Source organism: Aptenodytes forsteri, unplaced genomic scaffold, assembly GCF_000699145.1.
Source record: "Aptenodytes forsteri isolate BGI_AS27 unplaced genomic scaffold, ASM69914v1 Scaffold255, whole genome shotgun sequence".
NCBI classification, from domain to species: Eukaryota; Metazoa; Chordata; class Aves; order Sphenisciformes; family Spheniscidae; genus Aptenodytes; species Aptenodytes forsteri.
Window position 1 is genome coordinate 2,655,298 of NW_008794888.1, and position 69,364 is coordinate 2,724,661.

General features: G+C 36.5%; 3 protein-coding genes across 3 annotated transcripts in view; all 3 read left to right on the forward strand.

Moving 5' to 3' along the window:
- The window catches only part of IFIH1 (interferon induced with helicase C domain 1), a 34,141-nt gene extending 21,992 nt beyond the window's left edge, over positions 1-12,149 (forward strand). The window contains exons 7-16 of the mRNA XM_009274903.1: positions 1,491-1,708; positions 3,242-3,358; positions 3,846-3,969; positions 4,059-4,292; positions 6,334-6,590; positions 8,056-8,205; positions 8,898-9,059; positions 9,394-9,584; positions 11,021-11,114; positions 11,221-12,149. Of these exons, the coding sequence (XP_009273178.1) occupies positions 1,491-1,708; positions 3,242-3,358; positions 3,846-3,969; positions 4,059-4,292; positions 6,334-6,590; positions 8,056-8,205; positions 8,898-9,059; positions 9,394-9,584; positions 11,021-11,114; positions 11,221-11,403 (1,730 nt within the window). The 3' untranslated portion in view covers positions 11,404-12,149. The remainder of the gene's footprint in view (positions 1-1,490; positions 1,709-3,241; positions 3,359-3,845; positions 3,970-4,058; positions 4,293-6,333; positions 6,591-8,055; positions 8,206-8,897; positions 9,060-9,393; positions 9,585-11,020; positions 11,115-11,220) is intronic.
- A 5,391-nt stretch (positions 12,150-17,540) lies between these two features.
- FAP (fibroblast activation protein alpha) lies at positions 17,541-58,994 on the forward strand. The gene is made up of 26 exons (XM_009274904.2): positions 17,541-17,768; positions 18,044-18,128; positions 25,802-25,897; positions 27,814-27,908; positions 28,056-28,130; positions 28,312-28,364; positions 29,457-29,529; positions 31,174-31,294; positions 31,861-32,015; positions 33,106-33,209; positions 33,542-33,677; positions 37,149-37,193; positions 38,907-39,011; positions 39,102-39,172; positions 39,787-39,840; positions 40,174-40,298; positions 41,491-41,538; positions 44,393-44,491; positions 45,229-45,298; positions 46,548-46,742; positions 49,348-49,402; positions 52,678-52,777; positions 55,817-55,881; positions 56,771-56,843; positions 57,107-57,180; positions 58,661-58,994. Exons 1-26 carry the CDS (start codon positions 17,763-17,765, stop codon positions 58,760-58,762), a joined length of 2,280 nt encoding a protein of 759 aa, XP_009273179.1. The 5' UTR covers positions 17,541-17,762; the 3' UTR covers positions 58,763-58,994.
- A 7,340-nt stretch (positions 58,995-66,334) lies between these two features.
- Positions 66,335-69,364, forward strand: part of GCG (glucagon) — a 15,508-nt gene continuing 12,478 nt past the window's right edge. The window contains exon 1 of the mRNA XM_009274905.1: positions 66,335-66,416. The gene's annotated coding sequence lies outside the window, so the exon portion shown is untranslated. The remainder of the gene's footprint in view (positions 66,417-69,364) is intronic.

A 69,364-nucleotide genomic window follows, 5' to 3' on the forward strand; every position in this document is an offset into this window, starting at 1 on the left:
GAATATGCATTACAGAGATGATGGTCAAAATCAAAGGGAGTAATTTCATGTTGGCAAAATAACTGAGAAACTGCCAGCACTGCTTCTGAAGTCTTGCAGTATGTAGAAATCTTAGAAATAAATAGAAATTTAGATTTGAAACCACATCACTCCAGTCCAAACTGGCTTCCTGAACCACTTGTGTGAAGGCAATCAGATTTCCCCAGTGACATGGAGCACTAGTTTGCTTTCCTAGCGGTAGTCTTTGGTTTAGCCTTTAAATAAAATTTCCCTTGTTCAGTCTCCACCTTTCTTTAGGTTCTTCAAAGACGAAGTTAAATGATACTTTCTCCAGCAGAAAGGCCAACTGAGAATGTTCTAGCTCTCTGTTATTTTCCAACTTCTGCTGCCAGTTGTTGCAAACTTGTTTGTAGTGATGCAACAATTTGAGCACACTAATGTGTAAACAAGACCATGGAAATTGTCCAGATTTAAAAAAAAAAAAAAAGAAGGAAGAAAGAAGAAAAAAAAAGAGTTTAACCCTGATCATTTCAGTGTTCTGCTTTACAGTCATTTCCACAAACATTTGTCAAATTGTAGGAAACAATGTCAAATTAGAGACTTATTGGCCAGCTAGGGGAAGAGTGGGAGCTCCATAAACCAGTTTTGCTGTTAGAGAAACAGAAATGTTGATGAGTCTTTCAAATCAGAACCTTGAAATACATGTCACTGGCTGCATATGCAGGTAGAGTAAAGAGATGTTTTCTATGTTTGTAAGAAATTTAAAACAAACAAGAAATAATCTTAATTTTCGTTATCGTATAGTACTTTACTTGTTGCATGTAAATACGATCTGACTAAAAGCACATAATACCTGTCTGAATCTTCATCAGTTTCCTCCTCTACAAAAGAGAGATGATTGGTAGTGCTCCCACCATCTGTTTGTTCTTTCCAATGACACATCCATAAAGTAATACAAATCTTTTAATTGGACAGGAATAGGGAGGAAATCTCTGTGTTGCTATAAAATGGAAGCATATTTTGATCAGGACAGGCCTTTCTAGAATGTCTGAAAGGCTTCTAACATGTTATGTATCTTCTCATAAACCAACAGTATGTAGTTTGTCAGATACAGTTATGGATATAAAAGATACGATTGAGTTAAACTATGATATGTTCTTACCACTGGTTATTAAAAATATAATATCTCTCTGAAATTCTTTATACCATCAGATTGGTTTTGCAAAAATAGAAAAGCTTTTTACATTACATTAAATGTAAAACTACTTGACACATCAGGACTGCAGCAAAGATTCCAAAGTCCATTAAATATATACACCTTCCATCCACGCCTTCCTCCACCACTACAAATTTCCTAATACGTTAGGGCTCAAACAAACGGATGGGTTCTTTTCACCAGTGTCCTTACCTGTAAGAAGATTTAGTCACACAAATTCTACATTTGAAAGAAAATTAATCATTTTAGGGTTGGGTTTTTTTCTTTTTTTCAGATTTTTCACTCATCATTATCGATGAGTGTCATCACACCCAAAAGGAAGGTGTCTACAACAATATAATGCGACGTTACTTAAAAGAAAAGATGAAGAACAGGAAGCTGGCAAAAGAAAACAAACCACTGATCCCACAGCCTCAGATTCTGGGACTTACAGCCTCACCTGGTGTAGGAGGTGCAACATCCTACTCAAAAGCTGAAGAACATATTCTGAAAGTAAATAGCCCTCACATTTGCAAACCATGAAAGGGATATTGTCTTGTTCAAGTAAAAGTTGAATAAGTTAGTGTTAGGCTCCAAAGATATAATCTGATTTATTTTTTTCATGCATACATGGGAGTTCAGCTCGCAGCCATTCAGCAAATTGACCCACAGATTAATGGCAATCCATGTACAAATAAAGTTTACTTTACAGGGAAGTAGGGTTACTGAAAAGGGAAGTAAAAAGATTGCCTCACCTGAAAAAAAACTCTCAAGATCAGGGGCAAGAAATCCACAAAATAATGAGGTTTTATAGTTAATAAAAATCTTGTTTTTCCATTGATGGATTCGAATTTACTGTGTATTCCTAAATCCTAGAGAGATCACAGTATTTTATACTTGTATTTCTAGAGTGACTAAGATGGGCTTTTGTGCGGATCCAAGAAAGTGGAAAAAAAAGTTGAATACTTAAACAAGCAGAAACCACTTATGAGATACAGGTAGCATACAAATGTTTTTCTTTACAGCAGTTAGAATTACTCGTTGAGAGGGGAGTATTGTGTAGTTCATAAACACCTGACTGGAGATAATTGGTTAAATTCTGTACTTAAAGAAACTCTATTTTACTTGAAATTCAATGGATTTACATTAGTAATACAAAAGTAGAATTTAGCCCAGTACTCCAGTGAAAAGTCCTGACTAGCAAATTGCACAAGAAGAGAATGTGATACTGAATAGGTGAGTCCTGCAATGCTGTACTGAAGTAGATAGAATTGCGAGGTATTTTGAGACACAAACTTTCTGGCAATGGAAAAAGCAGAGAATTCCTTTTCATCAGCTCTGAAATCTTAATGATAGGATGCTGGGGTTTGTATCTAAAGAAATGTAATCCGAATATGCAAGCTCAGATAACTACTGCTGAAGACATTAAAAAGGTTGCCTGCCAGACTTCCTTTCCTCTTTTCTCTCCTCACAAAAATTTTAAGGTTTCCCCTTATTACTTTAGACTTAGTGACAGAAATGTACATATTTTCTTCTCGGAAGAGATCAAAAGCAGAAAAGTCCAGTTCAGTCGTGCAGTTAGCACAGAAATTTTCACTATTTCTTCCTGTTCCAAGAAAGATAATTTCAAATTATTTTCTACTCTCACAACCAGCTCTTACTTTTATAATTACTCCCTAAAATTTGTTTTCTTTTTTTCTATTTCACCATTGGTTTTGTTTATTTGTTTTGTGCTCCAAAATATACCATCAATACTTTGGCAGAGTACATTTTTCTTTTCAAAATACCTGTTTTGCACCCTGACCTACAAGTTTTCTCCTGTGTGCAAGGATCACTTCTGGCCTAAAAAGTAACTTGTTCAGCTTATCTCAAATGCTTTTCAAAGACTTGGCCTTTCTTATGCTGATCGTGTCAGCATAATTTTTGTAGGAAGAAAATAAAATTATATAACCAATATCTAGATGAGAAAGCTCTGTTCATTAATTCAGTTTTCATGTGGAATAACTCATTAAATGTTAAAAGAAATAACATTTTGTTTTCTCCCAGATCTGTGCCAATCTTGATGCATGTAGAATCATGACTGTTGAAGAGCATGCCTCCCAGCTGAAGAATCAGGTGAAGGAACCGTATAAGAAGACTGTGATTGCGGATGACAAAAGAAGAGTATGTTTTTTTCAAACAAATCAGTGTTAAAGTTATATTGCCCTTTAAAAGTGTGTTGTATGGTATCAAAAACTTTTGGCTAATGCTTTTTTCTATAGTTTTATTGTGACCCATAGTGCTAATTTGAATATGTGTGTATCTATCTGCTGCTTTCCTCTGTATGGAAAAGTATCAGTAAAGTCAAATAGAACTAAATTTTTACTTACGTGAGTTATATTTTTGAGGTATCTGGTCAAAAGACCTTCTGAACCATAGTTGAAATGTTTATATTGGAGTGACATTATAGTCACTAAAAAAGATGTCATTTCACAGTATAATTTTTGTAATATTCTGAACTATTTATTTCCATAACTCTAAATGTGCTTAGCAACCTTACTTCTTATTTAATTTAAGGTTTCAGGTTTTAAAAAGTTACTCAGTGTGGTACTAGCCAATGTTTTTGTTGCCAGAAGATGCTTATTTACTTTGGTAATCGATTTATTTCTAGGATCCATTTAGAGAGAGAATTACCAAGATCATGACAGACATTCAAAACTATTGCCAGCTCCATCCAAAATCTGAGTTTGGAACTCAGACATATGAACAGTGGGTGATTAGAGAAGAGAGAAAAGGTAACTGCGTAGCAAAAATATCCCAGCTTTGGATTTATTTGGGTCATTCTATACACAGGCATGTTCTTGTAATTTTTGTTCGCTTTTAGCTGCAAAAGAAGAAAAACGCAAGGAACGTGTCTGTGCAGAACACTTGAAGAAATACAATGATGCTCTCCAGATAAATGACACCATCCGAATGGTGGATGCGTACAATCACCTAAATAATTTTTATAAGGAGGAGAAAAGTAAGAAAACAGTAAAGAGTGATGATGATGATGATGATGAACCAGCAGTATCAAAACAGGATGAAACAGATGAATTTCTAATAGGTTTATTTCATGGTAAGTTTGAAATACATTGTGATATTTAATATTTGAAATCCATAGGTTATGCAGTAACATGATTTGCATGGGCCCATTAATTATTACATCCTAGAGATTGATGTGTTGTTTGTTATGACAGTATCTGGATGTCCCAGTTCATACAGTATGGAGTACATTAAACAACATCATAATTTGATCATGTCCCAACATGTAGCAGAAGTTCTTCAGCTTTGGCCCAAGGGCACTTTCTTTTTGCTGATAGAAAGTAAAAACTATTCTCTGCTTTTCTCCAATGAAGTGTCCCTGAGGACACTCTGATAGATACATAGAATGTGTATTCCACTAGACACTCTTGAGGGTCAAAAAGTTGAGCAAATGGAATACAAAAGTAATGAAAAGACAGGGTTTTAACCAACCCTTTCTACCAAAGCTTGTTTGTCTATATACCAAGAGATGGGAGTGATGACCCTGAGTAAGTTTCAGGTAAAGAGCAATTAGTGAGAGAATTAAACAGAGGATTAAATTGCAAAGACCAAAGTTAGTTGCCTTTTTTCCAGATCATTCACCTTTGGAACTAGGACTCGTTCAGTCCTTGACACACTAATCTTTTTTTTTGCCTCTTTTTTTCCCCTTACTGCCTTTACAATGAGGAAGAGGTAGACAAATTTGTTCCCGTTGCCTATGGCTTCATGTATCCTATGAGCTACAAATTTAGAATGCCATCATTAAGAAATTCAGGAAATGTTAAAAAAACTTTGAGAAAAATAGATTAGATTAGATAACATCATCGTGTTTTTTAATGACTCTTCATACCTGTCTTTATGCCCCCTTATTTAGAATTTCAGTATTGAGCTGTTGCTGAGAATCAGAAAGTTAAACTAACTGAAAAATGAAACTGAGTTGTCTAGATTGCTTGCATTTCCACAAGTAAATGAAGTTTAAAGAACCTGATAGTGAAAAATAAATTATATTCCAATTTGGTTTGATTTTACCACTGAAGGTGCCAGGAGTAATGGAAGAAAATCTAAAATTTCTCTTTCCAACTTTTAAAAGCGGAGTTCATCTTTGCGTGATAAACTCACTGCAGCCCTTAGTGTAGGTTTAACTAAGGGGGAAAATTGTGGGAGTTTGTTACATGTACCTACTTCTTGTATGTATTTGTATATGTTTGATTACATTCTAAAATATGAATAAGACTGTAGTAAGAAAGCCACTGCTCTAAGTGGTGTAGTAGTTTGTGATACATTGACTACCATTGCATTGGACGAGGTGCAGTGCAATAATCTGCATGGGGTGATGACATCAGAGTGACTCTAATATCTTAACACACAAGGCCCCCAACTTAAAGTGTTATTATTGTGTTTGCATGATCACCTGACAAGGATGTAGGCTTTTAAACATTAGAAGTTTTTTAAAAAAAATAAAATACCTGAGGAATCCTCCCTGGTCCTGGTCAATAGTGCCTTTCAAGGAGAGTCATTCATTTAACATTTCACTGAGCATATTGAAATGTCTTTAAAAGCTGCAATATTGATAGCAATGCACCCATCCTGATGTCTATTACGTCGCATGTTTCTAGTGAGGATTCCTACTGTAATGAATATCCCAAGGACAACTTATGTCTAAATTTATAAAAACATTATCAGCTCTGAGGGCTGTGCATATTAATCTGTTTCTCCTTGTAAGACTTTTTCCGTTATTTTAAAACTGTTTTGCAAATATTATAAGCTGTGATTTAGCTCTTTAATGCAGCGCACTTAACTCTGTATCACTTCTGGTGTGTAGACAGAGGTTTTTTCTTTTGCTTATTCTCACCATGAAATAATAGGCAAAGTGTATGTTAAAAAGTTAATGGTGATTTATTCTGATTGATTAGTGTGTTTTTAATGAATGTAAACTCAACTTGACAAATAATTGGTATGCCATAGCTCTTCAAGCTGGATATGAATGAGCCATGCTGGGAGAATTATATAGAAAGCTGCTCTTTGCTTTGTTTTTTTCCTAGAGCTGTTATTTTACATGGTTACTTTTTCTTAATTTACATCTGCTATTTTTAAAGCAAAAAAGAAACAGCTGAAAGAATTGGCTAGAAAGCCAGAATACGAAAATGAGAAGCTAATACAGCTGCGAAACACTCTAATGGAGGAGTTCACGAAGACTGAGGAACCTAGAGGAATTATTTTCACAAAGACTCGGCTAAGTGCCTTTGCTCTATTGCAGTGGATTAAGGATAACCCAAAATTTGAAGAAGTGGGAATTAAGGCCAGTTATCTTATTGGTGCTGGACACAACAGTGAAATTAAACCCATGACTCAGGTATAGAACTATGCACTACAGCATTAAAATCTTGTACGTGATTTGAGAAGACAGCTTGTTTTAGTACTAGAACAACGGACTGAATTTTGGAGCCCAGAGTTCTGGTTTCATACCTGCCAGCAACTTACCTTCATAAGCTGCAGGATAGGTGAATAACAATGTCAGAATAATTTTATTTCCACAAGAAACAAGCTTTTTCAGTTTTGGATTCTATGGCAATAGGAGTAACAGACAGCCATTTCCTAGAGGAGTATATAGTCAAAAGGGACACAAGTTGTAGTTGAGGCATAGGAAGAAAAAGTGAACAAGATGGCAATAGCAAAAATGCAATAGTTAAATGAGTTTATACTTATCAGGACAACAGTAATTCAAATTATATTTTAGCTGCTGAATTGAAAAATAAAATTACAATGTTGATTATGCCTGTCTTTTTCTGATATCATTGCTTAATCAACTTATACCAATTTAAATGCATGCTTCACACTGACGCATAATCATTGAATTTGCCAAAATTCGCAATGAAAATTTCACAATTGATCACTCAACAGTCCGTCTCGTACCATTGTGTTGACTTCATACACAACATCTCTCTGGTGATTTATACCTCCAGATTAAACATTTTCAAAACAAAGTACTTCAGTATCCTAAAACCTCTCTTCTATTCTGCTTTTTACTCCCCATAAAGTTGCCACCTCAACATTTAAGCAAAAATAGTGTGGTTTACTCTGCTGGACAGAGTCCATTTCCTTCAGCTGCTCTCAGTTTCAAAAAAAAGTTAGGAGTTGTTCTCTCAAAAAGTTGCTTGTTTTCTATGGAAATTTGGTATTTAATCTGTGCACCACATCGCACAAACAAAACAATAGTCTCTGCATTTTGAAACTGAATATAGCAAATAGGAAGTTTCTGTCCTTCTGCTCAAGTTTGTTTGAAATATCCAGCTAATTCAGAAGTCCGTGTTTTGGATGCTTTATTTTAGTGTATCATTGCTGCGCTTTTTGGTGCTCCCCAGATCACCAAAATTATGGTCCCCATTTATTATGGGGTATTTTAAGTGCTTTGGAACTTGACTTGGAAGTGCTGACGTCTATACTTTAAGCTGAAATTACTGAAGTGCTAAAAATCCAGAACCTCTGAATAACTACTTAAAGAATTTGAAAAACAACTGTATTATCAAAACTCCTAGCACCTATGAAATGGGCTACAAAGTTCCAAGCTCAGTTACCTTAAAAAGATGGGATTCTGCTCCCTCCTCCCTCAAAAAAGGTGCTGAACACCTATTATATTCAATAGGAACTCCTTGTTTGTGATCCTGAAAGATGCTTAAATGCAGTTGTTGAAGCCACTTGATGTTTGGCACTCCGCTCTGAAATGATTGGACTATAATTCCTTAAACCTCTTAATTAGAAGAAACTGATGACAGAAACTAATACTGAAAGTTAATATACTGATTTTTTTTAATTTACAGAATGAGCAAAGGGAAGTTATTGATAAATTCCGAGGTGGAAATGTAAATTTACTTATTGCTACTACTGTAGCTGAGGAAGGCCTAGACATCAAAGAGTGTAACATCGTTATTCGCTATGGCCTCGTCACCAATGAAATTGCTATGGTGCAGGTATGAGTTTACTGCATACATAACTTATTTTTTTTAAGTGCTTTTCTGTTTGGAATATGCAAATGGTGAATCATATACCTGGGGTTTGGAGATAATTTTGAAATACTTGCATGCTAAAAGAGAAGATGCTCTTGCAACAAGGTTCATTTCCAGTTGCCACCCTCAGTTTGCATGCAATATAAAATTTGCCTCCGTGTGTAATGGTGTAACATCTATTTAAAGCTCTACACAAACAGTAAGCTCTTTTCGTAGAAAAGGTATGAGAATATGATCAGCAGACTAGTTAATATAAAAGACATTTGTACCACCAACAGCTAAAAAGAGATAGTTGCGTACCAGAACACCAGTTTGTCCGTGTTCTCGCTTAATTTGTGAACACAAATATTTATATACTTAGTAATTAAATGCATGCTTATTTTTTGGTGACAAAATACAGTTTCTGCTTTGCAAAATGTTGTGCTAGTCACAAATCTCCTGAGTACTATTTTCACAGGTATCTTTGATGATAATGCAGAAACAGTATGTGTTATTCACCAATTCTTTATCTGTCTGGGTTAAGTGGAAAAAAAATCCTATGTAGGGACACTGCATAAGGAACAGTACATGTCTTCCATTGCAAAACTAGGGAAAAATGTCCTGTGGTGTTGTAGGGAACATCGTGCTGTTTATGTTGTATTCCTTGCAAATTGTAGGCTCGCGGTCGAGCTCGAGCTGATGAGAGCACCTATGCACTTGTGGCTTCGAGTGGCTCAGGAGCTGTTGAACGTGAAGATGTTAATATTTTCCGTGAGAAAATGATGTATAAGGCCATTCAGCGTGTCCAGAAGATGCCACAGGAAGAGTATTTAAATAAGGTATTTACTGCAACTCTGCACTTTCCCTTTAAAGAAGACTGATTTATATTGTAAGAAATACTTTGTATTTGAAATCTACTTAGGGGAGGAAAACTTAAAATAATACTAGTTACTACATATGGCCTTGAATCCTTCTGCCAATATTTGTTTTATAATCTATGTTTTCTGGGCCTTTAGAAAAGTCTGCTTTTCTATTGGTAAGGGGGGAAACACACAAGTCAGGAAAATCGACTGGAAGTCATGTTGTCAGTGAACTCGGTAAAATAACTGAAAAAGAGAACTGTTACTGTCATTCCACCAGAATGTTATAGTGCTCTTATTGATCTATTTCTAGATACAGAATTTCCAGTTGCAAAGCATAGTGGAAAAACAAATGAAGGCAAAGAGAGATCGGCACAAGACATACAAGAAAAATCCTTCACTAATAACATTCCTATGCAAAAATTGCCACAAGCTGGTATGTTCTGGAGAAGACATACAAGTTATTGAAAACATGCATCATGTCAGTGTGAAAAAAGATTTCCAGTAAGTGTTCACAAACTACTTTATCTCTTTCAAGCAGAAACAGATTTTCTTTTAGTAGGGCTGTACAGGGTCTGTAACCCTCTATGCCCTGTGAGGAAAAAAAAGATTATTCCAACATTGTCAAGTCCTAGGCTCTATGGTGTTTACACTTAATAAGTTTGAAGGAAATGTTTGTTGTTACCCCTGATTTCGAGGTGACCAGAGTTTGAAACTTCGGAAAACAATACAGGTCCTGCGGTAATATTAATTAGGTCACTTATTATGTAATATGGTATGTATTCCACAGTGTAACTGTAACCAAAGATGAATACCAGTTACCCACATACTTACACCAGTAACAGACCCAGGACAGGAGTTTGACTCAGACAACATATTGGCCATGAGCTGTGCATTGACAATTGTATATTTAGAGGATGTTCATACTGGTGGCACACCCCTTTTAGTTCTCCCGGTGTTCTTGCTCCTTCTTATCTCCATTGCAAGAGATGTCATCTAGTTTGGTAAACATTTATGTTAAACTGTGTTTAACTTTTCAGTGCCATGATGGCAGGAGGTGACTTTCTCTTCCCATTCATAATGGAAATTAAGAGACCAAGAAAATGTTTTCATTCAACTTCAATTGTATTTGCTTACTACAGTAAATTTGTGATGGGTATTGTACGTTACAGATCAGTCGTGCTTTGCTAATTACACGGCAGACACCATCCAACCAAGTTACTGCCCTCCAAATTTCTCATTTCTTTGAGACATATCTCTGGTATAATTTGTAAAGACTTTTTGAAGAGTTAATGAGAACATAGTACCCATATGTTGAAAAAATTAAAATTGAGCTGCAGTCCTAAACATTAAACTGCTTTTCTGTGAAATTGTCTTGTCAGCATAATGTTATCAGTCAATTCAGACTACAGGGTAATAATTCTTATAACCCCTCAGCACAGGCTAATAGTAACCCTGAAGATCAAGTACTCCCTAAACTAAATGGTGTAAGAATGTGGATGTATTCTGCAGCTCTGGATAGTCAGAACCAAATGATTCTGTTAAGGGGTAAGGTTTGACTACAGGGAATAAAAAGAAAACCTCTAGCTTTCAGGTATCATTTCTTTGACAGCTCCATGGCACCTGAGAAAATCAAGCTAGATCTATCCCCTATTATAACGGATAGCCTGCTGCTCCTACTTTAAGATGTGTGAGGGAGGATGCAGCTCCTGAAATGCTATGAAAGGAGGCATGGAGTACAGTTGTATTTCACCATTACTTAGGAGCATGAAATACAACCTTACATTTTCTCCAACTCCTGAATGTGCACAACAGTCAGGGAGTTTATGACCTTGTAGGTTTTATATCTGACTTCAGCAATTGTGTCACTGTGTTTTAAGGCTATATGTAGCATTGAATAACCAATGTATTCTGATGCACACTTTCTGACTGTTTTTCAGAAGTCTTTACGATACAAGAGAAAATAAGACACTGCAAGATAAGCATGCCGATTACCAGACAAATGGGGAAATTATATGTAAACATTGTGGACAAGTGAGGACAACTTATTTTCATACTCTTATGTTGTTGTTGTCTGTATTCATTTCTGTCTAATGATCTTGTCTATTTTATCTGAAACGTAATTTCCTTACACTTGCAGGCTTGGGGAAATATGATGGTTCACCGAGGTCTTGACCTGCCTTGTCTAAAGATTAGAAATTTTGTGGTTGTTTTTGAAGACAAGAAAACAACAAAGCATATTTTTAAGAAATGGGGAGAACTGCCCGTCAGGTTCCCTAGTTTCGATTATGCAGCTCATTGTCCTTCAAGTGATGAAGATTAAGGACTCAGAATGAAAATAAAAGCCCTTTTCAACTTTTCTCTGACTGCTGATTAGAAGCTCCTGTGTCCCGTAGAGTGTGCTGCATCATAAACACTGTGAAAGCTCCTGGGCATGAGGAAACTGTTTTGAAGAGGAAAGAAACCCAAGGAAGAAGAAGGACGAAGTCACATGGCTGCTGTCTGCACTCAGATTTGCAATGGTACTCCGGGACAAAGAAGACAACCAAATACATTGCAGCCATGTGTATCCATGGAACAAATTCCCGTCTCTACTCACTACAGTCCATCTGGGGTGGCAACGCTGTCAAAAGTGTGCTAGGTGACCTGTCATCAAGCACAGAACATAGGACAGACATCTTGAGACTTGCCATGGTGATTATTTTCTGTTTTTCTTCCTCCTACAATCCTTTTGAAGATAAAGTGTCTCAAAAGAGGAGCCATGTAAAGAGAACAGTTTAGCTGAATGTTATTTCTGAATCGTTGTTGCTTCATCAGTGTTTTCATGACTGAGTTCTTCCCCTCTTATCTTTAGCTGTAAGCTCATAGATTTTGACAGATTAAAATTAAGTTTCCATTAAAAGACTTTTCAATAACCAAGCCCTTAAACTGACTTGAAATTGATTCTTTTAATGTCCAAGAAGTACCATGCCAAGTGTCTTTCTGTGTGTTAGTTTCATGGGATTGTTAAACTGGCTATATAATGAGGTATGTATTTTTTTCAATAAATTACTATAATGATTAACCTTTGCCAACTGTGATACTGTTCATTCTCTTCCACTGTAAATATTTTGACAATAATACTACCATGGTTTCACCCTAGAAATTTAAAGGATAGTGGTATTCTGACTGTAAAAATAGCATAATGTGTCTCCATATCTATCTTATTGACAGATTCCCCCCCCCGCCGCTATTTGCAAGTAAGGTATTGGAGAGTGGAAAGAAGGTCTGTTTGTTGTTATAAATCAGCTTGGCAAATTCAGGATAAAGTGGTATGTTTATTGGCATGGACATGTAAGCACTTCAGTAGCCCCAGGTAAAATTTCTAAGTTACAACATAGCTGAAAAGTATATCCCAGCAGAAAGGAATCTTACTATGGCTAGATCTGTAATTGCTGTACATTTTTAAAAGGAATATAAATACTGTGTACATTTTTTTAAATCAGATTTTATTTCAGATTTGCATCAGGATCAGATTTGGGGTGTTGTTTGTTTTTTTTTTTCATATTTCTGGCCTTACTTCGGGGGGGGGGGGGGGGTGAGTAAGGGGGGGGGGGGGATATCTAATTTCTGACTGAGAAGAGCAGCACATTTCAGATATCACCAAACTGATACAGGCCATTTTGGGATTAGCTACTCTGCTTATAAACAACATATAGCATTATGAAATAAATATGCACACTGATGAGTTTTCACATAGTAGTTTTGTAGATTAGAATGGGCTTAAACTACAGAAATTGTGGTTTATTTATAGGTTGAAATTATTCCACAACAGTGATTTATACCAATAACCTACTACCTCAGGGCTGTAAAAAAAATCAGGCGTGTTGAGATTTAAGAGATTACATATGCAAAGATGTTTCAAGTCACAGCAATTCCACAGGTATTTTTCAATGATACAACTAAAACAGGAAAGGCCAGTGGGAGTTAGGGAGTGTAAACGGTTCGTACTGTATGTGTTTTATATTTGTGTATTTCTTCATATAATGCTATTCTTACCTTTATGTATTGTGCAGGGCAGAACAAATGTGAAATCTTCACCAATTTCTTTATTCAGCATTAGATACTTCATTAGTTAAAAAATTAAACCATTCCCCTCATCTAATGTTCTTAGAAACTCTTAAGTTATTCTCATTCTTGTATTGTAGTATTTTGCTTAATACTGAAGCTTTTGGCTACTTCTAGAATCTGCTGATTTAGCATTAAGTGCAGGACAAATTTTACGCCTTTTACACATTGATCTGAGAATCTGCCTATTTAAAAATGTTTGAGATTGATAGATCACACATGATTGTAATTTAAGATGTATTTTGTTCATGTGCTCAGTATCTGGTAGGATGCTATGAAATATACTGAAAATTAATTATTATAATAGTTTGTCTTGGTAAATAATCATCATCCAGATAATCTCTGGATTTCTGTATTAATGAGTTGTTACAGTTATGTAAATGTAACATAATACACTGTACGTAGCATTTTCAAGTGTCTGAAGTAATTTATTCAGTACTTTAAAGAAGTGTAAAACCAGGGTAAAAAGATGATATCATTACACAGATTGCTGCTGGGTCCTCAATCAAATAATTTTCCATGCTGAGTAGATTTTCTGAAATCTGAGCTTTTCATCCTTCCCTTCATTGAAGCAACAAGAGCATATGCAGCTCGATTTCTTTGTTCTTTTATAGTTGAGTTCAAAAGGGCCGTATCACAAACATGCCTGGGCTTCTTGTAGTTCACCTGTGTGCTGCTGTTATACTCCCAGTTCCTAGCGTGACTCAACCACGTTGTCACCAAAGCTTAAAGAGTGTTTGCACAATCTCACTTCAGCATAATGCATAATGAACTTCAAATGAATCCTGCTGGCGTGTAGGATAAGGAATTTCTACTTCAAGTTATTGTCTCTGAATGGGGTTGTAAAACGTGCCTATATTGTTCATCCAGGAAGTGCGAAGTTGTAAAAAACAAGCTAAATTGCCATATTTTATCTGCTAGTTACTTCTGCATTTATTGCCTTTATGGACCCAAAGTCCTCCAGGGAGTGTGACAAATCCTGATTATATTTTCTACTTACAACTGTTATTTGTGCACAAATGTGGAAAGAAGAAAAACTATGACTCACAGGCGATTTGTCTAGCTGTGTGTGTGGCTACTTAAGAACTGGTTCAGCTTTAGTTGCGTTTTCATTATTCTATCTACTTTTGGTCTGATGTCATGCACAACCTACATCTGTAAATCTGCATTTCCTCATCTGGGAAATGTAAATACTTTAGTAACCATAGAGTAGTTGCATAACTGGTTGGATAGTTGCTGTACAAACTGAATATGTTTTCTGTTCCATAATTTGTCTATTTCTCCAACTGATTCACCCTTTTTCTAGCTTCCTTATGCTTTTATTTCTGTCTTACATTATGGGGTTCTGATGTGGCAGAAGTTAGAAAGAGCTTTGGCTGTGGAAAGAATTGCTGTTTGCTTCTTCACTTGTACTAGTATAAACGGTCCAGAGAAGGGAGTTGAGGTGTTAGGAGCAATAGATCTACAAAGCTTGTAAAGGTCATTCTCTGCCAGGTAAATTTTGTTTTGCTTCTAATGCTGCAACCTTCGTGAATCTTACTACAGCACATGCCTAAATAATTAGATTTCCAAACTAAAAATACATAGTATGCAGCATATAGTCATTTTGCAAAGTCTTTTAGATCATGTGAGTTTGAATCATTTCCTTTGAGGCATTCTCTAAATATGCATTCATTAGAGGAAGCTGCATATTTGGAAATGAAAACTAGCCTGATCAAAACCTGCATTTGCAATTTTGTGATGTTCTTCTTGTCAGAAATAACCAATGTCGGTAGGAAAAAAATGGATTTCTCTGAACTGTGTTATTGAAAATACATATGGCACAGAATGCTAGGAAGTAAGTAACAGTTTGGAAATATGAATAAGAAGCAAGAGTTACATGGGGGGAAAATTCTTTTGTCACAATCCTTTTCTGTTTTGGAAATTTTGAGTAGCTGCAGTTTTATCTTGTTAGGAAACACTATTGTTTTTGAGCTCAGTTCTGTCCTTCATGTACAGTTTATCAGGAACAATGTATTTTAGCCTTCTCAGCCTTTTTTTTTTTCCTGCATGGCTTATGTCAACAGGATGGATCTTATTCAGAAACTTTATCTTGTATAACTTGTACTTTACTGTTGTGACAAGAACTGGGGAGAGAGGGGAACTGAGTTTATGGGAAAATAAGGCATGTTTCATATCACTGTTTTTTCCAGACAATTTCTTTTCAAAAATCCCCCCACCAAGGCTAGTGTAAGGAATGTTGCCAAAACACTGCCTGGATCAGCTGCTGCCTCACCAAGGCTGGTGTAATCGTTAGGGTTCAAATTCCTACCTTTGGTGGTAACACATTGAGGTTTGTTTCTCTGTAAAACATTAGCCCAAGTTCTGCTGGACAGTTTGGTGTGACAGGAAACCTATCTCATCTACTACATTCTCAATTTTCAAAGAAGCCAGGGGGGGTGATGCACCCAGCTGCTACTGAATTTCAGTAAGATTTGGGTACTCAGTCTTTGTTAACCTCTGAAAAATCATAGTCCCTGTGCCTGACTTCCACATGGAAGCACCACCATTCTGGCCTCCTTTCCTCACCCTTACTTCTCCCTGTTTGGTGTTAAGCACAGGAGAGAAATACAAGGCTGGTACAGCGAGAAAGATGAGGTGATTCAGCAGACTCCACATGCAAAACCAACAATGCCTAAGCCCAGTCACTCTTAAGTTTCATGTCAAGCCTAGTGAATATTCTGTCATTTTGTGGCCTTCTTTGGCAGTTGACAATTACCACACAGGCTGAGGCGGCAGCAAGAAGGAAGCTGAGCCAGGCCTGGGGCTGCAGCTGGGCCTGGCCACCCTGAGCAGGCTATGGAGGCCAAGCTGAGGAAGGCCTACCGCCGGTGCCAGGCACTGCCGTCACCTCTGGTGTGGGCACCAGGTGAAACGGCTGGGAAGCTGCAGGCAGTAAGTGGATGATAGGCTTTGTTTTGTAGCTCAGTTCAGCATCTGCCATCCCTGGTGCCTTTCTGTGCATAACACAGAGCCTGAACCCATGGCTGCAGAGCAGAGCACTGTGCACAGGTCCTTGGTTGGTGTTTCCTCACAGCACGCCGTCTGGATGAATACTATAAAAGGTGTGAGATAGCCTTTTTATTTTTCTTTTCTTTTTTTTTGCCTAATAACACATCTGAAATGCCTGGCCCAGTCTCATGCTCAGGTTAATCATCTGAAAGAATGACTACTGGCTCTGTGGTAGGAGCACTGGAAGGATTTCCTTCTGAGACCTGGACATCGCTAATAAGCAGTTGTGCGTTGCAGGGTGCATGGAGACGCACTGAAGAGCATCCAACCTCACCGAGCGATGCCGGGAAGCCTGAAAGTGCAGGGGGTGCTGGGAAAGAGCAACGAGCAGTGAAGAAAGGAGGCGACAGCACAGAGCGCTCCTGAGGCACCCGGGTACCTGCGGGATACCGGGCTGTGCAGGGGCAGGCTAAAGGGCGCTACCAGCCCAGAAAACGTTCCCTCCTTTAAACGTTTCTCTCTCTTTTCAGCCCGGATTGCGCCGCTAGGGGGCGCGCGGCCGCTAGGGGGCAGCGTGCCTGTTCCCCTCCGGCCGTTATCCCCCCTCCCCCGCCGCCGCGGCGGTGGCCGGGCGGTGGCCGGGGCGGAGACCCGCCTGAAGGGAACGAGCAGGGTGCGGTCTGCCTGCGCCTTCCCCTCCTTCCCCAGCGCTCCCCGCAGCGGCTCTGGGGCAGGCCGGTAGTGGGAACGTTTGGGTAGTCAGTCGGATGGGCACGGCATACGTGTACTTCCCTTTTCGAGCGTTTCTTCTCTCTGCTGAGGGATCTCTTATGTAACTTGACACTGCGGTCTCGAGAGAAGTTCTCCCTCTTTTCAGTTGACCTCATTTCAGTGCGCTAAATAAAATACGTGCAATTGGTGGTTTAAGCACTATTTCAGAATTTGCTCTGGGCCAGTAGATAATTACTTCTCTAACCTCTGTTACATAGCCTATAGAAGTTTATAGTTTTCTGAGAAAAAAAGTAAGTCTCCTCACACGTGGAAGACGTTAAACGATATCTGTTTCTGCTTCTTGTTTTGCATTCTTACGCCATTGTTTATTATTTCAGAAAGTAAACATACATGAATTATATATAAACAATAAAGCTATTGGATTTTCTTTTAATTTCTCTGCAGAAAGTAGAAATAAGGTCATGAGAATGTGAGGATTGCCAAAATACACAGTAGATACTTTTCAGAGAAAAACAGTACATATCAAGTAACTGTTGAGTCATAAAACCCTTAAGTTAGTGTAAGCAGATGTTGGTTACAGCTCACATTGATGGGAAGTATATAATCACCACCCCTATAGCCACCCACTGTCCATTTCTGGTTCAAGAACTTCCCCAAAAGCCTGTTTCTAATTTCATGGAAACCCTTTGAAATTTGGCACAGTTTTCAAAAGTATGTAGGGAAAAAAAAAGTCTGCCAGAGGTTTGGCCTCCAACTGTGAAAACAGACACTGCCTTTTCAAACTCCTCTCCTAGATCCACTGACCCACACCCAGAAGAGAGAATTTACATTCGTTTAGAATACGGCAGGAAAATGAAGGTCTGTATGCTGCTGAATTCAGCTTTTGGTAACATTTACATCTGTTGTTTTAAACTGTCAGCTATTGCACAAGGCCAGGCTCTGATGTGAAAGTATTTGTTTTAAAGAAAAAGGAAAGGGAAGTCTTTTCAAGTGTACTGCAGGGACATTTTTGCTTGTTGCTTGGACGGATTACAGCAGTTAAAGAGAGTGGGAGGATTTAATTATTTACAAGCCATAGAATTGTGCTTCAGGCAATATTAGAAATGTAATTATTGTTTGTTTCTGTCCTGCAGACCCGGCTAAAAATCATATTTGGCGTGGTTATATGCCTTTTGCTTTCCTTATTACTTATGTGTATTATACTGCTTCCATCAAGAGGTAAGGCATTTGTAATCTAATGTAGTGTAAACCACAGTATCTTTAGCTACTATGGCTTCTAAAGTTCACAAAAGTTTGTCAAATCATCTTTAGGATTGTCCTGTCAGTATTGTTATGGCTCTATCACTTTGCAGAGATGTACTGACAGCTGAAATATCCTGAAGGTAAGATTGAAATGCCAGCAGATGTTGAAACAAGGAACTCCTTGAAGTGAAAAGCACCTGCATTAACTTTATTGTGCATGATATATAATGTTCTTAGACAGGACTGCAAAAATAATTCTCAGATCTCCTCATCTTATGTTATTTTTTGTGTTAGGGGTTAGGAGACTCACAAACTGTTAGTAATTTCCTTTAGCTTGGTGAACTTGTATTTGGTTTGAAATGGTTGTGTAATAATTACAGAAGTTCTCTATCCAATTGCAAGTTAAACATTTTGTTGTAGGTAGGGTATGATGAATTGTGTGTGAACATATTTAAGATTGCATTTGAAAATTAAAGTCAGCATTGTATAAAACAGGGATGCATAGTTTGCTCTAGTATTATGCCAGCAGTAGGTAAATCAACACAGTGTGGTCTGCTGAGTCCTCTGGTAAAGTTTGAAGTGAGTGTGGTTTGAAATTTAGAGCCTGAGTGGCACTGACTTGATGGGAGTTTTTTTCCATGAGAGGTGTAATAAGGACAATATAAGTATTTACACGGCCCTTTCACTATAGCAGATTAATTGAATGCCTCTGAAATAATTAAAATAATAATAAAAAATGTGTATTCCAGTAACAGTATCTATTTAAAGGGATTTTTTTTTCTATTATTATTCTTTGTTCATAAGTTGGCAGCGTGACTGAGATGAAGAAATCAGTTTTGCATTTACAACTAAATGTTATAAAATCAGCTATCTGCTTAAGTCTTGTGAAAGTTAAATCCTGTAGTTAATATGCAGGTTTTGTGAAAGGTGAAATCTCCTTCCTACCTGATATTTCTGTGGAATATGGTTATCATGGGTTGTTTCCTTGAGAGAGGGGTTGGAGGTTTCTGAAGCAGTTAGGGTTGATTCTGTTATGCAGCATGTGAATATGAGGACAGATTATATCAAGGTGGGAGGCAGTGCTGAGAAGAGATACCGCCTCAGAGTGATAGGTTTGACTTTTACTGTCAATGATGGGGTGCCAGATTTTTTGGCTAGCTTAGAGCGTGGTCAAATCTGAGCTTTCATTACTAGATAAATGTATGGTATCGAGTCAAACTTACTCATACCAAGTCTGCATGTTGAGACAGGGCAGAATATTTTTACGAGATTTAAATAAAAAAGAGCAGTGAGGAAACAAAGAGACTGGAGACCAAGGATTGGTTTGGCAGCCTGAAGAAGTTGCTAAAGATCATGGAAGGTACTGTAGGAGGAAGTGAATATATTTTTCCCTTCTGAAGTTATCACATACCAGCTCACTGGTCTTAGTCTGAGCCTCTTCAGTACCTGAACCATTACGAAGAACTCTTTTCATTTTTATGATTTCTTGGAATAGCAGCTTGGTAACCACTCATATCAGACATGCATTTAGATCCAGTAGGACGATAAAGAATTTATCTTACTTTACAGAATGCTTTTGAAGGAGCATTTTAGGCAATTGTGGAATACACAATTATGTTGAACACACGATTATGTTGAACGCGTCTGATTATGGCCTCTTATTCTCAGGTGGAACTGCAAGTGCTGCAGTTATCTGTTGAAATGCCTAAACCTTTTTAAATTCTAGTAGTCTACCGATCAGTTGTAAAAGGAAGAAATATAAACTAATTTTGGAGTTACAAATTTTGCAAGTCGAAGTCAGACAGGAAATAGCTACAGAGATGGAATGTTGTTTGTACATTCCACCTTTACTACTGCTTAACTGAAAGGATGTGGCAATCTAGAAAGACAATTAATTGCATATGAGAAATGTAGAGACACAGACCGACTAAATTTCTGCTTAAGAAATCAGCAAAGATAAATGTCATCTGTAATTCTGAAAGAACTGGAAGAAATATTTAGTTCTGGTTTTGTCTGCTAAGTTCCTAGTAATTTCATGTTCTTCCAACTTCTCAAAATGTGATAGCTGGTTTTGGTTTACACATGGAAGAGTATAAAAATGTGAAAAATTCTGAAAAGTTACACTGGAAAATAAGTTTCTGTTTGGAGAGGATAGTAAGGGGGAAATACTTAGTTGCAGTTATTACACAATTTCTGTGGGGCTGAGAATAGCAAGGCAGGCAATCTCAATATAGTGAATGGCATCTATGCCTAAGAAATTAGTGACAGGTTTTTGACATTTCTTTGAGTTAGGAATGTGCTGTGTGATTTACCTTACTATGATAACCCAGCTATGATAACCCAACTCTAAACAGTTCAGAAAGGTTTTTTTCACTTGTACACTGGTGTACCTAGTCCTGTTCTTCTGCAGCATAAACAAGTAAGAAAATACCTGTCTGCAGTTGAAAAGCAATAGTGGAACCACAGGCAGAGTTCCAATTAATTGAATGTATTGCTTAGGCTCTAAATTAATCTTTTCTTCTGCTGTTTTTAAGGAATATCCAGAATCCTGCCTGTCAATGTTCCTGGTCCCGTTGTACAATTGACCTAGGCCTGAGACCAAGATGTTCCTGTTCCCATTGTACAATTGACCTAGGCCTGAGACCAAGACCTTGGTTCTCTGATGTTGCAGATTAGGTCATAGGGCATACTTCTCAGCCAGGAAGTGGTGAGCAGCCAGTTTCTTAGGAACTGGTGATGTTCTTTGCTACACCGCAACCAAATCCATTTTCTGATTCAATAAATGCCTCCCTGTGTTCTGATGCAAAGTCAATTCCCATTGTACAATTGACCTAGGCCTGAGACCAAGACCTTGGTTCTCTGATGTTGCAGATTAGGTCATAGGGCATACTTCTCAGCCAGGAAGTGGTGAGCAGCCAGTTTCTTAGGAACTGGTGATGTTCTTTGCTACACCGCAACCAAATCCATTTTCTGATTCAATAAATGCCTCCCTGTGTTCTGATGCAAAGTCAAACAGAGTGGCTTCCATCATTGTGGAGTAGAAGAAAAATGCTTCCAGTCAGGAATTCAGTTGCTGGCCCTGAATTCAGCTGGAGATGGTGCTGTTAGTTGCTGCTTTCTAATTGAAATGGGTGCCTGGATATTTGACTTAGAAATAAAGTTAAAGATAAATTCTTATCTTCTTGGCCATTTATCAAAATTGGCAACTGACAACTGGAGATTACAAACTGACAGCTGTTGCTGAAGTTTCTTGTAATTGAAAATTCGGTAGATTACTGTGACACTGTGCTTCCACCAAAATCTGGTGGTTCAGTCTTAGCTACGAGTTCAGGCTCAGATCTAAGTAATAGTGTAAACCTAGCTACAGTGATCTGTACGCTGGTGGCAGAGAGCTATCTCAAGGTTATTAGAACAGAGTAATAAAAAACAATATTAAGTTGGATTAGACTACTTCATACCTCTTCTGTTTGGTACTTTAGATTGCATAAAAATTGGTAGGAATTCATACTACAATCTTTCTAGATAAGTTTTCAAAAACTAACATGCTCCATTAGTTTATATTCCCTTAACAGGGTTCAGTCTGCTATACTTGTGCAGCTGTGGTCTTTGACAATACTCCTAGAACTGTGGGGCTGGGTAGGCCTTTTCTTTCCAAATCTGACTAGTGCTTTGAAGAAACTGTATTGTCGCTTAGATTCTTAAATCAGCATGGAGTGGCTTAGCCAAAACAGGCTCTATTAATTTTCTGTGCTTATTCACATGCTGGTGGCGGAATAAATAGTCTAGTTTAGGACTAATTTAATGAGGTTACCACAACAATCTTACTTCTCCAAGTCTATGCTTAGAAATAATGTGTGTTGGCTATGATCTAAGGTAAATTTTTATGCTAGCTTTTCTTTATAAATATATTTTTCAAAAACTTAATTTTCAATAACTGAAAGGGATTATAATTATTCTTTTTCAGTGTATAGTTAGAGAGAGGCTTTTTCCTTTCCTGGACCCTTATGCAGTAGAGATGTTAGAGTCAGTAGTAAACTAAACCATTCTCATTCTGGCATGCTCTAGCTTTCTATACACAGTTTCTGTTCCTACCAGTAACAAGAGCTGGATCATACTGCGAAACATGACTTGTTCAGACTTCATATTTTCTTCTCATTCCAAAGGGTGTTTTTGAAGTAACCTTCACTGAGAAAGCAGTGACACACCTCACAAAAAATGACTGAATATAATGCAGGTATGGAAAAGCAGATTCAGCTGATGTGGAGCTGAGTATGACCAGAAGTTCGGGAGCAGGATCAGGAGTGCTGGAATTAATTTCTGATGTTGAACTGGGCTGTGGTTTCCTCAAGTGGAAGGCTGTCTTCCTGCGGATGTTGAAGGAGCTTGTGCTTTAGCTATTCAGCATCAGCCCACAGAGATGAGAATGGACGTTCTAGTCCAGAAGTAGAATATAATACCATCTGCAAGCTGGCTGTCCCAAGATGCTAACCAGTTTTCTTTTGGCAAGTCATCTATTTGCTGTGTAGCAGTGGATGCTAAATAAAATACATATAAAAATACATATATATATTAAATGCATATATATTAAATACATATAAATACTTAGAAAATGCATATATACAGCTACATATATAAAAATAACAAATACAGAAACCAGAATACTTTCTGATTATTATGTACGCTTGGTTTAATTTGGCAGGAGTAGACACAATTTATATGGATGCACATTAGACCATGTTGTGGAATAAGCCAGCAGGGCTATGACTTCTAAAGCAAGGGTTGTGTTGGTCTACCCACATCAAATCTTTGAAAGGGAATAATCCCCATAATACAAACAGAATTTCACAGTGATGGATTGGTGTGCATAAAGTTAATCTGAGTTTAGTATAATTGAAAGTTCTGCTTTCTGTGTTTTATTAAGCTCTCACAACAATTAACTGAACAGTAAAGGAGAAGGTATCTGCATAAAGCCAGTGACAATTAGTAGATGCTTACAGGCTTTTATCACCACAATTATACATGTACATCGAATACAGTCAAATGCATGAGTGAGTAATTATGATCATGGCATATATAAAGCAAGTTACACTGTGAAGCAAAATAACCAATTCAGTGCACAGAGAAATACAGGACTGCACCCTGTAAATGAATGTAAGTGGACCACAGAGGATTAAAACTGAGACAGTGGGGTGGTGAAGAGAATAGAGCAAAGCTGAAATTTGGTAAGCTTTCATTTCTGTGGTTGGCTCTGCTATTTGCTTCCTTTTTGTCCCTGGGCATCTTTTTTCATCTTTGTTATTTCATAGAGAAACAGAACACAACGAAAGAACTTAGCAAGCTTACCAACAGCCATCCAAATCAATCTCTTTATAGTGCTGCAGACATGTAAAGTACTTTTCACGTTAGGGTTTGTTCTGTGAGCAGAGATTTTGAATACTGTTATTGAACCAGTGTTTAGTTACAGAAGAAAGAATCAGCAACAATTATAGGAAACAATTAAAGATGCTGCTTTTAATTAAAGCATTTAAATATATCTTCTGTTGCCTAGAAACAAGCATTCAAAATTATAAGTAATCAAGTAAGAAATTGTTGTGTTCAGAATTTTTGCAGTCCACTGGTAGAAATTGAGATAGGAGCGGACACATTTTGAAAATCATTAGCACTCATAATAAATTATCACAGAATATTAAGTATGTAAGGGCGAGATGACTAACAGACTAAACGTTTAAATTAGAGCTGTGAAAATTAGACCAGAGATGAGACATTTGTGATATTGCTTGTCTTTTTAGTAAAAAATCCTCTTAAGCTGAGAGAAGGAACCAGGAAATTTTACCAGATTAAGGTATCAAACAGGACTACAAATTTAAGCCTCCTATACACACAACCATGGAAATAGATCTTCTTTTGCTAATAGACATACTCACTTAGAGAATTTAAACTGAAAGCTAGTGATAAGTAATCATTGCTCAATATAAATAGAAGTGGCTTCTTCTTTGGAATTATTTTCTATGCATTTTTTTAAGAGTTTGCCATCTTCTGTGCTTATCATTAATGTATCAAGGATCTGTAATGTACAATCATGGTATTAGCAAGAGGAATTAGCTTCTTATTGAACTTCTTGGGATATTTTCTGGACATATTGCTAGCTCAGAGTTTATACTGGTAGGTTTTTGCCTATGGATTGGCATTCAGTTTTATTTCTCATGACAGCTTTCTTCTGCATTAGTGCAGACAAGGCTAGTGTCACCAGTCAACCTGACATGTGTATTCTACAGTAAGTAATAGTCACTTAGCAGAAGAAAACATGTATTATCATTACAAAGTTACATAGAAGAGAATATGAAGAAACATTTTCCAGGAAGTCAGTGTGATCTTAACAGAGAGGGTAGCTGTAATGAGGAAGTGATGGAGCATGATATGAAACCTGAGGGCAACGAGTCATCTTGATTATCTGGCTGTCAGCTCATCCGAGAGCTCTGAAGGAACAAGCAGGGGAAGTGGCAGAGATCTACTAGGCTGCAGAGTGACATCCCCACTACCTCTGAAGACCATGGCAAAAGTCCCCTTGATTTTAAAGGAGAAAAACATAGAATCCAGAATGCCTAGACTTAAAAGCTGCCATTATTATGGTACTGAACTTTAAAAACCGGCTTTTATCAGAAATGTTCCCATGTGTTTTGAGGATTAAATATTTTGAGTAGTCTTGTGAACTGCATATTTTTTCTTTTTTGCTTTTCATTTCCATGCACTTAGGAAGCCAGCATTTTCAGCTTTACCCTCTTCTCATCCAGTTGATTCCTCTTAAATTTTGTTTTTAAAATCTGCCCTAGTTCATGGTGTTTAGCTTTTGGAAGAAACATAGTCAGACAAGAGCCACAAAACCAGGCACAATTTTGTGCATTATTTTTATGCGACTATCTGATCTGCTTAGAAATCAAATATCAGAGTACCTGTCTTCTCTCCAGAATCATTGCCAATTTTCTTTTGCAGCTTCAAATAAAAAGTTGAAGTTTGGGTTCACTCATTCATTACTTTTCAGCATTATTTTTACCTGCATACCTTCATCTATTTCTTTCATGTGTCTACTAAGAAACATATGTGGATGGTGATTATTTTGCAAGACTTATATCCATCTTCTAACACTGGTTGATGAGGCATTTATGAAATTTGACAGTAGGGGGTTTTTTATGCACATCCTGTTGTTTGATTCTCTGCTGAATATGTGCAGGTGCCTATTAAAACAGTTGTCTCTACATACCACACAAGTTCATGAAACCCATGCTTTAAAAAAAAATTTGATTTGTCTTTTGTGTGGAAAATGCTTTTCTTGGACTCACAGGTTCTACAAGTAAATATGTCTGAGTGAATAAATGACTGGGTGAAATAAATTAGTTTGTCTAGTTTCTAATTTTGTATTCCTAAAGGTGAGTCCTTCAGAGGCTGAAGGACCTTACCAGAACAGTAGCAGAGAACTTTCCTTTCTGTGGTGCCTACTCTCTGCATACCTGCAGGATTATCCTATCCTCACTGTTCCCTGGTGCTAAATATAGAAAAAAGGAAATATTGGGCTAGTAATTACTTCTCTTTTTGTCTTTTTTTTTTCCACTTCACAGCATTTCATTAACAGAAACTTTCTGTCTTATTCATAGTTGTTAACACAGATGATGGTCCCAGAGCTCTTACATTGGAGGATTATTTGAATGGAAACTTCCAATATAAAACATTTTTTCCATATTGGGTGTCAGGTAAGTAAAACCTTTTCTCAAACGTACATAAGCCTTTCTAATATGTATTTCCAGACTGGTTTACACAGACTCAGAAATGTATTTTTCTTCCAGCTTTACTGTGAATGAATGCTAACTATGAAATTAAACAACCTGCTAGTCAAAACTTATGGTTGAAATTTACTCTTCTGTCAGTCATTCTAGAAATTCCAGGTATTTGATGTTTCAACAGACATGTTTGCGTCAAGTATAAACTATAATTTTACAGAGGCCTTCAGTGTTTTATTTCTTTTACTGTCATATTCATTGCAGCAAGTGAAAGAAATATGTCAATGTGTCAGTCATTTCTTAAGCAATCTCCTTTTTTGTGTTTGTCATGGAACTTTTTCACTTACCATTTGTAACAATTGAGGTAGCCTGTCTTACAGGCCCCATTCTTCTTTGTTTTCAGTAGTACCTAGCTCTGCAATGAGCGCAACTGTTCTTATCTCATTTAAGGAAATGCTGACACTGCTGAAATTCCTGAGTTCCAATGCATTGCATAGAAAATAAGGTTGAGTTTCTAAGCAAGTTCCTTAAGGTAAAAGATGAAGACATGAAGTTAATTGCTGCTGCTATATGTGTCTGTGTGTGGCTGAAATACTAGTTTTGTTACCATTGAATTGCAGCAGCACCAAAAGGCTTGAGCTGGATTGGTTTACATTCTAGTACACACACACTACTACCACTCCTATCTATGCACTGCCTCAAGCAATTATTATTGTCTGACTAGAGACAAGAAACATAGTACTGTTCACATGGAGTCTTCCCAAGTTAGTTTTAACCCACAATTTTAGAACTGAACTGAAGCCTTCCAGGACATTGCTAGCAGCAGTTCAAGTTTTACAATTACCAATTTGAAGTATGTTGACATCACTTGTATGATTTAAAACTTAGGTCACCATTTGTTAGAATTCTGTCTGAAGCATGTAGGCAGCATATCACCTAAACCTAATATTCTCCTTCCCTCTTTATTCCTTTTCACTTAGACTTACCTTTCCTCTTAACAGTCACAAAACTGACGCAAATGTCATGCCATAGATTTCATAGATAGTCATGCCTACAGCATTCCATATGCCTACTTTTCTTCTGAAGCAAGGAGTTAAAATTTAGTATCTCTTCCTGAGGGGGCCTGAGATCACCACAAATGCTGTTACACACATCATAGAAGTGTGCTCAGAAGATCCACCAGTGATTTAATTTCCTAAAAATGAACACCTTATACAATGTTTCAGGCTGCTTTTGAATTGTTAAAGTCTCTCTCTCTTTAGCTACACCAAGTATGTAATTCCTTCTCTCTGTTTATAGCAGTAAAAATAATGATGTGAAACTAAAATTCTGATCTTCGTTCTCTACCAAACTATGCTCAGGTCTTGAGCACAGGTAGGGTTCAATTCCATTCTCATTGAAGGCCACTCACCCTCACTTTGTAGGACCTGTGTGAGTAAGGGCAGTAACATTTATGTAGTGTCAGTTACATGGTACTGCTGTCACCTGCAGAATCTGTACAAATGAGAATGTTCTGGTGAAATTATAAGCAAAGATCTCAAATGTTTTCTTTAAAACATTTATATTGTGATACTGACCTTCTAATGGGTCTGTCCCTGGTATTCTTGATCAGACATTACTGAGAATAAAATCTGGCATTTAATTATAAAGTTAACCAGCTGATTCCGTGTGCAGTGTGTAATCTCGAGAACATACTTAAGAACCCTGAAGAGAGTTTGTTGATAACTCTCTACCTTGGCATCATTAGAAGAAAAACATTTTTTATGTAGATGCCAAAAGATATTTGCTCAAAATCTATTCACTGGCAGGAGTGTGAATACTTTGATAAACGAATCTGTTCTATAGTATCTTCTGTACATGGTAACAGCCCTTTTATCTTGTTTATAAAGATAATGAATATCTTCATCAGTCTGCAGAAGATGATATCATTCTTTACAATGTTGAAATGAACTATCCAACTACCATCATGACTAACAGCACAATGGTACGTACCTTTTCAACTAATAAAAAGGCAGCAAAATGCAGTTGCGTTTCAAGTACCAGTTTAAAAGTGAGTGGATTAAAACCTGACTCATCAAATCCTTATTTAAAGTTGTTTTACTAGAATCTAATCTACTTCTTAATCTTTCAGAAACAAGTTAATGCTTCAAATTATGTGTTGTCATCAGACAAATATTTCATAGCTCTGGAAAGCAATTATTCAAAGGTAGTTATTTTAATATATCTCTTAATGAAATGTTTAGTTTCATTTAGTATTTTGTTGATTGTGGTTGCCATGGATAAATGTTTCTTGGTACTTACTTGAGAAAGGGTGGGCTATGAAAAGGCAGCTGATAGATTATCTTTTTCCAAGTTAGTAATATTATTTTCTTGCTTAATTTTTGCAGCTGTGGAGATACTCTTATACAGCATCATACCACATTTATGACCTCATATATGGGTAAGGCCTGATATTTCTTACAGAGAGCTATGGTGAATACTCTGTAGTGATGTGCTTGCAAGCATTTCCACTGAAAAACTCTATAGTAATGTGACTACCACCCTGCTTTACTTTTGCCTGAATCCGTCAGTTTACTTGTTTGCTTGAAAAAAATGGCCTCTAAGAAAATCATCCAGGTATCTGGGACTGGTTTATATTTCATGCCCTAAAACTTTCACTGCTCAAGATTCTCATCTTTTTTTCTTTTTTGCATAATTTTCTCCCACCCTATCTGGGCTGCTTGAATCCTCTTCAGTCTCACACCTGATGTCTCCATGCCCTTTTGTTGTCTAATTCATCCTTTTTATGGTTGATCTAGTCTTTAGCTTTCCTAAAACTCTCACATGTCCTTTAGTGCTCCAGTGATCTTGTAACAGTCCATCTTGGGTTCCTCAAAAGTTTACAGCTTCTCCCATGCCATTTGTTCTCTTTCCCAAGACCTTCCCCAAACCACTTCTCTTTCCACTCAAGTTCGAAGGAGGCCGTCTGCCTCCCCAGTCACCTTTTTATGCCATAAGTAGCAGCATGACCAAATGCTTCTCAGTTCTGAGCAACAGGGGCTGCACTGAGCTGCTCCATTCTTGGGAAACTGTTGGCTCAAGGTAACAGGAAAAGATTGCTGCAAGCTAATGTGAGTAGAGAGGTACTGCATGTGGGTCGTGATCCTTAACAAATGTTGTAACTGCTGCTGTTATGCTTGCCTCAGCATGCTATATCCTAAGTTCACATTTCCCAATAACTTGCTGAGACTGTAATGTAGTCTGCAGATAGATCAAATGACTGTAGATGCTTGTGCAGTATTTAGAAAGAGATAAGGCTGGCTTCTTAGGCTGTTGAATTTGTTTTCAAAGGGTTGAGTTGCAAGCCTTTACCAGCACTGGTGCACACCATCACATTACTGCATATCTCACTGCCTGCCTTAATTTTGCATTGCTCAACAAACAAAAAGCTGTTAGAAAATATAGCCCTTCATGAATTTTATATGAATGTACAGTATAATGATCCATTTGCACTGTGCACAAAAAGCTATCTCAACTTCTTTCCTTTTTTTAGTGGTTTTGTAACAGAAAATCAACTTCCACATAAAATTCAGTATATATCCTGGTCACCCGTTGGACACAAATTGGTCAGTAAAGATAACGAAGTGCTAGAATGATTTTGCTTTGTGTGGCTACAAGACATTTATTTGCCTTTGGTTATTATTTTGTTAGGCCATATTTTTGACAGACCTGTGTGTATTAACCTTGGTTGTGAGCAAGAATGACAAAGAAAACAGTTTTAACTTGTTAAAGTTTAACTTGTCTGTGTCTCAATAGAAGAATCCATGTTCTCAGCTACATTGTGTGTTTCAGTTTGCTAGCCAGTCTCTTATCAAGAATTGACCAACATAATTGTCAATTAATATAGGATTAAATGTAGTTTCAAGGCCTGAAAACCAATGTGCTTTCCTTTGACACTGTATAACACATGAGTTTACTATGGAGATTTAGACATGCAGTATTTAAAATATTTTCTAGAATTTTTACTCTAGGAAATGGCTGCCAGATTCCTATTACAAAAAATGTTGTGGATTTTTTTTTTATTTAATAGCTACTTGATAGCCAAGTATGTGTTTCTCAGTAATTATAAGAGACCTATTGCATATAGTAACAAGTTTATAAACTTTTTTTATTCTTGGTTCCAAAGCATCAGCCCAATAATAGTTAGTGGTTTTTTAACTACTTATCCAGTATTGACAAAACATTTGTGCAAGAAAAAAAATTTAAACATCATACTAATTTCAGAAAATACCCAAGGAGCGGGCTAAATATGAATGGACAATTTATTAGGAAAATTTTTCCATGTTCTAGGACAGTATTAGTTCTCTCAATTAATTTGAATATTGTTATTTTCTTTTTCAAGAATTCTGAAGACAGAACACAATGAAGATACTTTCCTATCTTCCTAGTACTAATAGTCTGTGATGTTTTTATACAGTAGTCCTCGTATCTGAGAGTTTTAGGAGTTGCTTTGTTTTTCGTTTAAAGCACAAAGTAGTTAAAATGTTACACTGATGTTGCTAACAAATGCTTATAGCTTCAAAAGGCATAATTTTCTAAGAAAGTGATGTTTCTGGTGCTGTTTTCTTAACCACATGTCCATTCATTTGATTGAAATTTAGAGATACCCAAGGTCTGCAAGCATGTCTTGCAAAAACTCTCTTTGGTAACTAATTTACTAGAAAGGAACAAACCAGCCCAGAGAGAGTAAAACCTTTTTTTGTCTCATCTCACATCACCTAGGCCTTTTGACAGGTTTAGAAAAGTTCGATTATTTTCTTTTTAGTCCTTGTGTATTTGTTTTTATCTTCTACTTGTGGTGGAACCAGAAGGAAAAGTCACAAAACACTTTGTCTGAAGGTCTCTTAAAAAAACACAGCAATTTGTGTAAGTTTCAAAGATTTTTTTTTCATGATTTTCCACACCAAAGCTAGCCACAGAGTCCTCTGAAGTGTATTAAAATCAAAGGAGTTGTTCAGGATTTATTCTGACATAGTTGAACTATGAATGTAAGAATGAACTATAAGAATTTGGCCTGTAATGTATAATTTATTTACCGAGGTACCTACTCTTGTGGAATTTGTAAGGGCTGTTAGTGTAGCGTTTATTTCCTGTTTTGTATTCATTACGTCTTCTTGTTGGTATAATGTAAGAGCATTGACTGCAGAAGATCTTACTCTAACCCCTGTTATTGGTGCCTATACTCATAAGAAATACTTTCTTGTCTTTAGGTATATGTATATCAGAATAATATCTATTTGAAACAAAGTCCAAGAGAGGCACCAATTAGAATAACTAGTGATGGAAAACAGAATGAAATATTTAATGGGATTCCTGATTGGGTCTATGAAGGTAAGTAAATCTTGAAGGGCAACAACTAACATGTTAAATGCTTTGTTTATATTACCTGGTTCTCACAATCCATTCTAAAATATCTGTGATGATACATTATTTTTAGAGCCCTAAGGATTACTTTATTTCCATATTTTATTTGCCGTACAATGACTGCATTTTGTATTCATAGTGTGTAGCCAAAATCCTGAGTCTTTTGTTACTGAAGCTATATGAGAACTTTACAAATTGGGCTTCCTTCTGCTGCACAGGCAGTGGTTGGGAATTAAGCTTTAATGGAAGTTTTAATTTCGGTGAAAATTTGGCACCTCAGTGCATCAAAAAAAATTTAAAAAAATAAACACGTACACACATGAAAAACCCAAGTGAGTTAAATGGGATCTGTATGCCTGTTTTGAGAGTTCTTAAGGCCTTTCAGAAATGAGGTGTATTGCAATATGTTTGGTGTTATTTATTTAGTATAACTCTCTTTACATGTCTAGGTTGCTAAGAGTACAATGCTAAAATAGATAAGATAGATAGATTACAATGATAAACTATTATGAATGATTTTTTTTTCCCCCCAGAGGAAATGCTAGCAACAAAATATGCACTGTGGTGGTCTCCAAGTGGAAAATATTTAGCATATGTACAATTTAATGATTCTGACATACCAGTTATTGAATATTCATATTTTGGTGAGGACCAGTATCCTAGAAAAATAATTATCCCATACCCAAAGGTATGTTTTCTCATTCTTTTGACTTCTTTCTGTTGAGAAATGACTTATGACAATGATAAAATCAACTGTGCTTAAAAAATGGTTGTATTACAGTGGTTAAATCCATTGTGGCCTGAATTCATGAAATAAAACAAACTTAGGCCAAGTTCTGAAAAGGTATAGGTACATTAAAAAGTGTAGATATTTAATATCATCAGTGAAATAAATGGAATTACTCATGCAAGTAAAAAGCATGTGCAAAACTGCATGCTTGCACGATCAAGCCTTGCTTTTTTCAAGTCAGTTTACTTATTGTGGTATGTTAACTATGCAGTTGTTATTTTTCATTACAGTAAATGAATTATGAGACATTTTTTATTTTGAAAAATAAAGGCTATGACAGCTTGTTTATTTGCACACTTCATAGTGCTTTTTGATCTCAAGGGGCTTTGAATTTTAACTGCTTTCAAGTACCAGATCTAAGGCAAGAAGGTTTTGCGTTGGCATTTCTTCAGCATGTATTAGAGAGCTCTCCTGACTCTTGTCATGTTCATATGATTTCAGTGATCATGTTAATGTATCTTAAGAAGTTACTCACCTGTCAGCTGGGTTAGAGTTCTGAAGTAAAGCTAGATGGTTTAGACCACACATGGAGGAGAATTAAAAAACTAATAATGTATGCAATGAATGAGGAAGCATGAAATCCATTTAAGCTAAACCATTTTACTTCACAGCTGGGATGTCAAAGAGCACTTACAATCGTGTAAATACACTCCTGGATTTTTATGCCAAAGTAAGTGTAGTGTGTGCTGCAAAGATCCACACTGCCAATAGAACGCTGGTTCCCATCAAGCACGTTTTCTGTATAGAAAGGCACTAAATTTGACTGTTTAAAAGGTTTTCTTCTTTATGTATGAAATGATGCAAAGCTAAGTAACGTACTACTGCTGTAGTGTCACTCTGAGATCTTATAAGACCACATTTGCCCTATTATACTCAACTGAATACGTATTTTGTAACCTATCTCCTTTCCTGCAAAACGTGTTGTAATTTTCCTTGACTTGAACTGTTCAGAGCCTGATTTGAATAACATGATACATTTTCTTTGAAGGCCGGGGCTAAAAATCCTACTGTTAAAGTGTTTATTGTTGATACTATTAACGCTGAAGCATTTGGTCCTAAGGAGGTGCCAGTTCCTGCAGTCATAGCATCCAGGTAGTGTGCCCTCAAATATGTCTTCTCTTTTTTAAAAAAGTTTTTGTCTATTTGTTTTAAATGCTTGAACCTCTGAGTTGTTTTCTGTTTCTAACAGTAGAGTGCCATATTCCTCTCCTAGATGGATCAGAAGCTAACTAGAAATGTTGTATTTTGATGCTGTCTGTCCATATGATACATTTTTACAAAGGACAAAAAAACATCCCTAAGACAATGGAAGCTTTGCTATTGTCTTCCACAGGGCAATATGGGGGATACAATCTGTAGCAATGCTTCTATATTCCTGTTCTTTAGTAACCACCCTTTCTTTCTTTTTTTCTTTTACTTTTTAGTGATCACTATTTTACTTGGCTTACTTGGGTAACAGATAGTCGAATCTGTGTGCAGTGGCTAAAGAGAATCCAGAATTTTTCAGTCTTAGCTATTTGTGACTTCAAAGAACATTCAAATAATTGGGACTGTCCAGAGGTAATAAAGTTGGAAACATAAATTTAACATTGCTGAAATTAACATTTGCTCATCTTATCTGCATAGCTATGTTAACACCTACTGGTCATGCAGAGGTTGCTCTAACTTACTTGCAGAAGTATATTTAAGCTTGCCCTGAATTCTTCTAGAAAATAATTGTGTGCCTGCCATAATTGTATTTTCCAGTGTTTGATCACGTTCATCTTTTAGCTACTAGTGATACCTTTTCCAACATTTTAATTGCTGGGGGAGGGGTGAAAAAATTTTAATTGCACCAACAAGAAATAAAATCACCAAAATATTTTTTTAGTGGGGCCTAAATAACAACCAAAGCAACAAAAATAAGAAGAATGCTACTGAGCAGCTTTCAGTCCTGTTGTTTAGTTCCTACTTGCTTCCTAATCTTCAAAATTAGGACCATATAGGATCTTTATTGTTTTTTAAATAAAATCTTATTATACTACCTTGAAATTTCATACTAAGTCTGACTGAATCATGTCCTTTATGATTAATGTTAAATTAGTTGAAAGAACATACAGATTAAAAGTAAGGCAGGTTTTCAGGAGGGAGAAATTCTTCTGTCTTATCAAATCATACAGTTGGAGAAAGCAGGCAAGTTTTCAGAAACACAATCCCTTTTTCAGATCTGAAAAGAAAACTTCAGGCTAATTGCAACAGTAGCTCTACATTTTGTTTAAATATGTCATTCTATCATTAAGACAGTTCAGAGGGAAAACGATGCTCTGTTGAGCAGAAGGATAGCTTAGGTGGCCTAGCTATCTATACCTGTATGTAAATATTTATAGATCTTATGTACAGAAGCCTTTCTGAAAAAAATATTTCTTTAAAAGACCTTGTAAAGCTTGAAGACTGTAGACACTGATAAATTCATATAGATCCTGAAGGAAAGGATAACTCTGAATTTCAGTAACTCTAGTACAGAAGTCTCATTTACTGCATTTTAGTATTGATGCTGTTTGCATGTCTTGTTTTTAGAGTTTATGGTACAGAACATGTATAAAAACTAGCATTAGGCTGAAACCTTGAACTAATGAGAAATAAAAGGCAAGAATACTTATAAAAGTGTCATGTATCAGAGTTTATTGACAGAGCCTTTCCAAGCTGAAAATAATTCTTATTCCTCTTATTCCTAAATTGTTGCAAATTTAAAAGGAAGTTAAGGTCCTGGTCTTTCAAAAACATTATCATTGAAGTAATTTTCCACAGAGAAATATCTTAATTTATTAGGTCAAAATACATATTTACTGCAGCATTTGATGTGTTTCCTAAGTAATTGTTCCACTTTATAAGTACATTAACACTGAATCTCTATCTTGCCTCTAAGTAACTTGCATTTTAATAACTAAATATTTCAATGTAAAAAAAAAAATTAAATGACAGGTTCTAGGATTCTACCACAATCCTCCAAAGTACTTTAACACAAGCTTAACTTTAAGCATGTAAGCAGTTTTATTTATTTCAGTAGGTCTATTTATGTGTTTAAAATTAAGATGTGCTTAATTGCTTTGCTGGAACCAGACCAGAACAATTAACATCTTGCAGGACTGTGTTCATGATCCTTGTTTAATTGCATTTCTCCATGAAACCTTATTTATGGAGTCACTACTAACGTTTCTATAATTCTATATTTATACAGTGATACAATGCTTTTATCACATTAAAGTTTGCACAAATGGCCAATTGAAGGAGTGTGAACAGATGGGAGTGCTGCATTAGCTCTATTTGCCGTTAGAAAGTATATCTCTGTACATTTCCATTGGCAAAAATAGTTCTCTGGTTGATTTCAGATTAAATTGAGACTCTAATTACAATAAATGTGCTAGGCTTTCTGTACTTGAAAATAATAACAAAATATAATCTACAAGATGTTCCTAAAGTGTCAATTCATCAAAAATGTTCATGTGTTCAAGTCTTGCTCATGTGAATAGACCACAGAAACCAATATGACTTCAGTGGAACTATTCATGTGAGTAAAAGCTAGGCATGTGTTTGTGAAATTGGGATTTCCTATAAAGATGCCAGTTCTCTAATTAAATTCTGTAAGTACTTTAATACACAGAAAAATCCCATAGAAGTCACTGGGATTACTCATATGAGAGAAGTTAAATATATCCTAAATGTACTATGTCATCAAGATCTGAGCCTTAATTTAAAGAAAGGAAAATAAATTTAGGATGCAGATATAAAACAATACATCCCATTTTTCATACCTTAAAAGAAGTAAAATACATCTTCTGAGTTAATAGCTCAGTGGAGTCCTTGCAAAGTACTAAACAGTCTTCTAAGGAGTGAGTACGTGCAACTTTTGCTCAAATAAGTCACTTTGCAGGGTCTAAGTTGAACGGGAGAAAGCATGATTCTGAATGCTAATGAGATTACAGTGAGGATAACATACAAACCATAGTCTTTAGAAAGCAAATTTGTTGAATTTATTTCAGACTGTAAAGAAATACTGTATTACATGAACAGTATAAAGAAAAGTTTGCAAGATAAAAGAAGAAATACATTGACTGAATGCAGAATTGTTAAATATTAAATCATTTGCTCCATCCAACAAGCAAGATACTACAGTCTTCCATGAAAAAGTCTTAGGAAGGTATTGAAAATGCACTAGAAACTTTATGAGTAAAACATAAATAAAAATGTAAAAGCACCTTTAGCTGCAGGAGGTACTGATCCATTTAGGCTCAGTATAAGTCTTTTTAAAATCAGCTTTAAGAATGCTACAAGGAGTTAAGACCTGCTAAACTCATATTCATAGTCTCAGGATATGATAATCTGGGTGATTTTTGCTGCCTACATTATCTTTGCCAATCCTTAATTCTTCTTTCTAAATATGTTATTTGTGAGATTTTTTTAAAGTGTTGAAAATCAGGCCCTTTAATATCTCTAAGCTGAGCACCAAATATGGACACCCTTGATTTCTATGTACTTTACTTAGTTAAAGCATTTGGCTTGTATTTTTAAGGGTTTTAAGGTTTACATTTAAAAGATGTATCTAGTAGTCACATTATCCATTGTTATAAATCAACATCACAGCTCTGAAATGAAAGAAAATATGTCAAATGAACTAGCTGAGAATCTAACACAGATTTTTAATATTAATATTCCTGAGATTATTTAATTGGTTTTTTTACTGAAAAATTCATGAGACTAAGTAGTTGTTAATTCTTGCTTTCAGTGAAAATGTTGCATAAGGTTAAAACAGTTACTTTAGATTTTATTTAGCTCTGATGACAGCTGTTAAAAAATAATATTTTAACTAACATAATGGTATTAATACAGTAATATTATTTAACTCAGACAGCCTTCAAGTCCCTGAACCTTCATAGCAAGCATTCTAAAATTCTCTATTACAGGCGGCTACAGATTTTTTATTTGAAGATTTTGAATCTCTGTAAACTCATTCTTGAACTTCTTAAAGAGTGTACATTTGATTTTGTTTTTCAGAATCAACAGCACATAGAAGAGAGTCAAACAGGATGGGCAGGCGGAGTAGGTTTTCTTGTTGTACTCTTTTGATTTAATGAAAAGCTACAGCTTTCTGCATCTTCACAGCAGTGTTTTGAAATATGAAGCACCATTCTGAGTCATACAACACTACTGCTTAAACCTGTTGCACTGTAGGATTGAGACCTTTAATGCTGTGTTAGGCATAGTTTGTGGCTACCTGCTTTCTGAGTTTAAAAACCCTTTTTCTGTCTCCTTTTGCAAATCTTAGACCAACTGATTAGACACTATACTGAAGGGAGGGAAGTCATGAAAAGAGGTAGATTCATACTGCAATGTAATTCTTAGAAGCATCTTGGAGGCAAAGAATAGATGTAAAATTCCTCTGATGTCACTAGGGCAAGAGATAAGATCAGTCATACCATAGCATTTTAAGAATAAAACCTGTCCATTCAGAACACAGTTTTAGTGCCAAGTGCTGCACATCTTCAGCTAGGGAGGAACCTTCAAGGTAAGACACCCCACTTACAAGGGTAGTTGATACTTCTCTGCAGTTACCCCTAAGCAAAAGAAATTTTCTCTACCCAGTAACCTTTATCTTGCAAGAGACATAACACCTATCTTTGGGAATTCACAGTAAAGACAATCCTGCAAGGAAATTGTAAGAGCGTGAGATCAGTATTTACAATTATATATTCCAACAGTCAGTATGTATTATTGCTTATGTTTACTCCTCAGGCAGGTAAAGTTACCAGAATTCAATATGGGGAACCTCACACTGTGCCTGAATATCCTGCAGTGGACTTAACTGAGAGTTTAGATTTTCAGTGCACTGTCCTTTAAGAGACGTGTTTTTCTTTGAAGTGAAGATTACACATTTACAAGGATTAGTTATTTTACTTGGTTCCTTCCTTTTTTTGCCACTTCTCTTGAGGTTGTGATGACAGGTTTTTATTAGAACTAAAGAAATTGTACACATGCATCAATCCCTGCTTTAGCCTTTATGGGATTTCAAGCATTAGGAATATCAGAAGCAGGCTCCAGAACCATTTAGCTTCTGGTCACAGGTTCTAGTCAAGCTTGGGTTAGTATTATTCAAAAGTCATACTCACTCAGGAATGTTTGGTGCTATGTTTGAAGTGCTTGCAGGTCATTCTTCTGTGTTCATATTTTGAAAATAAAACTCTCAGTTGCAGTAACTCATCCTTTATTTTAGTAAAGAGGTGATGGTTTGAAAGGAAGCAAAAGTTGAATGGTCTTATCTGGGATAATCTGTTCTTTAATGTTAGTGGAACAGTATGGGAAACTTCAGATATCCATTTGCTTAGTGCTGTATTTGCTCAGCGAATCAGCCAAACTGTGGTCCACAGGATTTTCAGTCTGGCACCATTCATAAACATGAGCTTTATTCAGAAACTTATTTTTTAAAAATCAACTCTGCCTATTTTTAAATAACTAAAGAAAGGTCATTCAGAATGTACAAAAAAATTATTCTACTTACAAGTAGAAAGCTTGCATTTCTGGGGTACTTGAAGTACCTATATTATCAGCTTAAGAAATCTGACATGACAGGTTAGAAATTGTAATGTGTACTGGCTGGGAGATTGAATATCACAGGTAAACGCTTGTGCAAAGTACTTTGTCCCATCTGAACTGGTTAAATAGTCTTGTTACTTTTAGTATGTGTACTATAATCTGCTAAACAGCTTGGACATTCTTACTTACGTCTCATCTACCGTTTTTCTTCCATTGTTTCAGTTCTTTGTTTCTACACCATATTTTACATCAGACAGCAGTTCGTACTACAAAATTTTTAGTGACAAAAATGGTTATAAGCATATTCATTACATCAATGGCTCTGTGGTAAGTCAAGCAAAGTATTCTATATTGATCTACTGTAAGTTTCTGAAATAATTCTACAATATTCAGTAACTTACATGTCTTGCTTCACAGGAGAATGCAATCCAAATTACAAGTGGAGAATGGGAGGCAATATACATTTTCAGAGTAACAAATGATGCAATGTAAGTATCATGAAGAAGAGAACAGGTTGTGAGTGTTGTCAGTAGAAGCAACAGTTAATCATTGGAACACCATTTGTTAACTCATCAAGTTATAACTAGGTATAATTTGTTTTGTATATGAATGCATCCCCAACAAAGTTGTATGCAAGGGCACTGCACAGGTTTGCAAACTTTGTTTACTTATGGGAGATTCTTTGCAAATTGCCCTCATTTTTCTATTTATTTTCAATTACCCATCTTAGAGAGACTTATTTAGAAATACTTAAATTTAAGCATGTGGTTAACCCTCATACAATTTGCAATTACTTCAGTTGTCTCTCTTTTTATGGTCTCTCATTCAGGTTACTATATAGATAGATACAGCTTACATAATTGGAGTGATTAGCTCATGAGAATTAAGATAGAACTCCTATTAATATGGTTTATTTGTCATCTAATCAGAGTTTGAGGAAAGATTTATTAAGATGAAAGGTATATAAGCTTAAGTTACTCTTCCATCACATGCAGAAATCTCAAAAAGTCTAAGTTAACTTCCAAGACAGCTTTTCATCTTGATGCTGGTTCATAGGTCATCATTTTATGGATTATTTATTAACATGTAAATTAATTTACAGTTTCTATTCAAGCAATGAATTTGAAGGCTATCCAGGAAGAAGGAATATTTACAAGTAAGTGTTATCTACGTTATCTTAATGATTCTAGGTTGGTAGAAGATAGGTCTGGATTTGTCAGTAAAATAATTTAGTTTCAAGATGTTTAAAGTGTAATGTCACAAGATACTTTAACAAAATCTTGATCTCAGATTATATCTGAGAACTGAGGAGAAATAGCATCTAAAGATTAAATATACTCTTGGGAAAAAATTTGATAAAAAGGGAAAACATTTATTTTTAAATTGAACCGTTCTGAAAGTACAGTGCCTATGTTCTAGAATATGAGGCAGACACATGTGAAGTTAGTTGTAGCAAAATAAATATTGCTTTATTTTATTTCTCTCCTAGAATCAGTATTGGAAGTAAACCTATCAGAAAACAATGCATTACTTGCAATTTAAGGAAAGAGAGATGCCAGTATTATACAGCAAGGTTCAGTGAACTTTCTAAGTATTATGCCTTGATCTGTTATGGTATGTATAGCATGGGAGCAAACATATAATCAGTTGTTCTTTCAGATTTATCAGAGGCATAGATAATATTGATTATCCCAAATGATAGCTAGATGAATCATAGAAATTTCACAATAACCAGGAGAGATTTCCAGAAAGAAACTTTGCCATGTCCAAAAACCTTGGGAAGATGTTTCAGAAAATATGAATATTTTCACTCTATATTTTTTTACTTTTTCAACAAAGATCTTGGGATTTTTAGAATTAAAAACAAATTTGTGAAAGTCCTTCATGGCACAAAACAGATTCTAATCAGGCTCATCAAAGTCATGCTTTTCCTTGCAGCACTGATTTCTAATTCATGTGATCAAAGTTACTACAATATGTTTCCCAATTGAAATTATTAAAACCTGTGTTAGCCACAAAATGTTGGATATTTACTACCTGAGAACATTTTTAATAACTGAACTAAGAAAAATTCAATTCATCAAGATGTATGATCGCTGAAACCACTTGTAACACAGGAGTATTGAATGAAGTCTTAGCTCTGTTGAAATAAGTTAGGTGATTTCAGTGATCTGAGGTTTCATCCATTAGTGTAATCAAAGAACAGTGAAGTCACCATCTAAAAAAAGGAAAGAAAAATATCCAAGGTTTTCCTTTTGCGTATTTCATATAAAGTTTACTGTTCTTCTGATTCTGCACTGACTGATCACCTGAAGAGTTCCTTAGAACTTCCGTTGAGCAGAGAAGCAAACGTAGCAAATAATAACACCTTTCAATCATTCTTGCACAAAATAGTCAGTAAGGTCGTCACCATATGAAAGCCACTCACCTTCACAAATACGATGTGACATGTTCTCAGAAGAATGTTTCACATTGTTAATTGTGCATTCGCCTTATGTAATCACATCTCAGGTATTAACTAGATGTCACTTCATCTCTAGGGAGGAAGAGTTTGTTAGCAGATTTAAAGTTACCTCTATTATGTTTGCTAAGCAATGCCTGTATGTATACAAGTCTATGTACATACAGTACCTTACGTATTTTGTGCAGCAGGGACTAGTGGGTTATACAGCAGAGAAGATGCAGATTTGTGTATCAATTTCGAGCTCTTTAACACCTCTCAGTTACCAATGTTAATGTAATACACACTCCATCACCAAATTCCAGCTTCAAACTATAAACTGCCTTCTTACCATTCTTACAACAGGTCCCGGGATTCCCATTTCTACTCTTTTTGAGAACCACGGTGATAGAGGTACTGCAAATATCCTGCCTATTTCTGAGCAATTTTTTTTCTCATTGATCTTCACTATGCAGATCCTTTAATACAGCATTTAGGATTGTGATCAAGAAGTCTTTCATCTTGTTTGTTACTAAAATATCTAGTGTCTTTCTAGATTTGTTAATTATTAAAATCCAAATATCAATGAACACACTGATGCCTTTATTTTCATTCCTCAGTCCAGCACTTTCATAGCATCCTGATGGTTTTCCTGTTTACACACTGTAGATGTAATGAACATCAGCAACTCTTTGTCTACCAAATATTGAGTCAAACTTTGTAGAAAACATTATTGTGATTTTCAAACTATTCCTTTGCACATTTGGATGAACACAAGACTTTCTGAGTTTTTTAATGAAGCAACCTTACCCTATACAAAAGGCAACGGTGTACTATTTAGAGTTTGCAGTTTGAGCTATTGTATTGTACTAATTAGAATTTGAATCAGTAACTTGCTCTTCAGCCATCGGTAGAGATACCAGGGAAGAGCAGAAGCTCTTTCAGATGTGCAGGTCAAATAACTGCTTCAGACAAGGTGTAATTACTGATACAAAATGGGAACTCCAGCAAGAAACATTCAGAGCCCTCGCTCTTTAAGTAGCCTGTTAGTGAGGACTGTTTGCAACCAGGCCAAGCAGGAATTTGCTAACCATGAAAATATTAATTACTCTGCAGAGTTTTCTTTCTCTGTCCCTTGTTTTTCCCTAAAAATTCTTCTCCAACTTAAAGCTCTCAGTCCTGAAATGTTATGAAAACTGGCATGGTCCTGTAAAAAACTTCAGCAATTTGGCATTCCCCCTTCCTTCCCCAATAATCAGTGGAAATGCGATGGTAGTTCTAATGCCAGGGTCCTTACAGTTCAGCCCATATTGATAACCCACTATTAACTGAGTGTTGTCTGACCAGAAGACACATAAAAGCATGAGGCAGACATATGCCACAATATTGTTAAGCTCAATTAATCAGTGGTGTTTCATGTAGAAGTCACCGAATTGCAACATGATTATTTTGACTCCAATAGGAGTTGGTACACCTTAGTTTTTAACCACTCTAACACGTTTGCACATGTAAAAGATTGGTCAATGTGTTTATTGCAATTGTGCTATAAAACCACTGTGTTCTGGTATTTCTTTTGCAGAAGGTTTAAAGGTTTAAATACAGCTATTGCATGGATTTTTTCATATTTAATCCATTGTCATAGCGCTCTGTTTTCCATGATTCATTATGACCGTGTGTATCAAGGGCCCCTACTACTTCCTTATCAAAGTATGAATTGCATGAAATGCAGCTAAGTGCCCAACTACAATATGTGTTTCTTAACCCCTCTGCAGAAGAAAACAGTTTCATTTAATGGATCTTCACCACTGGTTTCATGATGCCTCACTCTGCTGTGCTATTATTCTTCAGGAATAAAAACAAATTCAGGCTTCTCTTTGACTTTTTCATGACCTTTTTTGGATTAATTTTCCTGAAGTCCCTTTCTTCCATGATCTTTTCTGTGGTGCAAAACTATTTTTAGTAGGACCATTTTCATTGCAGTTGGCAGCATTTTGAAAATATATCACCCATGAATTTTAGTAGGAGGCATGCAGTTAAACTAACATACACCAGTTTGGAAGCTCCTTCTAGCATGCCTACACTTCATTTGTGGTAGGGGCAAGTTTCAGGAGTTTTGAGGGGAAGGATGGAAAGGGTTCAGCTGAGTTTGGGTGAGTATCCAAAGCTAGGATGATCTTTCAGCCATAAAAACCCACTTGAATCTTCAAAACTTGTCAAGAGTACTTTGAAAGAACAAATTTCAGTGTCATATTTCTGGCATGTCCTGGGCACTATCTGGCTCAAGACGTGCTGAGAGAAGTACTTCTTCTATTTTTCTGAGCATTTCCAGAAACAGGAAGTGGTTGCCATTAAAAAAAAAAAGGTAAACTAACAAAGAAAAATGTCCTGCAGTTTTAAAAGGTTCTTTCGTTTTGAAAGTGAAGCTAAAAGTCACAGATTTCCATTATGTACAATATTCTTCATCCATCACTACTCATGGGAAAACACATAAATAAACAAGTAATACCCAGTGGATTCATAATATATAGTTCTGCAGTCTATGCTGGAAATTAACTAAATTTTAAATAGTAATTTTTAAATGATATAACTGTAAATTGGGTCTAAAGCAAGTAAAACAAAAATTTTAAATACTTTTTAGATAAAAAAAGCAACAAAAGAGGTTCACTAAGTATGCAGTAATATATTACTAAGGACAGTTATATGGTAAGTCTGGTATCTGTGTGTAGGAATATACTGTACAGTGGTTAAGCAAGGGCTTGCCATGATCCCTTAAGAAACTTAATTTCCTGCATTAGCCCAGAAACAAGATATTCCCAAACATCTATGCGCTTAACCACACTGCCCAAGGGTCTCAGTGGTTAAGCTGATGTTACTGTGGTAAGCAAGAGAGGAGATACAGGACTGTGTTTTGCATGATGGGATGAATTTTGCATTTCCAGCTCCCACCATATTACAAAACTGGGATGAGGGTTCTGCAGGAAAAAGGAGTTTCTTTATGACATCCAAGACTCTAACACTCAGGCAACATGTGAAATGTTGTGCATTGCAAAATGTACATCCTACAAAAATCTAATGAATATTTGTGCACTACAATACCAGTGCCTTGCTTTTATTTAGCTATGTGATCAAGTCCCATTAGATGTGCCTGAGTTGATTTCATTACTCTGCTTGTAAAATTTCGCAGATTTCCTTTCTGTTCTACTAACACAATTAATGAAGAGGAATTAACAATAAATTAGTTAATAATTCAGGCGTTTCTTTTACTTAGAGCTCAGAGTACTGGAAGACAATTGGGAATTGCAGTCTGCTTTGCAAGAGATCAAACTGCCAAAAGAAGAAATTAATAAACTTGAAGTGGATGGTATAAGTAAGAATTACACATCTTTATTATACTTTTTATTCCCACTATTTTAATATTTTGCCTTCATTTTGTTATAGTAAGTATCCTCTTTCTGTAGAACAAACTTGTTAGTCTGTCAGACTGGGAAGAAGAGGCCTGGTTCTGCCCTGTTTGACAACAACTAATTGTTGTCAGTGCCTCAGGGTATCTCTCAGTAAAATAGTAGTTAAAATATATCTCTGCTTCAGAATGCAATTTTTTCTAATTCTTTAATACTATTGGTAAAGCGTTTAAATATTGTGTAAAAATATTACAGTATGATGGTAATAAAATGTGAAATGTAGACTGCTGTTCATGTGTTACACATTATATTGATGCTGTTGTTTTCACTAGTGACTTTACAAACAATATTGATGGTAATGAATCAGTGTAAAGTTTCCAAAACTCATTTCTCATAATCTTAACAACAGTTATATTCCTAGTTGTGTTTTTGTAGGTACCTGGAAAACTGAGAACCTAGAGTTATGCGAAATAATAATTTTATGCATAGCTAAATTAAAATAAAAGTGGGTACTTTATTTCTTCAAAGTTGTTCTTCAACAGCTCAATATAAAATATTACTTGCATCAGTTCTGTGATTCACAGTTCATGCATTGTGTAGTTTGTGCTGATTCATTTTCATATACTGTTACACCAAACTCTGGATTATGCTTGGAGAAATCATTGTAACCATTAACAATATAATTTTAATATGTCTTTTCTAGCTTTGTGGTACAAAATGCTTCTACCCCCACAATTTGATAGATCCAAGAAGTACCCTCTGCTTATTCAGGTGTATGTAACACTTCCTTTCTTTGAACATTGTTGTTTTGTCAGAAAACATACTTTTTATAATTTAACAAAATGTAGAACATTTGCAACATTTTATGAAGCAAAAGCAAAACCACTTAGTTCTGTTTTGTTTGTTGTGGTGGGTTTTTTAATATATTTCTGGAATAGAAATTCAACCCAATAGAAATCAATGAGGTTTTTAATGTTAATCTTAGCATGGCAAAGATTAGTTCCTCAGAGAAAGAAGAAGGATAAAAACATATGGGCTATTGCTTGGAGTTCTTAGCTCTGTTGCTGCTTTTGATTATCATGAGGCAGTCTGAAATTACTGATTTCAGCTTTGCTAATATGAAAAATACAAAAGCTTACTTCATTTTTTAAGAAAAAAAAACAAACACCCCTAAATGATGTGGACTGGCTTCTTTGATCAAATGTTCCTTCTAAAGAGCATTTGACGTGAATTTAATTTATTGCAGGCAGGAAAGACAACAAAAATTGCAGTGGTGCAAAAAAAATGAGAGGCGGAAAGGAGAGCTGAGTGGGTGTAATAAACCTTATATCATTTCTTATTAACCAGTGATGATCCAAAGGTCCAAGAATGCTAAGTATGTTTGAATGAAGTTTAGAGTAGAAGATTAAGTCAGTTGTGTCCTTGAGGTCAAATGTGTAATTTGCATTAGGCCATTCTCATGAGGAGTGTCTCTCTGAATTGCTCAGCTATGTGGGGTGTGTTCTGCCCGCAGCTCCAACAGCACATGATATTCCCTACTGAAACAAAGAAGGTCTGAGGATGGCCAGAAAGTGTAAGGAGCTGTACTTTTTTCTCCTGTTTTCTTTGGCATTGCTGACTGCATGTGGAGATCAAATGCAGAAAAGCAGAAAAGCACCAAAAAGGGCTGTTACACCTAAGGAATTTGGAGAGAGGAAAGAATTGAGTCTTTGAGGCATGACTCTTCCAAGGATTCCCCTTAGGACAAGTACCTGATGCTGCACCCCTTAGTCTGAGCTAAAACTAATGATTTGCCTTTGGCATAAGACCTGAAGGATTAAAATGGATGTTAGATAGCAAAATCTCACAAATATACGAAAATGGTAGTTGAACTGTTTGTCTACTGAGCTCTCTGAACCACAGCCAAGTAGCAAAATACTTGTGGAGAAAATGTAAGAAGTACCTATAGCTATAGTCCAGTATCCGGTAATCATTTATAAATTTATAAATCTGAGTTGAAAATGTGTGAATTTTCATCGTCAGGTACGGAGGACCTTGCAGTCAGAATGTAAAGGAAACATTTAGCATTAGCTGGATAACCTATCTTGCAAGCAAAGAGGGAATTATTGTTGCTTTAGTGGATGGCAGAGGGACAGCTTATCAAGGTGACAAGATTTTGCATGCAGTATATCGAAGACTAGGAGTCTATGAAGTTGAGGACCAAATCTCAGCAGTGAAGTAAGTAGAATATCTCCCTGTATAACTGTTGTATTTACATACCTACAAGAAGTAATGTGAAAAAAATATTAAATAAACTTCTCAGCCTTTCTTCTGGAGAGCTGAGGTCTCCAGGAAATAAGACAAGAAGACTCATAGAAATAATATATTACTGAGGTGCTTGATGTCAATGAGGTTTTGTGTGGTAGGTTAAGTCCATGTACTACTAAGTCCACATCTGGACCTCACCACTTCCATTTTATAAAAGCATCATCAGAGGCTTCAATCCTAGGCCTAAGGAAATACAAGCGTCAGTGGTGAGAGGTAAGCCAATGTATTATCCATTATTCTGAAGTTTTCCCTGTAGGGGAAACCTACCTCAGTGACCACAGCGATTAGCCAAAGATCTATAGCGACGTACCACAGTGATTAGCTAAAGGTCAAATGTGAAGTTTGTAGCAAAACTGAATCCTGACACAAGCCTTCTAGAGGTTGGTTAGTCATAAACTTGCCTTCCATGCTATTTTAGGATAGTTACAAACAACAGAAAGTGTCTGAGGTCTTCTGGTAGTTGTTCCCCAACAGTTACTCCTTTGCATCGAAACACTTAGAATTGTTCCAAGGGAAAATAATTCCCTAAGCAGAGGCTTTGGGCGGGAGTGAAAGCTGAGGTTTTGTAAAGAAAGGCTGCCTGTTAAGCTTACAGATGCAGTAGCACTGCTAAAGTGAGCATTTAAAGAAGTGTTAGTTTGAACCCCACAGAGATGAGTGCAAGGAAGGAATAAGGAATTTAGTCTAGCCTTTGGTCTGGAGTTTGGCCCATCAGAGCATGGATAGGTTTCCAGGTGCAATAGTAAATACCCTCTTTCCCCCAGTAATAGACATAACTCTGAGGAGCTTAGCTAGAAATTGGATGTAGCAGTCCAGGTTTCCACAGCTTTCTCTATTTGTTTGAGAACACTGGCTGTATTTACAAGTGTGTGTGGGGAGGGTATCTTCCTTCCTCTTTCTGCCTTGTGATAATTCATTTCCTCCTCAATGATATAAGCACACCATTATCCTTTTTAGTGATAAATGAAACAAAATAGCTGTATATCATGTCAGGTTTTTCTATTAATCTATTTGATTTTCTTTCTTGAAACTTTTAGCATCAATGGCGTATTTTAAAATATCACAGAGAGAGAATGTTTTTTTATTACTCTGAATCGTCACTCAGACATAAAATGTCAGAGACAGAGGGAACCTAAACTGATTCTGCAGTTGCAAAATCTGCTGAGACAGGCTGTGAAGAAATGACCTCAGACTTCACGCTTCCCAGTTTTCTGTCAGCACCTAGACTAAATTTTTATTCAGTTAAATGTATTGCATTCCACCTTCCTGATCTAACACATGGTTTAAGATGCATCATTTTTAGAGAGGATCCTATACTCTAGTGGGAAGTTCTTGGAGGGGCTTTTACTTTACGAGGAACCCCAGGGATTAAGACAGCAATATAACAACGCCGAATCATTTTTTGGCTTTTCTAACTTTGTCCCACCCAGATAGTATCCCGCATTTTGGGTGTTGTCAGTCACTCGTGCTTGTCCTAGTAAAATAAGGCTAGCAGCTGCTGATACGTGTCCTGGGATGTATCTGACCCTATTTTGTTTATCTGTCACTCTTGAACCTTTCTGGTCTTTTGCCTCATCCCCTTTTCTTTGCTGTTGCTAATACAGCTCTGGAAATACAGCCTTCAGACTCTGATGCAGGATTTTTGTGGGAGACCTAATATTTATGATTCTCTTTGACCTGTTTGACTACTGAGTGCATAAGCAAGGTGCACCTTTCATCCATCCCAAGCTCATTACCTACTTGGAGCATTAGAAGATGTTTTCCTCATTATTATTTTTTATTATAGTAGCAGTATGTGCTCTTCACTTTTCAGGCACATAAAAAAGAAAGCTCATTGCTCCAGGGAACCCCTAATCTCAGAGGTTGATACTGTGCCTCTTGAGAGATCAGAGTATCAATTGTTGTAAGATGAGTGTGTTGAGCATCTTGCAGGATAAGGTCTGAATGTTAATGGTAATCCAGCACCTTTGGCATTAAAATGATGAAAACGATAATAGCCTGTGGGAAGGTAGAGCTATGGGAAATGAAGTGTGGTTATTAGTAGGAGTACACTTTTTGAACTTCTTTCTCTGCATGTGTGTGAGTGTATGTCTGTACATATACATACACACACATATATATATGCAGATGTACAACATGAGTATAATGTATGATGTTTAATCTAGTCTGGACTAAATATCCAGGTGGATTCTAAGTATAAGAAAAAAGAACTTTTTTGCCAAGAAGCCAGTTGGGCAGTGTCCTTATCCACTGGAACAAAAATTATTATGAAGAGAGTATTAATTTCAGCATTTTTTATTCTTTCAAGAAAAATTCTTCCTTTTCCTCTGAAATATCTATTAATTGAATGGCTGATGCTTTGTAGAAATCAGACATACTATGCTGATTGTCAATTTGCTCAGATCGGTGGGATGTTTGGAAAAAAGTGAAAGAAAAATTATTTTTTGCTAATTTGTTACAGTATTAGCAATCTTTTGTAATAATGCATTTATTTCTATGATTTTCTTTTCTGCAGGAAATTTATAGAAATGGGTTTTATTGATGAGAAACGAATAGCAATATGGGGCTGGGTAAGTGGCTGGTTTTTTTGTATCTATCTTTAAATAATCCTGCAGTGTAATTTTTTTAATTCTTCCTTATTCTGTCCTAAATCTGTATACAGTTTCTTCTACCAGTGTTTGATGGTATTGCCAAAGGGGATACTTCCTGTTGGTGCCTATATACATGCAGTTGCAACAGTGCAAGCCAACGAAAAGGGTTCTTTGGCAGCTCAAGGGGGAATTTTGAAAAGCTTATGTCTAATACATTGTTTGGACTTGAAGTTAAGCAAAATTGAGTTGTTTTAATTGGCTTTACTTTTAACTTAGGGACTCACTGGCATGGTGTCAAAATTCAAGTATTGTCCTTTCTGATCTGAGATTAAAATAATGAGAAAAGTCCTATGAATATCTCTCATCGGAAAATGTGAGCCTTGCAGCATTCTGAATCACTGTATACTTGGCTGGCCTTGAAATGGTCAGTAGGGATGAATCTGGGTCTGAGGGGTGTACAACATTGACAACTTCACCAAGAAGTGGAAAAATTGGACAGTATAGGAGTCATTCCAAATAATTAGCCAGTCTATTTTTCATCTTTGATTTTTTCATGTACTTCACTTTGTAACACTCCCAGAACCTTTTATAGCCAAATGTATTGCAAAACTTTGTTATTAAATGGTCAGATTCTGCTACCCTTAGGCACTGAGAAATACAGTAGCATACCTCAAGTACAAATTTTAGGATAGCACTGCATTCTAATAGGAGAAAAATAAATTATTGGAATAGTTGGGGTTCTTTTTCCTGTGCTGTCACCTTCAAAGTAGGGCCATTCATGGAAATGAGGTGCAGACCTATTAGTGGTGTTACGGGAGAGCTGAAGCCAACTTCAGTGGCAGCACAAATGCCACACAGCCCCTTTATGGAGATTTTTAAGATATTTAGGCCATCTGACTCAATTGCTTATGTTCATCATGAATGGCTGGATCAAGAATGCATGGACAGAACTGGAGCCCTGCCTCCTACCCAGCTTCAGCATAACAGAATTATACTATGCAGGAGAACAAGCTGATAACTGAGGGTCTCATGGATTAGGGACAGTACTGTAAGGAATGCTAAAGGGGGTTGGAGGCCAGACCTATGTTAGCCACCCTTACTCCTTCTCTGAGTAAATCAGTATCAGCTATCCAGCAATAACAGGCAGCACTAACTAAAAAAGCTTACAGAATAAACTGGTATGTTAGCTACTCATTAACATTTTCCAATATTTTTCTCCTTATACAGGTTCATTTTTCTCTGATTATCATTCAGAAAGACCTTTTATTTCATTCTCTTTAACTGCCTGTCTTTGCCAGGAGAATTCTTCTGATCTGTCACTGTTTGTTTTATTTTTTTGCTGGTTTTTGTTTGTTTGTTTGTTTTCATTGGCCCAGTTTCATTGTAAGAAACTTGCCCAGAAACACACTGGAGGATGGATCTTGTAAGATTCAGTTCAACTCTAACTATAGAAGTTGCCTGATCTTAGATAGCACATGGGCAGGGTTGCTAAAATCTTTCTATGAAGCTTCTACCAACTAATATTTAAATTACTTTGCTCAGACACTGCTATAACACCAGGATAAAATGGGCTACCATATGGTGAAATTAAGTGACACAGACACTTACAAGTGAGTAATTCTAAAGTGACATTAAGTAAGTTAAGGCCACGTGAAAATATTTTATTTTTTTAATCACATCATATTTTATTTCACCACAGTGTTTCCAGAACCAATTAAGAGATTTCACACATCTAAAGCATTGCATCCCAGTAGTGGATACAATATTCAAATAATGGCACTATTGCCAAACCTGTCAGTCTTTTTTTCCATTTTTTTCTATTTATTATACCATTTCCTGGTTCATAACCTTTGAAAGGAGTTGAAAGGTGTCTCCTTATTTATACCTGCAGCTTGGCAGGTATGCATGAACTATGTAGCTCGCCGTACTTTCAGACTCACCAAACTCTCCTGACTGGCAAAAGCTCTTAAATAACCGCTAAAGCAATTCAGGTTTTGAACTCTATCTCTCTGCCTGTTACAGTGCATAGATTTATCTGCCTGATGCTGATCCTTTACTTTTTAGCCTTGTGGGCTGATTTTTTAAAAGATCAAATGAGCCAATCAAATGAGCTGGAAAAATTGCACAAATTATTGTTTCCATTAGCATATCCCTCACTGTCATTTCAAGCTTCTCCTTCAAGAAGAAGGAGAGACTAACTTACTTTTGTGCAAAAAAAAATTTAATAATTTTGCTTATTTCCCTTAGTCTTTCATATGCTACTGTTAAGGTTGATAATCTTCAGAATTCTTCATAACACACCCCATATTTTTATCCCTCCCTCCATTCCAAAGTAAACAGTAACCCATTATTTCCCAAAGACGTTATACAAGTATTTTCCAACCCCAGTTCCACATTCTATGGACAGCCAAACCAAATGCTTTTTATTTACAGTATTTTCCTGTCTCAGCAACTAGCCCCACACAGTTGCACAGATCTATTCTGATAGGCAGGCTTACTTACTACTGTACCTGACTTCCAGCTATGAACTTATTCTTCCTTGCTGGGCCCCAGTTTGAGGAATCAGGCCAAAAATAACAGGAACAGTGGCAGGAAGTAGGGAGGAATCGCTCCAACCTCAATTTCTCAGGTAGCTGAGCCTATTAGTACTGATGATGGGGTTGGTTCAATATGCCAATCATTAGCAAAAGCTAGGTAGTTTGTTAAGGGAGGGAAAAACCTATAACTCTTCTTGGAGGTGCACACTGAAAGGATGAGAGGCAATGAACAGAAGTTGCCACAAGGGAAGTTTTGTTTAGGTTTTAGGAAAAAAATTTTTACGACGACAGTGATCAGCGTTGAAACAGATTGAGTAGAGAGACTGTGTAATGTGGATGTGACTCTGATCGACCTCATTTAAATCTGCAGTTAACCCTGTTTTGAGATAGAGGTTGCACTAGATTACCTTGAAGGACCCTACTAACTTAACTTTTTCTATGATTGTAAGTGGTAATAAGAGCAGTATCCTGTGATAAGCATTGAAGAAGTAGCAAAAAATAAGTGATTCAATAAAATTGTCTAATCTCTCTCATAAGAAATCACATCAGATCCATTTGAAATAAATAAATTTAAAAAAAATTAAAAAGCTTTTGTTGCTTTGTCCTCCATGCATTCAAAGTAAAATACTTACTTTGGAATTAATTTATATGAGTTTGATTCAGAAAACAAAATGATACTTCACCAATAATTTTAAATTGTCTGTGATTTCTCCCTAGTCCTATGGTGGGTACGTAACTTCTTTGGCACTTGGATCTGGCAGTGGAGTGTTTAAATGTGGAATGGCTATAGCTCCTGTTTCCAGCTGGGAATATTACGGTATGGAAACTTGTCATAAATACTGACTTGGAAAGCACAATGTAGCATTTAATGACTTCCTAAATGAAATCATTGCAGGAGACTGGCAATATGAAACTTAAAGACATTGCAATTACCTAGATATAAAACTCTTAAGACGTTACGTTTAATGTTTACCTTGCTGAAAATAACTGACTGCAACTGGCAGTTTGGAACAGACTTTGTCACAGAGAAGAAGGTACGCCCAGATAATTCCATATGCACATCTGTAACAGTAAGTGTGTAAAGCCGTCTTGATAAACTGCTATACTCAGGAGTGATCTCCCTAAAAATCCCGTTAAAACAGTATCACTGAATTCAGAAACAGCTTAAATGATTTTTTCTGCCAGTAATGGAATCACAGTGCACTTCAACTTCAGATGCTGCAGATGATCTCTGTCAGGAATCAGTATCTCTGATGACTGCAAAGTTATTTCCCAAAAGCAGTGGAAAAGAGAGGGAGTCAGCTGTGTCTGATATATTTTTTTTTTATTAAATATTTTTCCCTTTAGATGTTTCTCAGCCACACCTCCTGTGTTGTTGTGTGTGAGACATATTTTTATTTATGTTTACTGACTTAGGCTCCAAACTGTTCAGAGGAAACAACTCTGGGAGTATACCCCCAGGGCCTTACTGTGTGAATAAAGCAGGCACATACTCATACTTACTTGCAGACCTGTTAAGCTTTTGGCATGGTGTAAAGGAACCTTAGTGTAAAAAAGAATCATGGCATGCATATTTTCAATGAGCAAAATGTAGCACTTTGAACACATTTACTTAGCATATGGTCGTTTGCTAAGAAGTCTTGGTTATGAGAAAAATTTTTGGTTAAATGGGAAAGATTCCTTCCCTGACTGCTAGCACAGACATTCCTTGTATTTATGGTGTTTTGCAAACAAAGGGGAAAACATTTATATGACACAGGAAGCGTAGTCTTCATGTTTTCATTGGCATCAAGATTTTTTTAAGACATTTTCACTCATGATCACAAAATTATTTCCAGAATGCAGGCATAAAGCACTATTTTTGCAAAAGTCCTTCAGTAAGAGAAGAGTTATAAACATTTGTCCAAGCATTAAAAATTGAATTAAGTTTTTAAGTTAAAGTAGATTAGACCCGCACCATTGCAATCTTTACTTTAGCTGAATTTTCAGGAGGGAGTTAAAAAATCTTGCTGAAAACACATTGTAAAATCCAAACAGGCAAATGTACCTCCACTAAGGAAGGAAGGAAGGAAACAGAAGGAAGTCATGAGTCATAAGTTTTGTCAAACAGATCATGTTAACATTAGGGTGAACTGTGTTAGGGACAACACTACAGGATGCTACATAATTGAGTCTCTAAGTAGTATCAGTATGTCAGAAGATGTACTGGCTCCTAGAGCTTCTAAATTCTGCCCCACCCTCTTTTAGATGCACAGATTAGAGTCTGAACCATAATCTTTTCTCTGAAATCCTCCCACTTAACCTCCATTTTGTATCAGAGTTAATAACAGCTGAACAGTTATAAGATGGCAAGGGAAATCGCATTTGAGGACAATGTATAGTTAAAAGCATTACAACTGTGACTGTTTTATTAAAATTTGCAATTTATCTCCTTTTTATTCCTCAGTAATTGACAAGCCGAATCTTCCACTTAGTCATTATAATGCAATTCTTCTGACCTCTGTGGACTTGTTGTAGCTATACTGGTAGAAGAGAGTGGAGAATTTGGCTCAGAATACTGTAGAAATGCCAGCCATTCAGAAAGAGTATTTTATTGAAAACTTAAGCCCAATATGGTTGTTTGACACTGTGTTGACAACAGATATTGCACATTTTCTGTTTTCATTGAATGATAAAGGATTTTGATAAAAGATAGGCTATTAGATTTTTTTGATACTTAATTTATTACAAATTATCTTCAGGAGCCTTACTTTGCTGATCTGGGAGACATAATATACATCTTTAGCACTCAGTGGTAACATATGTAAAGGATACATAATAAACCATGGGAACCTGGGTACATTGAGTCATTTTCCTTTCCTGAGAGGATTCTCATTTCTACTTTTTAACAAAATTATTCTAATGCAGTGTACTAAACTGGGCAACAAGGTAGACAATCCCAATTCCTTACTGATTACAATGGCCATCACTTCTCTTATAGGAGGGAAAGATGCCAGCTCTTCTTTGTCAGGAAGCCCTGACTCTGTTGAATAAATAAAATTATTGTAATACTGCAGCTTGACTGCTCAATATGTGTCAGTTACTCTTTCAAGGCAAGGTCATAAAGAAAGTAATGTTCTGGTAGTGGCAGCTGCTGCATCAGTTTTCCACAAATTTTCCTAACAGCTCTTAGTTAAATTACAAATACCCAGGCAGCTCAAAGAGAGCTGTTCCTACTGATTTCTTGGTGATAGATACTGTTCAGTTATTCACATTTGTTTTGTCAAATCTGTTAACAGTCTTTGTTGTAGTTAGAAAAAGGAATTTAACAGACACCTGAACAGCAATTGCACCACTTTTTCAGTGCAAGCTTGTATCATTTCCTGCTCCCCCTAATTGCTGCATATATCCATTCAATAGGAAAAGGACAACATATATATCCATATTTACTCTATATACACATACACATCCCAGGCTGGAATTCTGCTCAGCTTCCCTTTTTAAGGTGTCAGAAATAGTCTGTGTCATCTTTCCACCGTGCACCTTTATTGGCTCATTGGCTCATTCAACTGACTTCTGGAGTTCAACCCAATAGCATAAAGCAGTATCAGTTAGTTACCTTTATCCACAAAACCTTCTGTTGGTTCCACAGACAAGTATCAAACCACTATTTCTACAAGGATGGTTTGGAGGACATTTATTAATTAACCTTCATAGTTGATTTTTTAAAATATGTTTAAATTTCGTGTATTATGAGGAAACCAAGCAGAACAGATACAGTTAAAGTAAACAACGTTTAATTTGCTACGTGTCACTGGAGGCACAAAAATATCTGTACATCCTTTATCTATAGCTTTTTTCTTTTTTAATATCGCAGCATCTATCTACACAGAACGATTTATGGGTCTTCCTGTAGAGTCTGATAATCTTGAGCACTACAAGGTGAGAATTCTCTTTCTGTGTTGATCTGCCTTAAACTTGAATCACACTTCCATGGACAAGTAGAACTGTGAAGAAAGAAAATGACCTGCCAGCTCTCATAGTGGCAGTCCTGTAGCAGCTAAGCTACTGCTGTGAAATTCCTATCTCCATAGTTACTTGTGGTTTTGAATTTATCAATCCTAAATATGCTAAATTGAAGGATCCTTATTTTGTCACTTGGACAAGTCAGACAGTTCTGCCAGTGCAAACCATTAGCCTAGGAAAGAACTCATGTGAAAGAGGTTAAAATGTTGATGTTTGTAAGGTTTTGGTTGGTACTGTTAGCTGTGGTATGCAAACTGCTTCATGCAAATTTAGCTGTCTGATAATAACATCGTAAGCATACTAAACGGTCAGAACAGCTTCCCCTACATGAAACAGGTTGCCTTTTTTCTTTTCTTCACATTGATAGGAAGTCTATAGCTTCCTCTAGCAGCACACATACCAGCTCTGGATACAGAGAGGCCTGAATTAATGCCGAAAGAAGTTAGTGGAAAGACTCCTATTAAAGATTTTGGATCATGTTCTCAGTACCTATTCTCCATCCCAACTCAAAGAACAGAAATGCTCAATACCAAATTGCCCTGGTAGAGCTGTCTGGGTAGCCAGGAATTATAGTGTTCAGGGAATGACACATGGCAAGTTCTGTGCTTTTCGTGAACTGGCCCTTAGAAAAGGCACTAAATATATGGCTTCTATTATAATCTCAGATTGATATGAAGTCACTGCTGTCATTATTATGCCAGCCCATTGTTTGACTGTTGTTCTACTAGGTAATGAAAGCCTTTCAGCTCTGTGACTGAGTGGTTTAAATTGAAGCTGCTGAACTGTTCATTTTTCCTCTCAACAGAATTCAACTGTGATGGCAAGAGCAAAGAATTTCCAAAACGTAAAGTATCTTCTCATCCATGGAACAGCAGATGGTGAGGTTTGCAAATGGCAGTACAAATACAGAGCCAGAATCACTTTGTTTGAAAAACATTAAGCATCTTTCTATGCCTTTGATTAGGGTCAGTACTTAGATCTTTGGTACATTTCCATATGACATATTATAAGATGCTTACTCATTCTTAGTAATGTCAACTGTATCACTTGATAATTAGTGGACACAACTTAATGCACTATAACGTTATGCTTTGTGGTATTTACATGTTTCAACAGCCAATCTCATCTTCTCCTTTTTCAGATAATGTACATTTTCAGAACTCAGCACAAATCGCAAAAGCTCTGGTTAATGCACAGGTGGATTTCCAGGCAATGGTAAACAACAGACTATTTTTCATTTTCAGCAGTGGTTTATAGCTTTATCAATAAGCTTATCTGACATTTGGCAATGTTTTTAAGAATCCAGTTCAACTGAACATGCTTCAAAATCTGGCAATTGCTAGTGCATTTGTTACTCTTCATAAACAATTTCTTCCTCAAGGGATTTGCCTGCTCTTTTTTTTTTTCCTTCTTGCCCTTTGGATGCTAGCAGGATTCCTCTCTTGTCAAGAACAGCTTAGAGGCTTTTAAAATGAGCCAGGAAGAAGAATGAGAATCCAGCCTCCTTATGAAAGTTACTGATAGATAGTAAAAGAGAGGAAGATGAAGGAGCTGGCTTCTGGAGCCAAAAGCATCACTGGTTCTGATGGATTCTATCTTGAACTGGACATGCCATCACCTGTTGCACGAGGCAAAACAAACAAAAAGGGTATAAGGTATCCAAGTAGTATATCCAGGATCAGAAAAAAAACAAGTTCTCCACAAAACTTGCTTGGGGTGGCATGTGCAGGCAAAGAGAGAAACACATAGGCAAGAGGTCAGAGGATATAAATGAGGAACGAACAGGGGAAAAGTAGTTCTGAATTACATGCTAAGCTCTGCTTCTGCACCTTTTTTCTCAGGGCTAATGACCAAAGTGTTTGCCTGCTATCAAATGTACTGGCCTTCTGCCTGAGTCCACTTTCCCAGGGCCATGAACTCCCCAAAAAGGGATCACACAGATCCCCCTGTACTTGGGGTTTGTAGGCCCTTTTGTGTATTCCACATTTTCTGCCTCCTTCACTGACATTTAGCAAACCCAGGTTATTTCTCAAGTATCTGGAATAGAATACTGTATGCAGTTGTAGTCATTCTGGTTCAGCTATGGGGGAACGTCAGTTATTTCTAAGAGTTAGCATAATTCATATGTGTATTTTATTTGCAGTACACCATTCATAATGTTCATGGCCCTGCTGTAACGCAGGATGTTTTGAATAGAATTCCACAACATTTAGCTGAAAGGCTGTTGCTTAGAGCCCAGTATTGCTAAGCAAGACTGTGACCCCTATTGCCAAGGCCATAGAGCAGGTCAAGGGCATTTCGTCCCTAAGGGCATCTCAAAGCTCTTTTGCCTGACTTGATACAACTGACTTGTCAGTACTGAGGCAGTAATGCTTATTCCTAGATTACAGAAGGTTTAGAAACTTTTTTTTCAGCAAGAATATGAATATACTGGAAACTGATGAAAAGAAAAAAGGTTAGCAAGTCCCTCTGTTTTCTTGAGGCATCCACTTTCTTCTATACGGTAATAAAATTAAGTTCTTGTGTTGTTTAACTATTGCAGAATTGAAAACATAACGTAGGGGTTTTATGCCTTTTTTTTTTTCTTCTTTTTCAGTGGTATACTGACCAGAACCATGGAATTCCAGGCCTTTCCAGCAAACATCTCTACAACATAACGTGGGTTTTATGCCTTTTTTTTTTTCTTCTTTTTCAGGGGTATACTGACCAGAACCATGGAATTCCAGGCCTTTCCAGCAAACATCTCTACACACATATGACCCACTTCCTCAAACAATGTTTTTCTTTGTCAGAATAAGTAGGCTGTTCAGAGCATGCTAAGGCATCTGATACATCTCTGGGAGAACGCAATGATAACAGTGCCCAGGTTATATAGTTTTCAGGTGAATTGATAACAGGAACTTTGAAGTTTTAAACTTGATGTTTACATCCACCTTTGATATTGTATGTTAGCAAATGTTATGCTAATACATGTTTTGGCACATTTAACACCTGTTTGATAGAAAAAATAAAACCAGAATGTAAAACGCCATGTGCATTTATTGCCATTTTTCTTAAACTTACATTCTGCAATCCAAAGATAGGTGGTCCATTGCAAAGGCACACTGCCAGATGAATATGCTTGCATTTGTTAACTACAACCATAAAATGGGAAAGGACAAAGAAAGCAGTGCGAGTACCTAATTAGCATCCTAACAAGAACCAGTTTCTCAAAATTGATTTCCAATTTCTTGGAAGGAATCCAAGCAGGGATAGGAACACACAATATTTAAAGCTGAAGTTTGGATAATTATTGAGAATATTGAATGCTGTGTTCAAATTTTATTCAACTCTTACATGAAACCTTGATTCTGCAAAACTCTCAGTGTTCAGGTTTAAATATGAAAGCAGAACTTCATCATAGCTATTTTATCTCAGTGTTTCTTCTCCCTGTATTCAGAATATGTGAGCCATATTAGCCTGTTTTTAATCTCTAATCATCACCTCAGCATTCAAATTAATCTCAGTCATTCATCCCAGACTGGAGGGGAAGGATCAAAGGATTACGCAGGCTTTCTTTGCTTTGTTGCCAGTGAAACTATTTTAGGGAGTCTTTTAAAAATGCTAGAGGCTAATAATGATTGGAATACTTTTATTCTTTTGATTAGTAATAAAATCAGTTCTGTCATAATATAAGAATATGAACAAGATAATTGGCAAGAGATCCACTGTAGATGAAATGATTTTCTGGTCACATGTTTAAAAAATTCTGAGTTAGCCTACTGCATAAGAACCGTGTTCTGTCTAACACGGTATCTCATCTCTGCTATTAGCCGGTGAGAGTACAAAATAACCTGAAAAAGATTGTGGAGGAGCCTTCCCAAAAAGCAAGCTGCTTCCTAACTCTCAGTCAGAGATCAATTGCTGCTTCTTTGTGGAAAAGCAAAGGGTTTCATTTGACCCTCTTGACAAAAACATGGGGTTTAGCCAAAATCATTAAAATGTGGAAGTGATTTGCTATGTAACAGCTTCCTTCGTTTTGTTAATGGCAATATCAAATCTGATTTTCCACACATGAGAACATTCCTCAGACACATCTTTATGTAAATGTCGTTGCCAAGCTGTTTGTAATTGTTAAATTATACTTTGATGGGAACTCTTCAGAAAATACTCAATTAGTTCAGGTTTTTTTGGAAATGCTGCCAATTAAGTGACGTTAATGAGCTTTTTGTTGGTAAAGTAATTAAAATTCAACTGCCATAATGGTTAAAGGAAAAAATTATAGCTCTAAGAAAGTTAACATTAAGCAAATATAACATGAAGTGGGGCTAATTAGATGTTGATTATATGGTCCTATGTGCATTTGCTGCACACAACAGTAGTCTCAGTAATGTGATTATTTTATAAATAAGGAATACAATTCAGTTGAAATTACTGAGATTTAACTCTCAATTTCTTATATTGATACAACACCACAGAAACCATTGCAAAATTCTGGTGAAAGAGAGAAAAATCAAGCTCTTGATCCCAGATGCTTAAAGGTTTTGGATACCTGAATATGTCAGTGGGAACCTAGAGCAATTTCCAAAAAGGCACGGTATCAATCTCACATAAATATCAATATATTAAGTTCTCTTTAAATTTTTTGCACATTTATTTTTATTTATACTTTTGAAAATCCTATAAGCTCTGGAAATGTGGCCAGATAAATTGGCCCTTTGTGGATACTATAAGTAATAAAGTGATGCAATGTGTTGTTCACACCCTGCCCACAGGTCTGTAGTCAGAAGCTTCTGGAAGTATTTGGAATAAGGGACATTTCAGGAAAATGTGTCGAATAAAATCACAGAAGGTACCTCTTTCCCAAGGGATCCATTAGTTGTTTCATTATTAATCTGCCCTTATGTCTGTCTGTTTCCTAAGGCAATCAGACTACACATCTTCCAAACTGCCCACTGTTTACCTTGGCTTGTAGGAAGCAGTTGTGGGGAAAAAACATGAAAAATGTAAGTGCATCATGCTGCTGTCAGTTGTGCTTCATTGTTTTTAATGTTCATTTATTTGCCTTACATGGTGTTCTTGCCAAAGAATGGGAATATGTCTTCAGCAGAGTGTGACATTTACCTGAGTTGCTGCAATAATGTCTAACCTGAAAGCTTTATGATTGAGCAACCATATATTTTGATGACCTCGGGGAAAATGTCCTAGGATGCTGTGAGTGTCAAAAAAAAAAACCCTCTCAAAAACATATACAACATCAAATTGCTGGCCTGTGCTAATAACAGGTAACGTTGCAGTCATTCATTAGAAATGGTGCAGAGCGCTTCAAACCTACCTGCGCAGTATCACAGAATAGTTGGGGTTGGAGGGGAACTTTAGAGGTCATCTTGTCCCACCTCCCAGTTCAAGCAGGGCCACCTACAGCTGGTAGCCCAGGACTATGTCCAGGTGGCTTTTGAATATCTAAAAGGATGGAGACTCCACAACCTCTCTGGGCCACCTCTGCCAGTGCTCGGTCACCCCCGTGGTAAAAAAGTGTTTCCGTATGTTCAGACAGAACCTTCTGTGTTTCAGTTTGTGCCTGTTGCCTCTTGTTCTGTCACTGGGCACCACTGAAAAGAGCCTGGCTCCATCTTCTCTTCACCATCCCTTCAGATATTTATATACAGTTATAAGATCCTGGCTCCATCTTCTTTACACCGTCCCTTCAGATATTTACATACAGTGATAAGATCCTCCTGAGCCTTTTCTTCTCTAGAAAGAGAACTTTTTCCATTCTGCATTGCTGTCTACAATCACAATCCGTGTTATAAGCATCACCACAAACATTCACTGGACAGTTATTTGCCCCATTCCTTTTTAATCTAGCCTACGGTATAGGCTCTTCTGTAACAGAGCTTCAACACAGTTCAAGGTGAATGGGCTTGTCCTGAAGAATCAAACTGAAGCTAACAAAAATATGTTTAAGGGTTAGCCTTACGTATCAATAAAAAGTATATATATCTATACTGCAGACGTAGAATATGGTATGTAAGAGTCAACACTGGGACACAACTTATTATGAAACTTAGAAATGATAGCTTTTATGGCAAGATTTTCTAAGCTGATGAATGAATGTCCTCGAAGTCTTGCTTCCCACTTTCAAATGTTTTAGAGCATCCGGTTTTCAGAAAATGCTGAACACTTTGTGCTCTTCTTTTTTCTCTTCTGATTAAGAATCTCACACTTCAGATACCCAAAAATACCACGCCAGACAATGAAACTTAGTCTTCAAATATCCGTCATATAAACAAGGTATACAAGCCTCTGAAGATGGAACATAGTCGTTCTGAATTAAGTAGACAGGCCCTTGATAAATAGCCACAGATACAGTTGTTTTAAAAGTCAGTTTCCATTATGAATCCTGTTTAGCTTTTACAAAATAAAGCTAGAGCTGCAAAGCAAAAACTGCTTTATTCTAGGAACTGAAGTGTACATAAATAGTAGAAAACCACTGGTTCCACACCAAACCATTCATTCCCCAACACCTATTTTCATCGTCTACCTCATTCATGCTGTGTGAGTTGTACATATCAATGAACATGCAATCCTCATACCTCAAACGTGGCGCTACATGCTTTGCCTCACTTAGGATTGCTGCAGCTGCAAAGAAGAAAAGGCCTGAAGAGAAAACAGCATTAACAGAAAATCAAGTATAACCCCAGCCAGGCTCCAGAATATGGTTAGTGTTATACTCATTTTACTCAGATACCAAGTCAAATTCAGACTACATTCAATACTTTCCAGTTTGCCAGTCAGTTCCAATTACAAGGCACAGCTGTTTAGAACATTTTATAGTGTCATTTGAAGGCTCTATATTTAATCTGAATAATTCATAGTATTTGCTAAGAGCATTTGGTATTACTTTCAATTATGAACATTGTCTTCTCAGAATGTAAAGTAACTAGTACATACTTGGCCAGCTCTTCTGCTTGCGCAAATTGATGCAGCTCCATTGACTTCAAATGGAGTGATTCCAATTTATGTGAGTAGACAGTGTGGGCTACAGCACAGTTACAATAGCTCTCTTTCCTGAGGTACAAACCCATCGGCACCCATGGCAGTGAGCATGGAGTTGCATGCTGTGGAAAGGCTTAGAGACCCCAAACTAATCCTCCATTTCAGAAAGCCATTCTTGCTCTCCAAAGTGTAGCCATGGAGTTGTATACATACATATGCACACATTTGTGTGTGTTATGTATATGTACACGTGTATGTATGTACGTAACATGATGCATATGTTTTATGTATGTATGTGTTTACACATATGTTCTTCCTATAGATGTTGCCAGAAGGGGAATACAAGGCTCTTTTGGCCGATTATCATGTAGCAACAATAGGAAGATAAAAGGGGCTGTGCAGCCCAGCCTCTGAACTCATGGTTGACAAGGTTAGGGAGAGAATGCTCTCTGTGCAATGTAAGAAAGAAAAGGGGTTGGGCCTGTAGTCATACCCCATGACTCCTCCCTCCCATGTTCTTTAGATATGTAATGGATAATAATAATATAATAACAATAAATATGTAATGAAGAAATACACAGAAAAATGTGGGGGGTTCACATTTTTGAAAGCATTTTTTTGGAATTTTTTTTACTTTTTTACTTTTGAAAGTCAGCAACTTCCTAATTCATTAAAATGTTCAAATCTTGACAATTTAATTTTTTTTTTCTTGTACCAACAAAAAGTTAAGAGAAACATTCTAGAAAATTATGATATTCAGAGTATGCTAGCCAGTTATAACAAATACATAGGTCCTATTTTTCTGAAAAGCCATGCCAACTGGAATTGTCACTGCTAGAGCATCAGGTTCAGCGTGCAGCTGGTAAGAATTCTGCTTCTCATTTTACCTCTTCTGTAACTTTCCCCGCAGTTTTTTTGTCCAGTGAGTGCAGTACACTGTCCTTAATAGCAGCCATTACCTGGTGCTGAGGTGATGGTGCAGGATACTTTGATCAACTCCACATGCAGTGAGCCCAAGATACAGATCTTTTAATGAATCCAAGTGAATCATGAAAAGCATTAAGATGAAACTTTCCTGAAGGCAGGTCACTTTCAGGTTCTGTCTCTTAGTCAGACTCAGTTGAAGTGGTGTCTCATATGTAAACTACAATATAGAGGAGAGTAAGGTTGCCCTTGACTTTTGTCAAAAGGTGCCATCTAACTATGGTATTTTACAATGTGAGAGGAAGAAACCTGGGTACATATGCATGTTTCATACACTCATTACAATTTTCTGCTTCTGTTTGGTAACTCGTTTGCTGTGCTCTTGAAATATGTATTACTACAGATTCAGTTATGGCAACTGAAGGTTGCATGGTTCTTGATGGCAGTTCACTTCTTTCCTGTACTTTTTATTGTCTGTGTATCACTTGAAAAACAAATAATCAGTCACCTTCTAGATGCTAGATGACCTGCTAGATGACATAGCCTGTGTAACAACCTGCCCAACCAGGTGCACTGAGCTGCTCTGTCTCATATATTTTTTTCTGAAATCATCCTACTGTAAACAAGGAACTTTATCTGACACAAGAAAATAAACAGAGCTAAACAAAAAGAAAAGAACTGCTTGTTTCCTGGAGGAGATGATATTGTCTTACACTCTGTATTACCTGTTTAGAAAGCTATGTATCTTTAACTCAACATGCAATGAGATGATTGTCTGTAGCAATCCATTTCAACAAACGCGTGTGTCATCCTGGTGCAAAAATGGCCTAAACGGCCCTTTGATCCCCATCTGCTGTCCTGTCGGGGTACTGCAGGGCTGGGCAGCCCGCCTTCTCCCGCAGGAGCCGCAAAGCTGACCAACTCGGTGGAGAGACAGTCCCTTCTTAGTGCTGGACTTGCAGTTAAACTGTGTTTTTGCATCCCTTATATAACGCTCATAAAGTTTAAATAGAAAGTAGAGTAAAAAAATAATTCTGAGATAAAGACGACAAAGTATCTCAGTGAAATCGGCATCTCACGAAAAGAAGTAGGGTTTGGGTATAAGGTTGTTCCCAGGCTTATTTTGGCTCCTTTGGCACTGTGTCTTAGAAGTCACACAGTTGTTTGCCTAGGGAAGCTTGGTACATAGATGGTAATTCTGGTCGTTTCAAACAAAAAAAAATCTGAAAAACCAAGTTTGATAAATATGTATGGGAGTTTGTCTATCCTATGCCAATCAATGACTGGGAATCCATGACTTTGAATGGATGTGAAAAATACAGTTAGGAGCAGGAAGAAAAAGGACATGGGGAAGAAAACATGTGGAAAAGAGGGGGAAAGAACTAGTAATTAAGAAGGAGAGTAACAAAAAGGGAAAATAAAGCTCTCAGAAATGACTAAAGGTGTAAACAGAAGGCAATGATGAGAGGAACAGAAGCTGTGCTCTTAAGTTTCCAGCAGCAGCATTAGTAGACACTTGCATTGTAGCTAGAGATGACAAAAATGGACCATGAATCTCAGTAGATGGATCCAAGAGCAGGGAAAAATTATACTAACGCCAAAAAAAATTCTTTAAAATTGATTATGTGGACTGTGTAGTGAGACAATGTTTCCCTTGACACATACTGTGGTACCACAGCAAGGTATTTAGGATAGAGCTCTAGGAAGGGTCCATTAAATTTTGTTTGCCACTCTAGGCAAACACTAGGGTTATTAAATTTATACACTGCCTCAGTTGTATCATATGGGCAATGCCAATCTGGCTGTGGTCAGCCAGTGGAAAATCACCTCACTGAAGAAGATTCTTCGCTGGCTTCATAGAGCAGTGTTAGGGGAAATAAGAGATTTTAGTGCAATATGTATGCTTTGTGCCACAAATTAGACCACGGACCACCCCAGACTGGAGCACAGGCTGTCATTAATGTTCACTGGGATGTCCACTGTGATTCGAGACCCTTCCCTCTACTGAGAACTGAAACTCAAGGTGGAGTCCTTCATTTAATGTGTCTCCTAGACTGCCTGGCACCTTACATATGTGATAATCATATTTCACTTTTGGTACCCTTTTGCATTTTACAAAGGATTATCACGATATATGAAATGTCTGTAAAAAAAAAAAAAAACTTCTCCAGGAATTTCTTGAAGGGGGATATCTCACTTGTTGCTTCATAGACAGAATAAAAGACCCATATTCCTGACCGGCAGGTTTTTTCAGCTGCCGGGCCATTGACAATCTTTGTGTCAATCTCTCCTACCTGTGCTCACCGGATGGCTGAACATAGTCTTCTTTGGCAATGCTGCCCCACCACAGCTATGAAATTGCCCCTATTACTGAACGGTTTAGGACCTTGACAATGTAGCTACACAGCTACAAAGCTCAAATCTGTTTTGTTTTGGGGGGGGGGGTTCCTTGTAGGGAATGGAGACGTGTGCAAAAGGCTTATCTTGCATAAATCTGTAGGCTACAGTGTGAAACAATTTATAATGAATGTTTGGCATACAGTTCTCAAGTGAGTATGAATTTTCGTACGGTAGAATTTACAAAGTTGGCATTGTACATCTAAGGATAATCAAATCTTTTTGTTAAATTTGACCTGCGCTAGGCTTTGCATAGTGGGTAGCCATCACTGCAGTACTTCACATCTCTTCACGTTCATTATATTGGCACAAGATTACCTGAAGAATCATTCAAGGGCTTTGGGGGAGTTGTGTTGGTTATTGTTAACAGAGTGTTAAATTTATAAACCTTGATTTAAAATTGACAGGTGAAGTTGATGCTATTGATGTCAACAGGACCGGGATTTTGCTCAATACTAAATGTTAAATGTGGCAAATCAGAATTTGGAGAAATTGCTGCCTTAATCCCAGGCACCTTTAGCCCACTGTTTGTCATCCTAATGCCCTTCTGTTTGATATTTACTTCTTCGGACATTGCTACCTCACTCCTTTTGCAAATCCATGTTAGCATTGATGTCATAAAGTAAGCAGAATGAATGTGTGAAATTGCTTGTAAAATTATCAAATGAAATGAATAGCAAATACGATGACTTTTTTTTTTTAAGTTGAATAAGGAAACTGTCAGCAATGATGCACCCTCATAATGCTTACTAGAGCTGAACAGTATATATATAAGTCTGTGCAAAAGAGGCAGCTAGGCAGATCTCAGGATCCTCAAGGCTTGCCATAGTTCCAGAAGAGAGAGTAGCAGCTCTTTCTGCAACTGCTACATATCACTTCAAAGTATAAAAAGGTAAGATTTATATGAACTACGTACAATTTGTTTGAGAAAGCTGAGTGCATTATCTGAATTGTATTGCCCAAAGTTTGCAATAGGATCTTTCAGCAAATCGGTGTTTTCTTCTGTGGTTATAATCACTGATGTTTGGAGTTAATGACATCATCATTAAAATCTTTTAATCTATTGAATTAGTTGAACAGAGAATGATCTGAAAAAGGGAAATCAACTGTTTGGGCTGCAGAAGCAATTGAAAGAAGGAAGATTAACCATGAGAACATGAAAGACATGCATTGTAGTAAGAATTCAAATGTGAGATACATAATTACTGATTTTTATATTTTTTCTCCTTTAGTATCTCCTCTAGAGATATTTAATGAACATGAGTTTAAAAATATTCACCCCTTATAGATACTGCCTAAATATGAATCAACAGGGATTAAATTAGTAGAATGCAAACACCTTAAGTGAGTTTATAAAGACACTGATTTAAAACTGTCCAAGACAGATTGCCACTCCATCGCCCTACAGATTACCACTCCGCTGCCCTACTTTTAGACTAGTTTGTCTCAAGCAACTATTCTTTTCATATCACTATAAGATCTGAGAAGGAAATCTTATAGCTCAAAAGTAAAAATTAAAGCCTTTCAATAGTTACTGTGATTATTGTATAAAATTTAATTTAGTCTTCCATCCTACTATGGATTTCCTTAGACTAGAACCGTTATATTTTACAGAACTTTCCACAAGGCACTATAACATGGTAGGTAAATTAGATGTAAAGTACATCTCCTGGAAAAAGTAATTTATTTATAATTAGAAATAATTGCTATTTGCAAACAGTTTCATGTCAACAGAAATCTATTTTATTCATGCATACATTTTCATATGAAAATATTCCCTTTTTTACTGCTGTAGCTCCATAATTTGTATTTTTAAACTGGAAATAGATACAAATCGGACTTTTGAAAGATTCTTTTTTGAAAACTCAATTAAATTAAGCTGGTTAAAATTGCACATAGAGTACAAAAGACATCTGCAGTAAAATATATTGGAAAAACTAGCAAAACCAGGTTGATCAAGGAAATAATATTCAAATAAGTTTCTGATCAAGAGACATATTTGTTACATACTTTCTGGTGGTTCAAACTGAGATGTGTTAAGTTTTTCATCTCCAGTGAGAAAGAAATTAAAACATTTCCATTAGTCTAATATGCATAGGAACAAAAATTTTCTGTGTAAGATTAGCCTTAGTTTTCCTGCACCTTGACAGTAAGATTGCACGGTTTTTAGCAGTATCTACTGGTGACCTGAATAACTTAGAGCAAATAAAGCCTTTCTTGTGGTCGAGAAATGAATTGATTAGCAGGAATAAACTAAACAAATATTATTTTGATGATCACCTCTTTTGCTCTACAAAACTTGTTTATGTTCCCAAGAATAAAATAACAATTTCTTCTTTAAAAACTGTAGCTTCTTTAACTTGTCAAAAACTGCTGTTGCTGGTTTGGGTTACCAATAGCAAGTACTAAAAGTTGAACAAACAAAATTGATTCTAAATTTTTAAAAGAACATATTTGGCAGAAGTTTAATAGCTTTTGAAAATGCTTATTTTATTAATTAGGATTCTCTTACTTGAAAATTGTATTAATTTCAAAACACTGCATTTATACATCTTTCTTTTTAGCAATCTCCCCAGATTTTGATTCTGAAAAATTTAGAAAGAAGCTAAACATGCATTTAACTTTAAACATATTCTTAAGGCATAAAGTAGCCAGTGGGACTGTTCACACCTGAAAGCTCTATAGGACTGAGGCATGAGTTAGATCCAAGATATATTGAAATCACTGTAAATCTGTTTACTGACTGCAGTGGGCTTTGAATATGTTTTGTTATACGTTTTATTAAAAAGAATAGCTTTTGGTGTCTGATATTGCTATAAGGAGGCTGGATTAATGACTAGACTATTTCTTTTATTCCACTTCAGTGACTTAGGTTTAGGTCTAATCTGTATCATGGTTTAACAAACCTACAGGCAGCTGTAGACTATCTTTCTTTAGTTTTTCAGCTTAAGTAAAAGTATACCACACTGCGAGTATACCATTAAGCAAGGCAAATTTACTTATAGAATCATAGAATCATAGAATGGGAGGGGGCCCACCACTCCCCGGGGCAGCCTGTTCCAATGTTTCACCACTCTTTCAGTAAAGAAATTTTTCCTTA

Bases quoted from the DNA above. Each gene is read 5' to 3' on its own strand.
- FAP (XM_009274904.2), top strand. The intron at 18,129-25,801 runs GTAAGGCATTTG...TCTTATTCATAG, and splicing joins TATACTGCTTCCATCAAGAG to TTGTTAACACAGATGATGGT. The intron at 33,678-37,148 runs GTAATAAAGTTG...TTTGTTTTTCAG, and splicing joins ATAATTGGGACTGTCCAGAG to AATCAACAGCACATAGAAGA.